Consider the following 67,597-nt stretch of genomic DNA (forward strand, 5'->3'; position numbering starts at 1 on the left):
TGGGTTTTCTTAAAAGGCCCGAGCTTACTAAATTCATTTGTGAGCTAAAAGTTCGTTTGCGCAGACTAAGTTCTTTCATCATTCATCATTCGTCATTCATCATTCATCATTCCATCGTGCCGGGAAGGTGACCACCTTCCGCGGACCCCATAGCCGGCCAACCCTCTTGGATGGCTCACAGCCCTCGCGCGCTCTATTCTGAATAGGATTTTGTGGTCCTATTGTGAACCTAATTTGTTACAACGTTTTGGGCTTCGCCAAACCATCAAGCATATAGTCCAACAGATAGGCGTCATAAATAAACATTTTATGGCATGACAACAACTTGTAAAAAACATAGCTACATTTTGAGAAAAGATGATATTTCATAATTTCACATAGTATTTGATTTATATCCACACTAATGTGCTGGAGATTAAAAGAAAGCCCACCTGATGTGCTTATTTTCAGTTAACAATTCCCGTGTTGGCCTCACTTTGCCATCGAGCAAAATTGCCTTTAACATTATATAGCGTAGCACGCTAATTAGTACTTGAATTAAATTCTTTTGAGAAAAAGAATGCATGCCAGCTTTTCCTCCTTGGTTGTTCTGCAAACTTTGAATCTGTATTTCCCAGACCGGAGAGCTGAGGCAGCGCCTCTCTCCTTCCTCGTCCGCGGTGCTACCGCCGCCTTGCTCATGGCTCCTTCGCCGCTCACCCCCCTTAGCCGGCGCATCAATCGCCTGCGGATCTCACCGGTTGCACGGCTAGCGGAGTCGCCGTCTACTGCTGCCTGTCGTGGCTGCCCTAAGGAGCCATTGCGGCATTTTTCGAGCTCCATCGCCAACCCTAGTTTTGATCTCCATTTTGGTGATGATTGAGATGGAACAAAATGGCTGATCTCACAGCCTCAATCTGTAGTCTGTGTTGGGGTTTGGTGCCACTTATACAGTGGAAGTGATGTTAGGAAGACTTGTACAAAACAAATAAATCAGATAAGGATCTACTTGATCGATTATGCGATTAATCAATTCGCATGTTAAACAGATAATTGCATGTTAGAACGCAAATTATTCATGCTTCAAGAAATTAAATCCTAAACATGAATATTACGGTTTAGAGTTACCAGTTTGATTCTCCAAAGAATCATCGATTGCTTGCGCCTTCTCCACGTGATAATCTTCAATACTAGACCACGGATTTTCTGACTGGTTCCCGAACTGTATCTCGATATCAGGGTGGGCTGATCTTATCAAAATACTAGGACTCGAATAAAGAACACAGAAAAATTCCTCAAGGGGGAGGAGCTGAAAAATCGTCCTCTTCTGATAGAGAGGGGGACGAAAATAATGTAGAGAATTAATGAATAATTATGTCTCCTTTATTCTCCTATTTATATAAAGTTACATATTTGGCCCAGTCAGGGATATATGGAAGGTTTTGGATATGGCATCCCCCAATTAACTTTTTACTAATTAAATTAAACCCACAATTTAATACAAGCTTATATTGGAATATTACGAGCAGCCACTACAGAAGTAATATTGCCCTGCCCATCCAAATCCGAAATTATAAGTAATCTGGGTTTCCATTTTGTTTATTCATTTCCCGCGCTTAAGATAAAAATGTCCATTAATTAATTAGTGTCTGCTATAGACTTAATTAATTTACATCTTTTAATTCCAAGAGTGGACTTAGCAAGAAACACTTATTTATTATTCATAGAATAATTAAATTCCAACTGGCCAGTTTCTGAATAATAAACCTTGTTCGAGCTCCTATTGAGGACATTATCAAACCAGACTCACCAGGCGCGCGATTCAACATAATAGCAATCTTAGCACCGCTAGATATTAATTACCACTACCCAATATATCAGGATTATTGGGTTGCGAAAAACCTGTACCATTTGATAAATCAAAGTAATTCATAATCAATAATGCATGCTCAATGCTAACGGATGTTGATTAAGAAATAGTTGTTTATCAAATCTAGTCTTCCAGTAGATAGCATGAAGACATGTCTTGCTGTTAGATCAATTCAGTGTTATACCACACCAATGTCATCTTATTTCAGTAAGGCTTAGAAGTATCGGACTGACATTGCAATCTTTCATGATAGGTAGGCAAAGCCTATCTAGGTTATGAAATTCTTGTTTTTCTTTGTTCAGAACTGATCGTGTTACCTTAAAGTGGACAATGCCCACAACCGGTTGATGCACTTTTTATTAGCACTATAAATACCTGTAAGTATAAAGAGTAGGAATAGTATAACTAAAGGTTAGTACCGGATATCGATCACGGGGAAATCAAACACGAATCGTCTATCTTCTACTAAAACTCAATTACTATTTGGAAAAACGGAAAGTTGGAAGATTTTTTAAAATAATTAACAAAAAAAGAACTAATCGCAAATAAATCACAGAGATAAAAGTATAGAGATAAGGGGAATTCCAAAGATGTGCTTTCACAATTATGGTTATACAAATTCCAACTATAACACCCTAACACAATTCATACTTTGATAGAACGAGTCACCTAACTTATGCTCATGCGATGCAAACGTTGATTACGAGCATTAGGGTTGTCAATCAATATGTAACTCCTAAAACCTCCTAAGACCCTTATAAAGTCCTCACTCTCAATTAACAGTGTCGTTTTAAGGGAAGCTAATTGTAGTGTCTATTAAGTGGATCTAACTCGCCAACCTCCTCTCACGATTATGTAGCAAGTTATATTAAATCATCACCGAATATGTCACTCAAACGTGAAGTATTACGGAATAACTTAAGGAAGAAATAAATTAAGAACAAACGAATATTAAATAGAAATAGAAATTCTATAAACCAATAAAAGTTACTAACACATCCCTAGAATCCTATAAGTTTAGTAACACATTATTGAATAAGCTAAAAACATAGATTGAAGGGAAGACAATGAAAACATAAGAACTAAAGCAATAAAACCCAAAGGTTGAATCCTTGTAGCCTTGATGATCTTGAATTCTTGCACAATGAAGTACTCTAACTTATGAACTCTGGAAGCATTTTGCAAAGAGGGGAACTTCTTTTTGATGAAGCTTTGGGGGCTATTTATAGGGGAGAAATCGCCCCTTCTCATATAAGGAAAAGGGTTGTAAAATATGGTAAATCTTGGAGAGAAAGTAGGGCAAATTCGCTCGTCACTTTTTCCTGGCGGACCGCTGCACCTTGGCCAGTGGTCGCCATGTGGTTATCTGAGGCTTCTGACCTTTGGCTGGCAGTCGCTGCATTTGTTTCAGCGGTCGCCATCCATCATCCCGTAACTCTTGGACTCTCGGTAGCGGTCGCCACGCATCCTCCAGCGATCGCTGGGCGTGTCTTGACTTCATGCACAACTTTCCCAGAGCGGGCCACTACTGGCTTAGTGGCCATTGGGCGCCAACGGTCACCGACAAAGTTGCAGCGGACCGCTGGACATGCAGAACAGCACCAGATTTCCAACTTCGCATTTTGACTTCCTTTTTAGGCTCAAATATGCACATTTCTCACAAAACATGTCAAAATACCAAAATATACAAAATATGCAAATAATGGACATGTAATGCAGTTTTGACATTAAAAACGGACCAAAAGATGGCCTTAAAACCGTGTAAAATCTAAGCGTTTCACCGGTTTACTAAAACAAAGACTTAGGCTTTGTTTGCTTCTTATGCATTTAAATGTTTATAAAGCATCTTATAAATGCACAAGCAAACACAATGTAATAATATTAATGATTCTATTCGTGCGAAACTGCTCAAATAATACTGAATCGAGTTAAAAGTGGATTGTAGAGTTTTTCGTATACAAGCAAGATTCTATTCGTGCTCGAAACATGCTTTTCAGTATACCAAACCTAACAGTTTCTTGGCTGTCCAATTCGGACTCATACTTATCATTTCTTATTTGGGCTTGCCTCTCTTTCTCCTTTACTTATGTGTTCCCTTTCTAACCCCATTTTTGTGTTAAGTGCAGGAGCTTCCTTGGTGTAGCTTGGTTGTCAAGATTGGAGTCTTGTGGTGGTGCTAGAACCAAGAAAGATGGGGAAAGAAGAGAAGAAGTCCACAAAATCCTTGCTTTGTTTTGTTGCTAGAAAAAGCTTGGGTCAAACATCAAGCTTTGAGCCCTTCCTTTGTAGGCTCATTGTAGCTCCTAATTTCATGCAAGGGACCGGGTCCCACAACTTGTACCATCATGTAAGCAATATATCATTGTAGTCTCTTTCACTTTATCTTCTCAAAAGTTATGTATTAATTTTTTTTATAAGTATTTCATCAATAATCTCCCTTGCATCAACAAAGTTCTCACACTTTTCTTTCCATAACCAAATGCTCGCATCAGTCGAGATTACAACGAGAGTTCAACGATTTCACGGCTTCTGCTAGCGCTTAGTTATACTAATCAAACCCGATTAATCTTAAAAGAAGGGATCGAAATTCAGGGGTGTCACATAAACTTACTAAAACATAAAAACATAACAAAGGTTTGATTTTTGGTTTTGAAAGATGTCGACAAAATTAAAACAAACGAATAAAAACAGAAGGATTTCACAAACGGAAAGACATGTCATTCCAAGTTGCTCATTATACTTGAATCATTCTACACCTACATCAAAAACACATATTTTGGGATTAATTAATCAACCTAATCGCTTGCACTGAACATGTTTGCGACGTAAAGTTCACAGTCAGCTGAACACTTGTTCCATGAACTAACTTTCGAAGACATTAAATTCATGCGGAGGAGCGGGAATAAAAGATCATCTACTATATAAACTTACCTAATCCGTTATCAAATTACCCTAACTATTCAAATTCAACAACACATCAGTTGATTAGTCCATCCAAGTCTATGTTAAAGAGACTATAAACAAGGATTAAACATCTATAACGATAGAGGCCTCTAAAGTGATAGAATCTAACATTAAACACATCAACGATGTCAAAACATGAATTCGGAGGTGTAGATACAATCAAACAACCCTAAATCACAACTTGGAGCAACATTGAGAGTTTAGCCTAAACACATGATAAAAATCACAATGAAAATCATAGGAAGCATGCTCTCGTTGAGTGGAATTGAGATTTGGAGACGGATCATCGGAATGTTGGTCGAAATTTCTTCCTTCTCTTCTTCCTCCTCTCGTTCTCTCTTTTCCTCTCTTTTTTCGTGTCTGAGAATCTCCGAATTCTCCTCCAAAAACTGCCTCAAAACTATTAACAAAACTGAATATGGCGGTTACTGCGTCTTCGTACCCGGCCGCATGAATTATTGGGCATGAAATTCATCCAGCCGAGTAACACTTTTTCAGTCTCTTTTGTTTCTTATTCACCCTGCAGGGTGAATTATTAGGTACAAAATTCACCCCGCAGGGTGCCTTATTTTAAGCACATTCTAGACTCGCGACGCAGACTGGGCAGTCTGTCAAATTGGCCATTTTGCACGACTTTTTTCAATGACCGTGTTCTCATTCCGAGCTTCATTCCATGTCCCGTTTCACCATCCATTCCACTTCCTACACCATAAAACATACTTTTGCGAGCATCAAACCATATAAATCACGTAAAGCAATGAGAATAAAGATATACTATTTGATTCACATCAATAAGGATTAATGGGGTTTGATTTTGGACTTACTTGTTGAAGTACTGATTAAATCAAGCTCCAATTTATTCCTAACTTAACAAATATTAACTTGTTCCATTAGCGAAGTTAATATTAATCTACATATTACTACTTTCCGAAGCTCTTCGCTATGTGACCTTACAACAATACTCCAATCTAAAAGCCAATGAAATGTTGGTGATGGCCGATGATGAGCACCGAGTGCGCAACTTCACGTTAGGTGTACTCACTAAGAAGCTCGTAAACATAATTTTCCAACTTTTACGATTTTTTATTATTAAATTTTTAGTATTTGTAATTTGTATATATTATTTCCTTTTTCCGTCAAGAATATTCACTCTTTCTTTTCAGTACGTCCCACAAGAATATACAATTTTCAATTTTAGAAAGTTTTTTCTCTGTAATGAGGTATTTATTTACTTTTTCTTTCTATCTCTCTCTTACTTTACCAATTTTACATTAAAATTCGTGCATACCCCAAAGTGTGTATTCTTTGGGGACGGAGGGAGTATTTAGTTATTAATTAATTTTGTGTGATACATTTGTCAATCGGATTTCAAATGTTAAATTATGCAAAAAGAATTTTGGTTTGACCACAAGTGTTCTGATTCCACCGAAGGTCGAAAGTCTCCCAGCGGATGGTGGGGTTTGAACCCGCGACTTCAAGGTCACCACTGCTAACTGGGCTGTAATTCGTTGGTAAATTATGCATTTTTTTAAAGAGTCTGTTGTCACAAAAGCTCCACGATATTTCCACGTGTTCATTTCTATTAGCGCAGGTAAATCGTTGCTTATACACCGTTAGATCCTAACATTGGTCAAATGGAAAACGAAAATCTAATCTTGACCGTCGTGTGGTAACCCTCACCGAAACTATCGTAGGGTTGCCCACAAAAGAACTGCTTAGCTCTCTTTCTAATTCTCTATCATCTCCAAACCTCGCTCAAAATCATATTCGTCGTCTCGGTTCAATCGCAGCAGCTCTGCTTGTAAAATTTTGATGCCATTATGGTACGCGTTTCTTCTGAATCGAACTGCTACTTTTTTTTATTCAATTATTTTGGTATGTTTGTCTGGTTTTATTTGTAATTTGGATCTCGCTCTTGATTGAAAATGCAAAATTAGAACTATCAATTTATTCCTTTTCAATTGGAAATAGAAGGTGAAAGAATTTGGGATGAGAAAAATTAGATCGAACCCTACTTTTTTGTGCACGGTTCTACTTTATTGTTTTTGGCTGTGCGCTGATGTCATAAAAATTGGAAACGAGTTATAGTCTTTGTAGGGTAAAATGATTTCTTTCGGAAAAAAATTCATGTCTTCAAAATGAGGCACATTGCTGTGTAATTTCTTTCAATTGATTGATTGAGGGTTCCTCCTGGTGTGGGGAAACCGATTGAGTGTCTACAATTGTAAATGAAATAGATGTTTTGAGGTAATATTGAAATATATACGAGCTTAGTTAGTTTGCTTCACTGCACTAGTACGATAATGGCAACTCATTGTGCTTACATCTGGGACGATGGAGTCTGATTTCGGAGTCATTTCCCCATTGTAGCTCTTATCAGCTTTGAGTCGAAAAATATAAAAAATTGCTCTACAAGTTGTCTTTGCATACGTGTTTCATTTGCAATCAGATGCTATATATTTGATAAATCTTTGCCTCAAACCTTGTATCCTCTTATATATCTTGTTTATTGAGACAACAGAAATTTGATTCTCCAGATGTTGAATAAAGCCTAGATGATAGCATCTATCCTTAAGTCCTTAAGTCCTTGAGTGTCTGTTCATGTGTATTATACCGTTTAGTTCAGTCCCCTCCCCACTAAGGTATCTGTTTTTCCTTTTGTTTTTATGTAAATGCTTTAGAAGTAGCATGTATTGTTTGTAATAGGAGGAATTACTATATACTTCAACATTATGACCTGAAAGTTGAAACTAAACTACTTATTTTTCGTGACTATTTCAATGCTTCAACAGGCTCCTATAAAGGGCATCCTTTCTCTACAAAAGGCTGCTTTTATACAGCGCTCCAGTGAGAATTTGGGCCTTGTGCGTAGATTACTTAGCACACAGGCTGCTACAACTTCTGCCACCCCACAGCCTCCGCCACCTCCAGAAAAGGCCCACTTTGGCGGCCTGAAAGATGAGGACCGCATCTTCACTAATGTATATGGTCTGCATGATCCTTTCCTGAAAGGTGCAATGAAACGTGGGGACTGGTACAGGACAAAAGATCTAGTTATCAAAGGAGCTGATTGGATTGTCAATGAAATGAAGAAATCGGGACTTCGAGGCCGTGGTGGTGCTGGTTTTCCCTCTGGACTTAAATGGTCCTTTATGCCAAAGGCATCTGATGGCCGCCCTTCCTATCTTGTTGTAAATGCAGATGAAAGTGAACCTGGAACATGTAAAGATAGAGAAATTATGCGACATGATCCCCATAAACTGCTAGAAGGTTGTCTGATAGCAGGAGTTGGGATGAGGGCTCGAGCTGCATATATATATATTCGTGGTGAGTATGTGAATGAAAGACTGAATCTCGAGAAAGCCAGGAAAGAAGCTTATGCAGCTGGATTGTTGGGAAAGAATGCATGTGGATCAGGTTATGATTTTGATGTGCATATCCACTTTGGTGCTGGTGCTTATATATGTGGCGAAGAGACAGCTCTTTTAGAGAGCCTTGAGGGTAAGCAAGGGAAGCCCAGGTTGAAACCTCCTTTTCCAGCCAATGCTGGGCTATATGGTTGCCCCACAACTGTGACGAATGTTGAAACAGTGGCCGTTTCACCTACCATTTTGAGGCGGGGCCCGGAATGGTTTGCTAGTTTTGGCAGGAAAAACAATTCCGGAACCAAACTTTTCTGCATCTCAGGGCATGTAAATAAGCCATGTACTGTTGAAGAGGAGATGAGTATTCCATTGAAAGATCTTATAGAGAGACACTGTGGTGGTGTTCGTGGTGGATGGGACAATTTACTTGCTGTTATTCCCGGCGGTTCATCTGTTCCGCTGATTCCCAAAAACTTATGTGAGGATGTGCTGATGGATTTTGATGCACTTAAAGCCGTCCAGTCAGGGTTGGGAACTGCTGCTGTCATTGTGATGGACAAGTCCACTGACGTTGTTGATGCCATTGCTAGGCTCTCTTACTTTTATAAGCATGAGAGTTGCGGCCAGTGTACACCTTGCAGAGAAGGCACTGGATGGCTCTGGATGATTATGGAGAGAATGAAAGTAGGAAACGCAAAGCTGGAGGAGATTGACATGCTCCAGGAAGTGACCAAGCAGATTGAAGGGCACACCATTTGTGCATTGGGAGATGCCGCTGCTTGGCCTGTTCAAGGTCTCATTAGGCACTTTAGGCCAGAAATGGAAAGGAGGATCAGGGAGAGGGCCGACAGAGAGTTACTACAGGCTGCTGCTGCTTGATCTCATCAAGGTTGGTTCCAGAACAAAAACTTTCTATGCCTATTTGTACATGTGTGAGTGTGTTGTTAAATCGGCAGAGGTGGAACATAGCCAACTTTGGCCTAGTTTGTTTCTTGAAAAAATCATGCTTTAGTTAAACCCATTATTACCTCCGTGGTAGGATTAGATGCCCACTTCCCCTCATCCCTGACCCCTGAAATCTAATCCTACTGCTTTAATTTAGTCGAATAAATTAATTTATTTAATTGATGTGATTAGGCCGGTCAGATAAAATCTTCATATGAAGAACATTAGGAAATTTTATGTATTAAGATGTTACCTATCTGTTGCTCTCTCTCTCGTGCTGCAATTGTCTTTAGCATAATATACCAAATAATTACACTTCATTGTATTCTTGATTTTGTGAACAAGTTATGGGGAACTGCCCCTGATGAGCCTAGGGAGGAATAAGCCTGAATTTTTGTTTCCTGTTATCTTAAAACGAATTCAAATGTTGTGTTAACATATTTTCTGGTTTTGCAGGGATAATCACATTTGCTATTAGATTGCATCGAATAAGCTCTTAGAAGTGGAGAGGACTCAGAATTCGTTCCAACGTTACAGCCACATGTAAAACTTTGATTTGCATTAAAATTCTACTTTTAAAGCTATATGTTCCAACTTCTTCCTTTAAGGATTAGGCTTAAGCATGTGAGTTGAAGTTTGATTCTATCAGGATTTTCATTGCTTGAAGAACCTTTCAAGCAGTTTGTCTGTCTGTGTGTAATTCTTGCAATGATTTTGGAAGGCGTGTTAATGTCTTTATACTGAAAACCATTTGACTGCTCAAATCTCACAGATATAAATGTTTCATTTCATATATATTGATGATTATCTAGGACAGATTATTGTTTTTATTTTTTATGAAAACATAGCCATCCTTTTCCTGTTTCTGATGGCGATGCCACTTCAAGTGAAACATTTTTTTTTTCTGTTTTGTAAATTAAATGGAGCAATTATAATATACAGTACTTTCTTTGATTAATACTCCCTCCGTTCCTCAAGAATATACACTATTTCCTTTTTAGTCCGTCCCACAAGAAAATGTACTTTCTAATTTTGAAAATTCTTCTCTCTAATGAGGTGGGATTCATTTCTATTAACAATACTTTATTTACTTTTTCTCTCTACCCCTATCTTACTTTATCAATTTTACATTAAAACTCGTACCGACCCGAAAATGATGGTTAAAATGGAGAATAAATAAAGTGAAAAAAGAATAATATAGATAAAAGATTTTTCTATATTATTTTATTTTTTGTTTTGCTCTTTATGCACTTCAACTATTTAGTAGTATCATTTTTCTAAAATAACTGTGAAATGATTCTAATGAAAGGAGGAGGAAGGAGGAGATAAAAAATTGAGATTATTTTGTAAATATAATGAGACAGAGTAATAATATAGGATAGAAAATAAAATAGATATTGTGATATTCCCACTGCTTAATCCGAATTTACCACCTACAATGTACATATACATAGTACAAGTACAATCTGGAAAAGTGTTCAGACAATAATTTAAATTTCACTGCATTGCTCAATCAACCAGCGAGACATATGTGTGCATCAATAATCATCTAATTCCCAATCGTAAATCTCCTCGCTCATATAGCCATTATCATAGTCATTTTCTTGATTTCGATCCTCAGCCCTCGTCCAATCCCCAAGCAACAACTGATTCTCCACAAGAGGAGACCGCGGACGTCGGCAGAGATAATTAGACAAATTCCAGTCCAACGCGTACCCTCCCGTGCCAAATGCTTGCTCGACAGAAACAGTCAAGGCCGGAGCTGCCAGTATGCCCTTCGCGATCAAGGACATTACAGGGAACTGCATAGTCATCCTCGACCACCATTTCAAGATATCAAACTCCGGCTCCACTATATACTCAAACCTAGCCGTCAGATAAGTTTCAAGCTCCCCATACGGGTTGGTGCCATAGCACCTCGGTCGTTTCTCCGACACATCAAAGTACAAGTTTTGCAACCTTTCCAATAAAGGGATCTCATCGCTATGGCTACCAGAAGACAAATTCATACCCGAACTAGCACCATGTTTCATGCTATATTCTTGAAAGAGATCATACAAACATTTCTTCACATTAGCAACAATCAAGCTAGGAATTGGGGTGTTTTCATCTTTGATGGGAAACAGAGCATCATAGTAAATCTCCAACAATTTCTCCACGCCATGTAATCTTACCCTCGGATCAAAGGCTTTGGCAAGTAGAAACACAGTAGGGATTTCACGAAAATATTTCAACCACTTCGCTAGCATTTCAGCAACGCATCGTGCTAAACCGTCGCGCCCCATTAAAGAGTTAAACAGAACTGCAATTTTGACACAATTATCCAAGACCAACACAGAAGTAGGCTGATAAACATGGGATAGTTCTTCAACGACTTGATAAAAAGTAGTCAAAAGCTGATAAAAACTAGAGCATGCTTCAAATTGAGCCAAATTTAGCTGAACGTCCTCGAATTGCTGCTCCGCGAAAAATGAACATAATGCATCTCTATACTCAAAGCAGCCATGAACCATTCTGTAAGATTGATACCAAGGCGCACACCCTGAATGATCAATGAAAAATCTTCTCGGAATCAACCCTTTTTTCTTGCAAAATGTTGCCCATTTTCTAAGCAAACACGTATCAGCACGCCATATACACATTGCTGCATTTCTAATAGGGGCAATTTGATCTTCCAAAGCAGTCAATGCATCTCGAACACACATAGTCAGAACATTATTCAAGCATCTAGCATGGAAAAAATCAGCACTAATAGATGGTTGGAGAGCATTACTAAGTGCTTCTAAACTATGCGTGCTAGCAGTCTGATTATCAAAAGAAACTGAGAAAACTTTGGAATCTAAGCCATAGTTTAGCAAAATTTTATGCATTTCATGGGGTGGATCTCTGTCTTCGTATAACCTTCTAAATGCAATCAATCTTTTTTGAATATTCCACGACTCGTCCACCCAATGACATGAGATTCTTAGAAACTGCTGCTCGAACTCGCTATTCCAAACATCGCAACATATTGAGACTTTAATCGACAATTTCACAAAATCTTTCTTCAGCAACAATAAGGACTCTCTAACGTGCTTCACAATTTCATGAATAATTACAATCCTCGGAATTTTTGGGGGCGGGGGGTTACAGGCTTTACTCAGGAAATGCAGAAGCAAATCGCACTCGGCGGTGATGAGAGAGACTGAGGCGTAACAAATGAATTTCGCGAGTAATTTTGTATACTCACCAGAAGAGTGCTGTGGTTCTGCTTCTGCTTCTGCTTTAGATGCCTCATTGCGGATTTTGGTGCAGTGTTTATTGTCGAAATGAGTTTTGAGCGAATCGAATTCCTTTTCGTCAGCCCTAAATTGGAAGAGGCGTGCGCAGAAATTGCAGATGACTTTGAGATCTCCGGCGATCGGATCTGCTATCTTTTCGAATTGAGTGCTGTCTTTGGGTGGTGGCACCGCCTGCGGACTCTTGCATTTTCTCTTCTCGGATGAAGATCGGCCAGACGAACTTCCTACACTGGACATGGCTAAAATTGAGGAAATAAAGAATGATTGTGAAGAGAATTATGGTTTGAAAAAGTGAAGAAGGTGAGTGTAGAGTTTAGAATTGGCTGAATTTAAGTAATGAAACGACTGTATTTATGATGATAGAGATGAGAGGAGAATCTGTAATGTACCTTTTGAAAATGACAGTTGAGAAAAAAATTAGATTTAACCGGCGGTTATAATTTGAACCGACGGTTTGAATTTGACTATATTATTTGGATTTATAAGATAAGACAAGACAACCATGGTAAAAGCAATCTTATGTATAGGCCAGCAGGTTGACTGAATTCAAAATTTAAGAGCATTTATAGTAGGCGGCGGCGGCGCCTATTTCGTGCCAGTGGGAGCGTTCAAAATTTTTTTATTTTTTTATTTTGTATTTCAACTCTATTATATACAACCTTTGTCCTACATTAAGCGTCAAATTTTACTATTTTGGTCTGTCCCATAATAAAAGACACATTTCATATTTACCATAAATAGTAAGTAGACTTCATATTCCACCAACCAATTATACTCACATTTTATTGTAAAACTAATATATATAAGTGGGACTCATAGTCCACTAACTTATTCAACTCACTTTACTTTACATTTCTTAAAATTCGTGTCCACACTAAATGTGTCACTTAATGTGGGACGGATGTAGTATAACTCATTGCATTTCATTTTATTGGCACTATATTCTCCCACTTCATTTTATTGACACTTACATTCTCTTGAACATAATTTTTTTTCTAAATATAATGAATCACGATATCCTCTACTCAGCTCCCCAGCGGCGGTTACGGGGGAAATGCCGACGGCAGCTGATGTCGAGAGGAGCTACCAGCGGGTCCGCGGAAGTCCAATCGGGCATCGCAGCTTCGGAGCTCTCCCAAAGCATCAAGATGCAAGCGTCAAAGCACCTAATCGACGTTGTCTTATGTTGGGCCGACGCAACCGATCCCAGAGTCAGGAAAGAGTACGCTATTGTCAAGAATACGATGAACCGCGATATGGGGTTGCCAATCGATGACGATGCAGAAGTTGTTGAGGATGCTGTTGGGGATGATGGGGAGGACTCTGACGAGTGAGTCGGGCGGCGTGTTGAAGCTGGTAGAAGTGTTTTTTTAAAATTGTAGTAGAAGTTTTTTTTTTCTTTTAAATGTGAACTACAAAAATAGTACTCGATCTTTCACTTTTGCACAAAAATGATATCTGATATTTGTTTTACATCGTTTTTGATAGCTCATGACAAAAGTAACTCTATGTACCAAACATGTGATTTTAGGTCATAAAGGGTATCTTTGGAAATTTCAATGAAATAGTACTCCCTCCGTCCCAGCTAAGATGACACGTTCCTTTTTTTCACGTGTTATGGAAAAATGATAATAAATAGTTAAAGTGGAGAGAAAATAAAGTAAAAAAGATAATAATATAGAAGATAATGTCTTTTACAATATTCTCTAACTTACTTTATTTTTTCTCTATTTTAATTATTTGTCATCATTTTTTCCAAAACAAGTGCGAAAAAAATGTGTCATCTTAGCTAGGACAGAGGGAGTACAAAACATGTGATTTCATTTTTTTTTCCTTTTTTTCTTTCCTTTTTTTCTTTGTTTCTATTTCTCTTCATTCTTTTTCTTCATTTTCTTCTTTCTTTTTAGTGTTTTATACATACATCTAATTGACATTCATAATATAAATTAAGCATAAAACTCTTAATTAAATCAATTGTTTAAACTAATTAAGACTATACTATTTAGTTGTTAATTAAAGATAAAATAATACTCCCTACGTCCCACTCAAGATGACCGCATTCTTGAGTGGCATGGAGTTTTAGGTGGAATAGTTGTTTGTGATAAAGTAAAGTGAAAAAAGTAATTGAATATTTTAATGAGAGAGGGGAGAGGGATTTAATTCCAAATATAGAAAGTGGACATCTTAAATTGGACAAACTAAAAAGGAAAAGTGGACATCCTTGAATGGGACGGAGGGAGTAACTATTATTATTATAATAGTATAATATTAATTTATTCATATTTTAAACAAGTACTAGTAAATTATAATTATTTATTAATTACAAATTATTAGTATTATAATAATATAATAATTATGTATACCTAAAACTATAATTATAATTAAGTATGAATCATAATTTGAATTATATTAAAAACTAAATTATTATTATTAATTTCTAACTTCATAATAATAATATTAATAATTATTAATAATAGTATAGAGGAGAAATATAAAGAAGTTATAAATATCATTTAGGTCCTTTTTTGTGTATACCCAAAAATGTCCTCAATGAAAAAATGCAAAAATGTGATTTTTAGATACCAAAAATAATATAAAACAAAGATCGGATACAATTTTTATGTAAAAGTGAAAAATCAAGTACTATTTTATGTGGTTCACTCTTATTTTAATGAAGTATGCTTGAGTTTATCTATTTTTTTGTCCAATTAGTTTCGGTTTTTGCTATTGTAATAATATTTGATAAACACCATCAACTTAAATGAATAAATGAGAGGGTTGTTGGGAGGGCTGAAGGTTGTTGGAGTGCTAAGGTTGGCTTATGACGTGGCAGAAGGTAATTTAGGGAGGGCTTATTCTATTGTGAATGCTCTAAAAGGGCACACCAACCTTATCCTTATCATCACTTCCCTTCATTATTTATGACCCTCTCACTTTTTACTTCATCTCATAATTAAAATTCATTCATCTCCCTCACAAATTCATTTCATTTTTTTCAACAAATTTAATTTATATTTAGATTAGATATTAAATTAATACCAAAATTTAGAAATTTTATTAAAAAATAGGTAAATTACATAATTTGAATCCTAAAATTAGAATTTATTTTATGCGATGAAATACATTGTTCTGAAATACCCCCATTCCGTTGTCCTTGACAATCATTCGAGTCTTTTCATATCTTTCTGAATCTTTTGCTTAAATTGTCACATTTTACTTATAAATAGATAGCTTTAAATTTAGAGTTCCATTCAAGTTTATAAGAAAGTCTTCAATTACAATAAGTAACAATATTCATCAAAATTTTATATCTCGTCGAACTAAATCAAGAATGAAGGGTGTAGAAGTGCTATGAGCGTCGTCTCATCTACTCCTTTTGTAACTCCAGAATTTGCCACTGTAAACAGTCTCGAACCCTAAAAAACCCCAATCGCTGGTGAAAGGGTGATGGGCAATGGCTTCCAGAATTTGGTAATTTGGTGGTGGTTGGCTGGCCATATTTGCACACTTAAGATTGAAAATTTTAAGAGAATAATGAGTGAGAGAGATAGAGAGAAGAGAGATAGAGTTTTTGGTGTAAGAAAAATTATACGATGAAATATTTATAGAGTAGTTTAGGAGGATAAAAACTAGAAAAAATAGAATTTTGAAAAAAGTGGTCAAAACGGCTACTTTTTTTATAAAAAGAATAAAATTAGATTCACTATTCAATTCAAAATTGCAACGGGATAAAATCATTTCATTTAACATATACTATTAGTTAAAAAACCTGAAAATTACAAAGTTGAAATCCTAAAAAAAGGGTTGAAAATACATAATTAAAATTCTAGAAAATTAGAAATTACACATTCAAAATCTTTAAAAACTACTCTATCGGAAGCAGTTGATGAAATCCCAAGTGAATCTCGAGAAACTTTAGTCCTTGGATATTGGTCTTAATTGGATATATACTTTTAATGGGAAACAAAGCATCATATTAAATCTCTAAGAATTTCTCCACATGATGTAATCTTATTAAGTAGAAACACAGTAGGGATTTCATGAAAATATTTCAACCATTTCGCTATCATTTCAACAACGTATTGTGCAAAACCGTCGCGCCTCGTTAAAGAGTTAAACAGAAGTGCAATTTTGACACAATTATCCAAGACTAACACAGAAGTAGGATGATATAAAGACGGGATAATTCTTCAACAACTTGATAAAAAGTAGTCAACAACTGATATAAGCTAGAGCATGCTTCAAATTGAGCCAAATTCACTCCAACATCCTCAAATTCCTGCTCTGCAAAAAATATGAACATAATGCATCTCTATACTCAAAGCACCCATGAACCATTCTATAAGAAAGATACCAAGGCGCACGCTCTGAATGATATACTAAAAATCGTCTCGGAATCAACCTTTTTTCTTGCAAAATGTTTCCCATTTTCTAAGCACGCCATATACACGTTGCTGCATTTTCCTTTTCCAAAGCACTCAATGCATCTTGTACACACAGTCAGAATATTATTCAAGCATCTAGCATGGAAAAAATCAGCACTAATAGATGGTTGGAGAGCATTACCAAGTGCTTCTAAATTATATGTGCTAGCAGTCTGATTTTCAAAAGAAATTGAAAAATTTTACGCATTTCATGAGCAATCTCGTCGGGTGGATCTTTCTCTTCGTATAACCTTCTAAAGGCAATCAATCTTTTTTTAATATTCCACGACTTGTCTACCCACTGACTTGAGATTCTTAGAAACTGTTGCTCAAACTCTCTACTCCAAACATCGCAACTTATTGAAACTTTAATCGACAATTTCACAAAATCTTTCTTCAGCACCAATAAGGACTCTCTGATGAACTTTGTCAGCATATTGAGGTGTGGTCAGCCAAAGACTTACATGTTTCATTTCCCAGTCGGTGAAGCTGTTGTTACTATGAAAGATGTGGAGATCTTATGGGGCCTCAAAGTAGATGCCAATCCTTTGACAGGTTACATCCTGACAAAGGATGAGAATTATTAGATGTAAATGTCCTTGTAGTATTTTGGAGTTAATCTAGGGGCGATTAAGTTAAAGGAAATGATTTGGAAGCAAAAAACCTTATCAAATCACTGAAGAATTGAGCTAGGTGATGAAGAAGAGAACTATATATATGTGCAACGAACTCGTGTATATTGTTTGCTCTTACTTGGTATGATCTCGAACGCCTCAATAAGAAAATTTCCTTTTTCTACTTACAATTCATTATGGATATAGAACGGTGTTCTCAGTACAGTTGGGGCGGTGCGACTCTTGATGCATTGTATCACAATTTATGTGAAGTTGCATGTGGGAAGATGAATGATGTTGGTGGACCTTGTACATTGTTACAAATGTGAGTTTGGAAGAGAATCCCAAATATTCGACCAAAGATTACAGGTCCTCTCGCGCATGTATATTACACACTATGTGCAGTCGCGTAAGTTGTTCAAATTTTAATTCCTAGCTTTTATTTAAAAATCAGAAATAAAAATTTGAACAACTTACACGACTGCATATGGTGTGTAGTCTACCTGCGTGAGAGGACCTGCCTTCTTTGGTTGAATATTTGAGATTCTATCCCTAGCCCACATTCGTAACAATGTACAAGGTACACCGACATTAGTCCTCTTTTCATATGCAGCTTCACATAAATTATGATACAATGCAGCAAGTGTTGCACTGCTCCAACTCTACTAAAAACATCGTTCAATATCCATAAAGAATTGCAAGTAGAAAAATGAAATTTTGTTACATGTTTGGGATCATTAAACCACCAAGTAAAAGCTAACAATACACACGAGCCCGTTGCACAAATATATAGTTCTCTTCTTCATCACCCTGCTCAATTCTTAAGTGATTTGATATGGTTTTAGTTTCCAAATAATTTCCTTCAACTCAATCGCTCAATTCTTAAGTGATTTGATATGGTTTTAGTTTCCAAAAAATTTCCTTCAACTCAATCGCTTCTGGATTAACTCCAAAATACACCAAAGACTTTTGCATTCCATAATTCGCATCTTTTGTGGGGATGTAACCTGCCAAATGATCGCCATCTACTTTGAGACCCCATAAGACCTTCTCATCTTTCATAGTAACAATCGCTTAACCGACTGGGAAGTGAAACATGTGAGTCTCTGGCCTCTAGCATTCAATCAACGTTGTGATCAAATGGTCGTCAAGGTCCTTTGGCCGACCACACCTCAGTATGCCGCCAAAGCCCATCTCATCTATTATAGCCTAAACACGAGGATGTATGGCGATATCTATATAATTATTTCATATCTCCTATAATACGGTGCTTCTGTTTCCACACCTACACAACATTCACAATTCAAATTTAAAAAAATACACATAAATTAAACAATATATATAGTTTTACACTATTGAATCCAATATTAAATAATGAAACACCAATTTAGAAGTCACTTGAACCCAATTTAACACTATTTTACAAGCTACTACAACACCATCTAGTTTAAAATCCAATCTCAATCAAATTTAGAGCATCCACAACCGTGCTATTGCCAGCGGCACGGTTGTGGGCCCGGGCGGTACTATTCATGCCTGCTCTCTGGCAAGAGCACAACACCCACAACTGTGCTCTTCCGCAAGGACGAGCACAATTAATATAAAATTCAATTACACAAAAACATTTCCATAATATTAAAATTCATTTAAAACCCACAATAAATATTACAAATGACAAATAAAATTAAACATTGCATAATTAAAATCCTAAAAATTAAAAATTACATAATTAAAATCCTAAAAATTAAAAATTACATAATTAAAATCCTAAAAATTAAAAATGACACTACTCGTTGCCGAATTTCGCCCACATGTGGTTGATTAGGTCTTCTTGTAGTTGATTGTGGATTCGAGTATCGCGCATTGTGTGTCTTGTCTCGATCCTCTGGCCAACCGTCGTATGCTCGCCTCGGCGTAGGGGAGACCTCGCTGTTGAGCTTCCGGCTTCGTCCTCGTCGTAGAAGCTAGCCGCCCTCGGCCCTTCGTCGGCTATAATCATGTTGTGTAATATAATACACGTGAACATGATGTCGGCGATATTATTCACGTACCACAGCCGAGCCGGGGCCTTCACAATGTTGAATCGAGCTTGAAGGACCCCGAAGGCTCTTTCGACATCTTTCCGCGCTGACTCTTGACGCTGCGCAAAAAGAACCCGTCTCGGGTCGTGCGGGTTGTGGAGCGTCTTCACGAACGTCGACCACCTTGGGTAGATACCATCGGCGAGATAGTAACCCATGCGGTATATATTTCCGTTGATGGTGAAGTCGATCGCCGGTGCTACACCATTCATCACATCATTGAAGAGTGGTGACGAATATAGCACATTCAAGTCGTTGTTGGATCCAGCAACGCCGAAATATGCATGCCAAATCCATAGGCGGTAGTCGGCGACCGCCTCAAGGATAAGCGTTGGGCCGCCGCCTTTGTGACCGCTCAAGTGTTGCCCCCTCCAAGCAGTCGGACAATTCTTCCACCTCCAATGCATGCAGTCAATGCTGCCGGCCGGCACACGTACACTTCTGCAACGCCGTGATACTTTGCCGGCCGGCTGCATCTACACCTGTTTGAAAGTATTCAACACGTGCGGACAATGTGTTGACAATTCGCATGAACAAGCGCTTTGACATGCGAAAACGGCGCCTGAAGTAATCTGCCGGAAACCGCGGCTGGTCGGCAAAGTAGTCGGCAACGAGCCTTTCGTGGGCTCCCTCCCGGTCACGATGGATGTACCGTCGATTTGATCTGGTTCGTTGAGGAGGAGGAGCAGGGGTATTCGCCGCGACATATGCTTCGTAAGCGGCACGATGTTGTTCGTAGTATTCTTGTTCTTCGCGTTCCGCTTCCGCCATAATATGGGTGAAATCCATTTGAGATTTTGAGTGGGTGATGAATGTGTTGATAGTTTGTATGAGAATTATGAATGAGAGATGAATGAGAGATGATTTGATGTGATAAATGGATGATGAATGTGTGTATTTATAGATGATTTTGGGGAAAAAAAAAATAAAAAAAATCAAAAAAATTCAGAAAAAACGGGAAAAAAAACGGCCATATTTTTGGGATTTGGAAAATATTTTTTTTTTAGCATTATTTATAATTAAATACCGATTTTTAAAAAAATAAAATAAAAAAAAGTTTAAACACAACGGCTATGCCGTTGACGAATGGGAGCGCGCCACGTGTGCGTCCGCTGGCACGGACGTGCTCGATACATCGAGCAGCGCCGTGCCAGCGGCGCGGCTGCAGCGGCGGCGGTCCTGCGCCTTGCCAACGGCGCGGACGGCGGTGGCGTCTTTCGCCACCGCTGCGGATGCTCTAATAAGATAAACCAACACAAATATCTCCATTATCGATAAAAATAAAATAAAATAAAATAAAATAAAATAAAATAATGCATACCAAATAATAAACACCAATTTATAAGCCAAGTAAAAAACCTAAATGACTACGAAACAATTTCTCCAATGTTATAAACAATAATACTCCATACTAACCGAGTAATAGGGAAAACATGTGGAAGAATTGGACCAATTAACTTCGTGTTGATTCAATTCCCATCGAGAGAGAGAAAAAAGAGGAGCAAAATCGCACTCCAACTTCGTTTTTCTGAAGTGCGGCTCGCGATTTGGGGGAGAAAGCTGGGGAGGGTTTATATTCGGTAAAGAAACGCTATCCACGTTGTCGTTTTAAAAAAAGACATCGTAAAACGCCGTGTTTCAGTAAAAAAATGAGCAAATCGCAGTTGGCGGTGGTGAGAGAGAGTGAGGCGACACAAATGAATTTCGCAAGAGATTTTCTACGCTCACCTGAAGAGTGTTGTGGTTCTGATTCGGCTTCATTGTGGATTTTGGTGCAATGTTTATTGTCTAATTGAGTTTTGAGCAAGCCGAATTCCTTTTCGTCAGCCCTAAATTGGAAGAGGCATCAGTTTGAGATCTCCTCGGATCTACTAGCTTTTGGAATTGAGTGAAAAAGTGAAGAAGGTGAGTGTGGTTTTAGAATTGGCAGCAATGGTAGTAGGGAACAAAGGTGAATTTGAGTAATGAAACGACTGTATTTAATTTGAGAGAGGGAAACGGTAAAGTTTATGTGAAGCTGACCGTGGAGATAAAAATCAGAATTAATTGAGTATCTTATTTTGCAAAATTGGCGTTGTACACCGTCTTCATCCTCATTGTCTTCCTTTTAAAGGTGATGATCTGCTGCATCGTCGTCCTCATCGCTCGCCTTCTGGCACTCTTCTTCTATCGCCTCTTCCAATTTACCTATTGTTTTGCCATGTTTCCAAGTCATTTGCCACCTTAAAACATGCAAATCGAACCCAGAAGTTTCCTTGGATATGACCTCGAATTGCACTAATTACTACTTCCTTTGTCCCAACTTAATCGTCACACTTCATTTTTACAATAAATAGTAAGTATCTCATGTTCCACTAACCCACTCTATTCATATTTTATTATAAAACTAATATTATAAAAAAAATGGGTCTCACATTCCACTAACTTTTCCAACCAACTTTTCTTATCTTTCTTAATACCACAATAAAGTTTGGACGGAGAGAGTAATAAGTAACAACCCATCTTCCATGGATATTCATTCTAGTCCTAGTAAGATGGAGGAGAGGCCATTGTCCTACATGTTAAGAAGACAGCTCTAGAGGATCAAAACTAGTCGTTCTATCTCATGAACAAGAAGAACAGTTTTCTTCCTTTTTTGCTACTCCCAACTAGGAAACTACTCACTGTAATTTAGCTATTTTCACTCTATTTTCCCGTACTCCTTCCGTCCCATAAAGATTGTCTCACTTTGACTGGGCACGAGTTTTAAAAAATGTAATGAAAAATGAGTTGAAAAAAGTAGTGGAATATGGTTCCTACTTTTATATATTAGCTTTATAATAAATTGTGAGTAGGAATGCGTTAGTGGAATATGAGGTCCACTGCAAAAAATGGTAAAAAATAAAATGGGATAAATTTTATGGGACTGACAGAAATGGAAAAATGAGACAATGTTTGTGGGACGGATGGAGTAATAACTATTTCAATTTTCTATTTCATTTCTACGTGATTGTGCCCTCTTCTAATGGATATGTAGCGGTAGAATCAAAACAACGTCAATTTTTTTTGTTTTCATAAAAAAAAGGAATATGATTATATATACTAGTTTCTCTCCCTTGGTCTCAATTCAAGTGATTGACTTGTTTTCGGCAAAATGTTTTTAGAAAAATTATAGTACTAATAAATAGTTCAACTCTTACTTTTACATTCTCTTCATTTTAACTATTGTATTTATTATTTTTTCAAAATAAGTGCTGAAAACAAGTCAATTACATGAAATGGAGGGAATACTTTCTTTTAAGATAATACTACATATTATATCTATGATCTTGTTCGTTTGGAAATATAGAAGTGAATAAATCAAACATTTTTTCATCCTAAAATATTTGTAGTAATTACTCATTACTGCTTACGTATCTTCATGTTCCAGTCTTAACCAAAATGAACTTCAAATTATTATGCGCCAAGGTTAAGAAATTTTAAAAAATAAAAAATATAAAAAATAAACCAGTTTGATTAAACATAAAAATAATCAAATTTTAAGTGATAAACAAAATGAGAAAGAAGTATACTCCCCTGCCCCTGCCCCTGCCAAATCAAGGAACAATCCAAGTCGATTAGAAAGGTATCATATAAAGTTTTTCCTATTCCTAAAATTTCATTCTTTTCTTCAATTGAAATCAATTCTGTTAAATATGCATGTAAAGCTTGTGAAATATATCAACCTATATTGTAATCACCTGTGAGATAACATCTCAATTCAACCGCATGATGTGCAATACCAACAATGTTACACTAAGATTCAAATTGGACGAAAACAACTGTACCTTGTGGGTGAGACTCAGAGCATCCACAACGGTGGCAGAAGAGCCGGCGTCCGCCCGCGCCGCTGGCATGGTGGTGTCTCGCAGTCGCTGCGCTCGCGCCAGCGAGCAGGACACGTGGCGTTGGGCGATTGGGCAACGGCATAGCCGTTGCCTTTAAATGGTTTTTTTATTTAAAATCGGTTTTTAATTAAAGAAACCGATAAAAATTTTTAAAAAAATTTCACTTCCCAAAAAAAAATATATCCGTTTATTACCGTTTTTTACACCTTTTTAATTTTTTAATATTTTTTTCCCCCAAAAATACACACTTTCATCTATAAATACCCCCACTTTCACACCCAAAAATTCACATCAAACTACACAATTCTCATCTTCATTCTCCAATATCCATTCTCATCTTCATTCTCCCATATCCATTTTCATCTTCATTCTCTCATACCCTACAACATAACAATGTCCGGCCAAGGCGATGACCACCCTCCCTCTCACGGTTGGAACCCCGAATGGTTTGGTGGACAACCGTTTCCTAGTCCGGAAACGGAATATTCGGCCCCTCCTCAAACCCAAGATTCGGCCGTTCCGGGTGGCTACCGGCCATACCCTATCGACGACCAAAGTGCCTCCCAAGGGCGATACGGGTGGACACCGGAGCCTAGGCCGACCGCCCCCTCCCAAACTCCGTTGGCTCCTACTCGTAGCGGTGTTCGGACACCGTACACTCCGGCGGAGATGGATAAATTGTTCAAGGCGTACTTCGAAATCTCCGAAGATGCGGCGGTTGGCACGAACCAATCCGGCGATCACTTTTGGTGGCGCGTCTCTCGCCGGTACAATGCAAACCGGCCGCCGGGAACGATCGAGCGCAACGAGAGTATGGTGCGCAACTGCATCAGCCGAGCCAACGAAGAAATTGGCAAGTTCAATGGCTATTTCCTCCAGGAGACGCGGAATGCGGGGAGCGGTCGGAGCGAGGTCGACATCATCACTGCCGCGCTGAGCACCTACCAATCCGTGAATGGCAAGTCGTTCAAGTACCTCAACGTTTGGCAGGAAACGCGGTTCCACCCGAAGTATATGGGAGGCGTAACATCCTCCTCTAACGGCTCCTCCAAACGGTCAAGGTCGGTATCCCTATCCGACGCCGGCTCCGAAGAAGTGGCTAGCCAACTCGCCGGAGCTAACTTGGGTAGCCCCGACGCCGAACCAAGCGGTTCCCGACGCCGACCGCAAGGAAGGAAGAAGGCGGCGGCCGACCGCTGTCGCGCCGCGACTCCATCTGCCCCCGCTCCCTATGTACCACCTCCACCCCCGAACTACTCGCTGTGGATGCTCTTACACCAACTCAATATGACCGATAGGTCAACTATGACCCCCACGCAACTTCAAACGCACGAGACCATGATACTGGATCTCCAAAAACAATTGGGGTTAGTGCCGCCGGATGAGTAGTTTTCCTCGGGTAATATTAGCCAATAATTATGTAATTTTTAATTTTTAGGAGTTTAATTATGTAATTTTTAATTTTTAGTATTTTAATTATGTAATTTTTAATTTTTAGGATTTTAATTATGTCTTTTTTATTTTATTTGTAATTTGTAGTATTTATTGTGGTTTTTTAATGAATTTTAGTATTATGGAAATGTTTTTGTTTAATTGAATTTTAAATTAATTGTGCTCGTACTTGCGAAAGAGCACAGCTGTGGGTGTTGTGATCTTGCCAGAAAGCAGGCAGAAAAAGTGGGGCTGGGCCCACAACCGTGCCGCTGGCAAGAGCACGGTTGTGGATGCTCTCATAAGAATAACCATTAGAGGTCGACGGGCATACTCCTACATCATCAAAAAACCGGCCCCATCGGAACCCGATGATGAAAAATTAAGTAAGTGGGAGGAATCAAACCTGCTTGTTTTATTTTTTTTAAAACTTTTTTGTAGAAACGGTGTCGTTTTGGTTTAATAAAAGTCTGGCTTGTAAACATAGATTTACCAGTGTGTCAAATTTTGCTACCAATGTCGGATCGGGTTTGGAAAATTACACAAAATGCACAAGCTTTGTGATTTAATTGACTATTTTTGAAGTTTGTGTGAAAAACCAGAAAGTGGCAAACGTTGGTGATTTTAGCGGCTATTACCCTAACAAGATATTGGAGGATTAAGGCCACCCGCAACGCGTTACGCTGGTGGCTCGAAGCTCGTTCCTCCGTGACGAGACGCGCGCGCGTTGCAGCGTTCCATCGCGTCCCCAGCCCGCCGAGACACCCTTCTCTCCGAGACGGCCCGTGAGACGTCTCGCCACGCGCCCGCGCGACGTGGCGCGCTCCGGCGCCATGCGTGATGCCCACTCGCCGGGTGGGTTTCGTCACGCTGATGCAATAAATCATTTTTTTATTTATTTATATTATTACCGTTTTTCGGCCGTTTTCTTATTTTATTTATTTATATTTATTTTTTTACTCTATAAATACTCATATTTCATCACCATTTCACACACAAACACATATCTATTCTTCTCAAATCATCTCTCTTTCAACTCCAATTTTCATCTCAAATCAACTCTTTTATTCTTCCCCCAAAGTTAATCGATCTAATGGATCCATATGAGAAAATGCGTCGAATAATGGAAGAATTACTTGAAGAAGACCGATGCCGGGAGGCGGAGGAAGCCGCGCCGCACCAAAGACGCTCCCGGACTTGCATCCATCGTAACAGGGAGGAAGCCGCCGCAAGGTTAGTCCGCGACTACTTCAGCGATAACCCGGTTTGGGGAGATACCTACTTCCGTCGACGTTTCCGCATGCGGAAACTACTATTTCTCCACATCGCAAATACATTGGCAGCCCGCGAAGAGTTCTTCCAAGAAAGGTTCGACGCCATCGGCCGTCCCAGCCACACAACGCTGCAGAAATGTACTGCAGCAATCCGTCAACTTGCGACTGGACAAACGACGGATGTGTTCGACGAATACCTCCACATTGGAGAAAGCATTGGGAGAATGTGCTTGATCTAATTCTGCAAAGGCGTCCGGGTAGCCTTCACCGACGAAGATGGCGTTCGCAAGGATGTGGAGATGGCGTTCGGGATTCTCCAAGCGCGCTTCAACATAATCAAAGCCCCGGCTCGTACGTGGTTCATGGAGAGTATGGTCGACATCATGTATACGTGCATAATCTTGCACAACATGATTGTCCAAGAAGAAGGACCAGAGGCGCGAAATTGGTTCGACCCTGAAGCCCCCGGAAGCTCTACTGCAAGTAGTCCGCCTCGCAGTGGAGTGCATCCGACTATACAAGAACGATTTTCTATTCGGGCAAGGACACGTGACTCTACCGCCCACGCCCAACTCCAAGATGATCCAATGGAGCACACTTGGGCAAAATTTGGCGGATGAAATTATTAAATTATGTATTTTTAATTTTTATATGATTTTACGAATTTTATGTTGTAATTTTATTTTATTTAATGAAGTGTGTTTTTATTAATTGAATTTGTTGGAAATAAAAATAAAAAATGATATTGAATGAATAATAATTTAAGAGACAGTTAAGGGACAGATAAGAGATGGAGGGTTGCAGGTTCCGTCCCTTAGTTAAGAGATGGAGTGAAAAAGTACAGTGGGGCCGAAGAATAGTAATTTAAGAGACGGTTAAGGGACGGATAAGAGACAACATTGCAGAAGGCCTTAATGGAACTACACGAAGCTTCCCAACTAGGGTACAATGATGAATTGGTCGGAGAATATGAATATGATGATGATTTGAATTTAAAAAGGTATCTAAGAAACAATATAGCAAGAATGTGTTCAGCATAACTATGTTAGCCTTTTAACACTCTCACACCACCAAAATGTTCAATTGAGATTGTATATTCTAACTCTTGAACCTAGACATGTCCTTGGCATATATGGTTTATAATTGTATGATTTCTACAACAACGAAAAATATTCTTTCGAAGCAATAGTGCGCGAAAAATGAGTAACATCCTTCACCATGGAACAAATTGATTGAGCACCTACTTCTTTGCTGTCTTCTTCTTGGGGCCAGAAATAGCAGGATGTGGCTTCGGGTGCTTGTCAGCCTCACTTGGGTCTAGCCAATTGAGGGAGTGACGATTGAAGAACGGCCAATTGGGAACGACAAGCAGAGATGTCAACACCACACCGGCTGCATAGATCAGCATCATCGTCTGAAACGACCCCAGCACATAGCCTGTGATAAATGCCACCACTGCAAAACATACCAACAACAGCTGCATCAGGTGCTCTGCTAGCTTCTGTCCTTGCCAATCCATCTGCAGACCGGTCAATGATACGCAAGTTAATTACCTTAACAAGCCAAGATCCATTAATGCCACAAATATAAGAGTCTAACGCAGAGATCAACATGAATAGCACACGAGATGGACAGTGCATAATTTCCAACGAATTAAGAATAGCCTGCTGTCTAAAAGGGCGCTGAATATTCACTTCCGAACTGACAGTTGAAGTTCTTCATGAATTTGAGATATATGATTGAGTTTCTAGAGTAAATAATCAGATAAAAGTCCAACTTTCTACAAGATATTGAATTCCATATTAGATACATAGGCAGAAACAAGAAGGCCATTTTACCCTTCATAAACCAAAACATGTAACCAGCCCAAATTTACATCAAATCTACAAAAGATGCCAATAATGATTAGAAATTTCCATTGTTAAACATTCAAATTCTGCAGTTTGCAGTGTTCAATGGACATGAGGAGCCATCTGAAAAGAAGACTACAAGTGATAGAGCAGTAACATCTTCGCTGTGCATCGATAAGACACACTAGTAATTCATAGATGTTGGTTGGAGAAAAGCATAGCTGCAAAATTGTTGTAGGATTAAGCAAAGTAACATATTCTAACTTCCCCAGCATCAGCCATTCTCAAACAGTAGAAAACAAAAACAACATCATTTTCATACCAAGGGAATCATATTCAGAAAATTAAAACACATCATTCAAATCCTATTAACTAAATTGAGCATTCATCTTCCAATTTCACTCCACCACCGAAAACCATGAGCAACTATATAGGGGAGATCAAAGCATTTTTCACCAAATTCTTTCAACCAAGTAAGAAATTTAAAAGGAAATAAGGTAAGCAAATGAATACGAAATGTCTCAGCGAAGATCAAAGCATTTTTCAGCAAATTCATAACAATGTCCTGAATTTCCCAGCACTCCATCAATTTAAAGCACGTTTCGTAAACAGATCTATTTCCGCAACTTGAATATTTAAGAATCCAAATTGTAAACGATCCAAATAGAAAACCTAGAATTCATCATCGGGATAAGTATAAAGATGGAGGTAGAACAAGTAAAGCAAATTCACATACGATTCGAATCGAACAGAATGCTCACCGGAGAAATGAGTATAGACACGATTTTGACTGTAGAACCAGCAGCTGCAGATATATTGCGGTTGTGCTTGAGCAAGAGCGATTTCATGTGAGGGCCTTCATTATCACTCTTTTTACTCTCTCAACAAAAATTGTCATTTTAATCATATTGTTTTCTTTGAATTCATTTTACTAAAATTTACAATTAAGCCGGATTAATCCCACATGGACAAAACACTTCATTCTTTAAAATCTTAATATTGAAACAACGTTGTTTTTATCATTTTAATTAAATTTAGAGCTTTTCCATAATTTGATCATTGACGTTTAAACTTTAAATCTTCGCTGTTTGTGATTAGCAGCTCATGCAATTCGATCATTCATAATTTGGACTCTCTCTTGGAATAATTGTGCGAGAGTCTCAAGTGTGACATTTAATTCAGTACGAAATTTTATGTAGTCTTATTTTATGAGTAAAATGGAGGAAATAAAGTAAGAAGTGAAAAAAGAATACAAAAAGTAATGTTTCTATATTTCAAAATATGTCATTTAGAGTGGACATTTCAAAAAGAAAAATGTATCACTTAGAGTAGGACAGAGGAAATATTACATTTGTCACATGCTATTTGCACTTTTCATTTTGACCGCAAAATAATTATTAAGTAATTAGTGTAATTAAATTTATTTTTTAAATATAACAAATGAATATTTAATTAACTCTAATATTTTATTAAAATACTTTAATTCTTACTTAAAATGGAAATTATGCAAATAGTTAGGGACGAGCCGAACCAAAAAAGTGCAGGTAGCATCGTACGAAAGGAATATTAAAGTTATGGTTTAAACGACATCTTTCCAAAATATTAACTCAAATTCAGCAAATGAGGGGATAATTACACCATACATACAAAATGTTACACCAATGTTTCAAATTAGTACAAAAAGTTTTAAGTTAGCATATATCATACAAAAGGTTTAATTAGTGATCCAAATTAGTATATTCCATCCAAATTACTCTAACACCATTACTTTTCATCCTTCCCACGTCCCACCCCCTTCTCTCCGAGATTAGCCCACAAGCAGCTTACATTTCCAACAATGCAGTTTGCACAAAAGGGTCGGATTTGTACTGTTAAAACTCTTAAATCTTGTCACACATCGACTTGGTGATGATCCTAGCTCATCTATATAAGTACGGATAACCCCCCTCCTTATATGGCCTTTGAAGGTGTGAGTAGACCATTTCTAATATGGTATCAAAGCGGGCCTAAGTCGATGATGGGTTTCTCTTTATCTCTTATCTATCTACCTCACGAGTGGAAGACCGATGTTCTTTCCGGCCCACATCGATGATGGTTCTCTTATCTCTTTCATTGTCTACCCACCTGATGGAAGACCGATGTCCTTTCCGTCCCACACGTTAGGGGGTGTGTTAAATTCTCTAAATTCTGTTCCTACATCGACTTGGTGAAGATCTCATCTAATCTATATAAGTGTGGATAACCCTCCCCTTATAAGGCCTTTTAAGGGTGAGTGACTCATTTCTAATACGTACCAAAGCTTCGCGGCCATCCCATGTATTATCTTCCCTTCAATGAGAGATAGAGGCTCGACGTCGCTCTGAGCAATGGCAGGAAACTGAACCTGTCAATAGGGAAAATTTATTCTGCATCGCTTGGAAAAACATGAGCGCCATGTGGGGATTATCTGAGCGGGAGAGGTGGTTGAGGATCTTGTTGGAGCTGGCGCGGTGGCAGGCTGTTGGCGGGGATGAAGGAGAGTAAGGAGAGGGCATATGAAGGGAAGGAGAGGGTTTAGAGGATGAGTTGAGGTGGTGGTGATAGAGGAAGTTACAGGGGATTTGAGTTTGGATTTGCTTGAGGTGGGGGAGGGTGGCAACGGTGGAGATGAGGTGGGTGAAGTTGGGTGGAGTGTGGCGGAGGGGAGAGGGAGAGCCATAACTACGAATTATGGACTTTAATATATTCCATGGAATAAGTGAGAGTGAGTTCTCTCTAAAAATTTATGACTGTCGATGAAATTGAATTGAAAAGAAACGTTGTTAGAGTAATTTGGATGGAATGTACTAATTTGGATCACTAATTAAACTGTATGATATATGTTAATATAAAACCTTTTGTACTAATTTGAAACATTGGTGAAACATATTGTAGGTATGATATAATTATCCCGCAAATGAGATTATTGATAAAAAAAGAAATGGTAAATGTTGTCTATGATTGATGCTTACTACCAGGGGCGGACACACGTGCAAGGAGGGGAGGGCTTAAGCCCTCACCCAAGTTTTACTTTTTAGTTTTTCTACATTACTAAAATTTGCAAAAAATTTAAAACTTATCCCTTGCCCTTACCAAAATATGGTTGTTTAAGACTAAATCATCAGAAGTTGTATGGAAGAAGGGGATGAACCATCAGAGAATAAAAAAGTGCAGAGGATGAAATTAATATATCAATGGCTACCGATATAAGTGAAGTGGAGGTAGAAGATGACTTGACTAGAAAAAGTTAATATTATTATATTTAAAACTTCCTTGTAAAATGTGTCCAGACTAATAAATGTGTGTTTATTGTCTATTCATCTATTTAGGGTTGGATCGGTACGGTATACCGTACCGAAATGGGCATACCGCATACCGTACCGAAAAGTACGGTATGAGAAAACACGATACCGTACCGTGCCAATTTTTTCATTATACCGCATTTCGGTATACCGAAAATTCGGTATATGAAAATATGAAAACCGTTATCGTACCGATATTTCGGTATACTGTGGTAATACGGTATACCGCAGTATACCGCAAAGCATACCTATTTGATATATAAAAATATAAAATATTGAAAATAATATTTTATGTTTCTAGAAAATGTCCAAAATGATAAAATTCCATCACAATCAAACATAGTTCAAGACATTCAAAATTAATATAACTTCCAAAGGGATAATAATATTGTAACGACATGTTTATATCAATATTCATACAATTTCCAAAAGGTTAACCGTAACATAGTTTGAGCAGAGAAAGTGACGGTAGAGCTTCCATTATGCATCAATTATCAATTCATCATCAACACCTGGGATGAAAAAGCAAATTAATTTAATTTCTACACATTATGTTCAATATCAAAAACAACAAACATGGAAAGCTTATATCAGAAAGATAAATACCAAAGCATTGATAGAAAACATGAATCATAACAGACTACTCTTCTCAAGCTCATTCAAGACCTATCTCTTTGAAGGGGTTGGCAGCGGAAGCGTACATTAATCAATTACATAATAATTCTGATCTATTTAGGAGATTATTTAGACAAAATCTATTCGCGCAATTATCTCATGTATCATGCTCATAACTTGAATTAAATCATGTTTTAGCGTAATTGAAACCTAAAACATGCTTTCTACGGATTAGCCAATTTACTTTGAATATTCTCCAAAGAATCGAAGATAGCTAGCGCCTTCTCCACGTGAAGATCTTGAGTACTAAACCACAGATCTTCTGACTGGTTCCCGGACTGTTATCAGTGTGAGCTGATCTCACTAGAATACTATGACTTAAATAAAGAAGACATAAATTCTATCTCACGGAGGAGAGTTGAAGGACAAAAATCGTCCCTCTTGGTTTAGGAGAGGGGGAAGAAAATTTTAAATAAAATTATGTGTCTTTTCTGTCTCCTTTATTCTCCTATTTATATTAAGTCACATAGTGGGCCCTGAAGAGAGGGGTTTTGCACGTGTGTCGTGAGCACGTGTCCCTTCTTTCAACAAGATTTATAGTTTCCCACTCTTGCAACAAATATTACTAAGTATAAGCGGCAAGAGAGGGGTCAAACCATAGAGGCTAGGGACCTACTCGAGATTGATTCTATGACACGGGGTTGGTGTTAGCCATCACGCCTTAAGCACTTGAACATGGACCTAAACACTAAAATGGGAAACTTCAACTTTAAACATGAAAAATGAGTTTGAGAGCTTAAACTAAATATACTAAGAAAACATGAATGGAAGAGTGTTTTGAAAGCTTTGCGCGAAGCAATTAACCGGAGAAAGAGATTTAGTCATGGACATTCCTAAACTAAGGGTAACTTGAAACAAACATTTGCTTGAAATCATTTTAGAAACAAGAGTAATGGATTTGCAGCTTAAAACAAGATCGAGATTGAAAAGTCGCAGGGAGAAAATAAGCAAGCTTCCGAACACAATTTACTTCTAAACTAGAACAAAACAAGAACATCTACTCCATAAATCTTGAGCAAATCCTACGCAACAACTAGATCTCAACATCTAAGCCACCAATTGCGAAAAGCATCCAAGAAAACATGAGTAAAAAACACCATCAACATGAAAATAAACACCAAAGCTTCATAAAACTGGAACTAAGTCGAGATCCAACGGCGGAGTCGTCAATTCCTCCGATGAAACTCGAGATCTAACTAAAGCGTCTCAAAAGTGGTAAATAAAGCAAGGATCCAACGTCGGAGTCTTCAATTCCCCTGTCGAAACCATTGAATCTAACTAGGAAGCAAGGTGTGAAGGAGCTTCTAAGATGGAGGCGTCAATTCCACCGTTGAAACGGCCAGTACACTGTAAATCTACACTAAAGTCTTGAAAACATGAAATGAAATATAATCCCGACGTCGGAATTGTCAATTCCTCTGTCGAAACTACAGAGCTAATCTAAGAAGATAGTAACTAAACCAAACTAAGCTAAGAGAAGGTGGCATTAAGTGCCTATTAGAGCTTCCTACCTAAACTACGGTAGCGTTAAGCGCTCCATCTTCATTGTGGAAAATTTCTATTTATGGACCAGCTTTAACTTCAACCCTAAGGAAACTTCTCGTCCGATTTGACCATTTTACCCTTGCAGTAATTTAGGATGATCCAGCAGATACGTCTTCATGTAGTGAGCTTCTCTTGATCAACTCAGTCACCCCATGTCTTTGTGTGGTGAGCTGCTTGATAAGTCGTATTCTAGACCTTGGGTACTGGTCAGTATGATGAGATTAACATGCATTATCTGCAAGAAAGTTGCTTAAGTGTGCAGGAAAAAGGGTACAAGCCAGTAGGAGAAGGATCAGACAGTTCAAGTGAAAAGGGCGCCAGAAGGGTGCAATACTGGCCAGGATGCATGCCAAAAAGGCTAGAGATAGAGAATGAAGGATTGCTAGGAATGACCAACTACACACGGGGCAAAAGAGACATTTCACGAGGAAAGTCAACCCTAAAAGTGAAGGCAAGCCACCCTATAAATAGAAGGTCACTTGGAGAGAAAGGGGGGAGTTACTCATTTTTTAGAAGGCACACTTAGAACACTCTCTCGGATATTCTCAGTTCCAGTAGCAGCGGAGACTAGCTCCTGCACTTCTCATTCCTCGCCGCCAACCATGATCACTTGAAGATTCTGGCCACCCACCGGAGAAAGTTTACAGCTGTTCCAGCTAGTCAGCATCTTAGTGAAAACACTGTTTCATCTCTCGCTAGGCAAAACAATCTTTAATCGCTTTCTTAGTTTAACTCTAGTTATTGCATCTTTTGGATATTTCGTAATTTTAGTTGTCTTTTGGATTTCTGAAGCATTCTAGTTTGGATTTGTCCTTAATGAAGTATGATTTCACTTTTTGTTCATCTTTTGGGTTACAATGTTTTCATTCTGCCTTGCTTAGATAGATCTGGAAATTTAATGTAGAATCCGCATGTTTAAGTAAGAATTTCTTGTGATTAAGTTAGACCTGGTTTCTGAGTGATTTTATAAGTGTTGATCGTTTATATATGAAAATGCATGAAGTTGTAGTCGTAACTTTTCTGTCATCTTGCATGCCGTGTTAGTCAACGTAAGTAAGGATTAGCCGTTTAATCATCCGATTTAGGATTTACTTTCAGTTTAAGTTGGTGCATAATTTCTGTGAATCATTTATGGAGTTGATGAATTTGCTGAGTTTCTGTGTTACTTGGTGGTGAAGACAACGTCCTTTTCTGCTTTTTGGACCACTTTGTACTTTTTAGTTGCTTTTGCTTTTTGTCCTTTACTTTTTCAAAGATCCTACAGATCAGACAATGGCAGCCATGCACCACCAAATATCTCTTTGTTTTACATATTCAGGTACACAGTCACATGTTGATGATTCTCTTGCCCACTAGTCAGTAGAGTAGAGGTCTTAATTTCCATGCCTAGATAAAAACTCAACCCAAGCGTGGTAGCTAACCAACCCCTTCCAGATTATCACCATAATTACAAGAAGCAAACATCCATCTCTGTGGGATTCAACCCTTACATCTACTATACTAACCAGTAGAATTGGGTGAGGAATTTTTGTTGATACCAGGGTTTAGGTCATCGTGTCAGCGACACAACTAGGTTGGGAATCACCTCCTGATCAGTTGAATACACGAGCCTGCATACAAACACCCCTGCTCTTTCAAATGGCGCCGTTGCGGGGAATGGATGGCGTTTTTACTTGCTTTTGTGTGTGACACTTTGGCATATATATTGTTCATAATTTTTTTTATTTCTTTTGTTTTTCAGTTTATGAGAAGGAGCTCACCCTTTGAGCAGTGGAGACCGAAGATACTTCCGCGAGGATGGATACTTGTTAACACTCGTTCTGGCCCGTCGATAGCCCTGTCTGACCTAGGCACGAATAGTGACAAGGACAAGGATATCATAGAGGAAGTAGAGCCGGTATTACCAGTCAAGTCAGAAGGGAACCTTAGAAGGATGGCTGATCTAATAGAAGATGACCCAGAGATCGGAACGCTGAATGCACACGCCGATGGAGAACCTCCACAAGCCATAGTTGTCACCCCAGGGCAGGCAGCCTGCGATGTTAAGCCACATGTTATAGTAGTTCTCCCCACGTTCTGCGGGAAGAGCTACAAAGGGCCTTACGAATTCAATCATGAATTCTGTAAGATTTGTAAGGTACAGAGGAGGCCAACAGGGTCGAGTGAAGATGATTACAGGTTGAAGGTCTTGCCGTTCATTTTAAAGGGAGAGGCAAACACTTGGTTCATGCGCCGGCCACCCAGCTCCATAAGGACGTGGGCCGACTTCAAGCTAGCGTTCCTTGATCAGTTCTTTCCATCAACAAAGACAAGTGCACTGAAAAAGGAAATATCATGCGTCAGGCAAGACTATGAGGAGTCCCTGAGCGACTACTAGGCGAGATACATGAGTCTTTTAGACGTGTGTCCCAACCATCGAATGTTGGAAGTAGAGGTCTATAACACCTTCTACGAAGGGATGAACAAGGAAACCAAGGATCTGGCGAACTCATCAGCCGGAGGAGCTTTTCCCCACCTGAGAGTCAATGAGGCTAAGAAGGTTCTCGGGAAACTTTTGAGTGCAAAGAGAGCCTATGATAGCCCGAGAGAGAACTACCACAGGAAGAGAGTGGCAAGTGCTGCAGCAACTGACCCAGAAGATAAATTGGAGTTGCGAATGGACAAGTTAGAGAAGGCACTCCTAAGTGCAATAGAGAAGAACGCACCACCTTCTCCAACTGGGAAAAACCAAGCTATCGAACCGAGAGGTCAGAATCCTACCTACGACCAGCCGAGCAATTTGGATAACATGGCGCAAGTTAACACGGCCGGGTACTGGAATCCTAATGGGAGTTGGAACCCAGGGAAACAACAGGATGCACCATGGAGGGAACACCCAAATTTTCCATGGGGAGATGGAAACTAAAACCAAAACCAAGGTCAGAACCAATACAACCCCCCTCAGAACCAAAATTCCTACCGTGGCCCCGCAAACCCAGACCACCAGTCCAACTGACCAGTGAGGAACAACAGCCACAAAACCAGTCCCAAAACCAAAACCCCCAAAACCCAAGTTCAAGCTCTGCCTACATACCACCACACCATAGAAATTACCAGAATTACCAGAACCAACCTAACCAAGGCACCCAACACTCACAAAACCAAAACCAGTTCCACCAAGACCAGCATAACCCTCCTACACAGTACAACCAATACCCACCTAACCCTAATCAACCCAACCCCACTTACCATTCAACCAACCCGAATTACCAGCAAAATCCTAATAGCCAGTATAACTCTTACCGCCTACCAGGACCCAACCAGTACCAGAACCCAAACAAGCCCAGAAGATCAATCGAGGACATGAGGGGGGAACTACTTTCCCCATAGCAAAACATGAGGAACGAGTTGCAGTCCAACAATGAAGTGGTACAAGGGATGCAAAGTGCACAGAATGAACACATGGCTAACATGGACATGATGAACAAGCAATTAGCCCAACTGGCAAACTCGATGGGTGAGATGAAAGGGAATTCAAGAAAGCTCCCATCTACTGTCCACATACCAGAAAAGGCGAACGTGAGTAAAATCACGCTGTGGTCCGGAACTTCGTACAAAGGACCTGAGATGAAGATACCTATGGGAGAACCCAGTAAGGTGGAAGTGTCGGGTGAATCTTCGGCCCAAAGAGACAACCACACGGGTTTTGGTGACACTGTCTCGCTAGAGGAACTGAAGAGACCGCTACCTCAGATGGAGGACCCATTTTTCCTGGAAGAAAAGCCTGTCAGAATGAAGCCTAAAGGGGATATACCACCCAGGAGAGACGGTCCTGAAGAAACAGAACCAACAGCTGAACCTCAACCTCGTGAAATGCTAAAGGGAAACTCCACAAAGGTTACCAAGGAGCCAGCTGAGGGCACGAACGGAGATAAACCATTTCCCTACCGTTTCGTGACAAAGAGAAAGAAGGAGGACCCCGTAGACTATCTATCCATTTTCGGGAAGCTGGACGTCACCATACCATTCCTCCAGGCCGTGAAGCTACCACCACTCAGAAAATTCATTAAAGAGTTCATAGCAGGGAAAGCCCACGAGGATGGAAAGATAACATTAGCTATTGTGCAGGAAAAACTACCGCCCAAGAGAGCCGACCCAGGTATGTTTACTTTGCCCATAACTATTGGAGATGTCAGAATCGAGCATGCGATGTGTGATTTAGAGCATCTATAAATGTTATGCCATTGTCTATCTATAATCATTTGAAGGGGGTGAAGTTAGCAAACACTAGGGTTCTGATCCAATTGTCTGATAGGTCGTGCATATACCCTGAGGGCGTGTTGGAAAATGTGTTGGTAAAGGTGCATGATTTTACTTACCCAGCTGACTTTTACATGATTAGGATAAGTGAACCTGAAGCTAGGGAGTCTAGCGGGATATTGTTAGGGAGACCGTTTCTGAGAACAACTAAGACGATTGTAGATATGGCTGAGGGGACAATATGCATTGATTTTCATGGAGAAAAAGTTACTTTTGACATCAATTTAGCCATGAAGAAGCCTATAGATTCTTAAAATCTATGTTATGTCGATGTGATTGACCTCCTAGTCCAAGAATTTCTTAAGACAGAATTATTGCAGGAAAAACTCCAGACACTGGACATGTATGAACAAGCCGATGTAGAAACAGCCGCGTTGTGTGACCTGATTAGCAGCCAAGGGCTGACTGGCGCGGAAGTTGAGGAACCCATTAAGGAATTTTGTCTGAAACCAGAGTTCGCGGAAACCATAAGTGCTAAGCTACCAGCTAGTACAAAAGGTACTGTTGAGCTAGAGACAGGGAAAGAGGACGAATTAGGAAGAAACCACTTGCCGTCAGATTCACTTCCCCCCCAAAAGTTTAATTAAAGAAGCTGTCAGTCAATCTAAAGTACGCCTACCTAGGGGAGGAAAATTCACTCCCAGTAATTATCAATAGCAAGCTAACAGAGGAACAGGAGGTAAGACTACTGGTAGTGCTAAGCAGGAACAAGAAGGCAATCAGATGGAGTCTAACAGACTTAGTAGGAATAGGCCCAGGTTTATGTATGCACCATATCAGGTTGGAGGAAGGAGCTAAAGCAACTGATAGCCACAGCGGAAATTGAATCTGAATATGCTGGAAGAGGTTTTGTATCAACGAAAATTGAATCTGAATATGTCTGTGTGTCAGCCATACTAGCCATTACCTTTTCCACTTCACAGCCTTATCTGAGGGCAGACACTTGTGAAATGGGAGGGGGGATGCAATGGCCAGTATGACATATGTGTATATGTGTAGTTTGTGTTTAGTGTTTGTGTAGTGTTTTTCTAGGTCTAGTTTTTTTTTCTTATACGTGTTGATTGGGCTTAAAACTCAACTGTCTCGAGCTGACCGTGAGGGGATTGAGGGAGATAGGACATGCTGGACAATCTAAACCACCCCCCTTAGTATCTCCTAATCAGTACAGATGATGCAAGAATGAGAGAAAAGCCGATCCTTAGAGCCAAACACAAATGCCCTCTTAAAATGTGAGTTAAAAGCCTAAAGTGGAACCACTTTCCACCAAACTAGAAAAGAAAAGAGTGGCTGCCACATGATGCTTAGGGTGAGGTGACCGCGTGTAGCAAGACCTGAAGGCAGTAGGAACCCCCCCCAAAAAAAACCACCTTTAGAACCTTTTTTCTAAGCGGTATCTACACCCATATATAAGCCCCTAGCCACTGGGCCTGTGTGTGTGCGAGGCATAAGGCAAGAAGGCAACTGGCCAGAAGGACATACAAGAAAGAAACCAACTATCTTTATCAGTAGTTTCAATCTTCTTTATAAACACCCATTTGCAGCTTACTAATCTCATTTCCTTCCCATCAGATTAGAGCTGAGATTTATCCACTAAAATCCAGGTTTTATTCTTGAGTAAAGACTCAATCTCTTCATTCATGGCTTCTATCCATTTTCTTTGTCTTTACTTCTCATAGCTTCCTTATAAGTGAGAGGATCATCAAGCTCAATGTTCTCAACAACAAAGATCATAGTAGACCACATCAAAGAATTTCTCAGGAGGTTTAGCATTTCTTCTTCCTCTATCTCTGGCAATCTGATACTCTCTGGTATCTGTAGCTGTAGTCTCAGTACTGCCTCCACCTTGATTTGAAGCATCATCATTCTCTAGCTCAGACTCACTCTCTGAGTCACTAACTCCACCTGCACGTTGGCTTAGTCCCACATACTCCACCTTGAAGAAGTCACTGCCATCTTCATTAGAGTTCTTTTTTTCTTTTCAGTAAGGTGATAAGTCGTATTCTAGGCCTTGGTTACTGGTCAGTATAACGTGCATAATTGGAATATATCTGGAAAACAGTTGCTAAAGTGTGCAGGGAAAGGGTTCCAGTCAGAAGGAAAGGTATCGGATAACTCAGGTGAAAAGGGCATCAGAATGTTGCTATACTGACCTGTATGCATGCCAAAAAGGCTCGAGATGGAGAAGAAGGATTGCTGGGAAGATCAGCCACAAGTATGGGCAAAAGGGTCATTTCGCGAAGAGAGTCTACCCTAAAAATCAAGGGCATGCCTCCATATAAAAGGGAGCCACTTGGAGAGAGAAACCATCATCGATCATAGGGAATCATCATTAGGAATATACACTCTTAGTTATAGTAGTTCTCTCTCGGCAGTTAGTTCCTTCAGCTTTTTCCTTCACATTCTTATTCCTCGCCACAACCATGGTCACCTGAAGTTCACCAGTTCGCCGAAGTTCCGCATTATCTCGCTCCAGCCAGCGTGTTTCGTAGTGTTAGCAGTTTCATCGCCTGGAGTGGCAAATAATCTTTATTTGCTTTCTTAGTTAATCTTTACGTGTTTCCTTACGTTGGACATGTTGCACTTTCAATTTCCGTTTGCTTTTGAAGTATTTCATTTAGATCCAAACACCTTTTATGCAATGAAGTTGTTTTTATGCATTTCTTTCAGTTTGATTCTGTTTCTTTCTGCCTAGATAGCTTAGATCTAGTTATTACTGTAATTTCCAAGTGTTGCAAGCATGTTTTCATTTCCGCATTGATAAATGTGAGTTCATGAATTTAGATAGCTGTTAGATTTTAGATCTGAAATGGTTAAGTTTGAAAGCCAAGTCGACGTGATTTCTGCCACCTTGCATGTTATCCAGTAAGCGTAATTTCAGTTTCGTTAGTTTAATCTTTTGATTTGGAGTTTAGATTGTAGATCTGTTCTTGTGAAGTTGTTAATCGACATTTCTCGTCCATGAATCTTGGTTTGTTAATCTGAGTTTATTCATGTTGAAGAAGAGGACATCCACATCCAAGTTTGAGACCACTTTTGCTTTTTAGTTACTTTTTGATTTTGTCCTTACTTTTATCTACCTTTTCTGCTAGTACCCTACAGATCTGTCAGCCTAGTCACCTAACTATCACTTGTTCTCTGATATTCTGTTTAGTCTTTTATAGTAATCCCGTACCTCCCACATATTTTCTGAAACATAATGTTCCCCCATTCTCACGTACACACCTGCTTATCAATCATCTTTCACCCCTCCTAGTCAGTAAAGTACCACCTTAATTTCCAGTCTAGTTAGAATCTCAACCCCAAGCGTGGTAGCTAACCATAGAATATCACCACAATTACCAAAGCGCTTTCATCTGTGTGGGATTCAACCCTTACATCCACTATACTAGTCAGTAGAAGTGGGTTGAGGAATTATTGATACCAGGTCAGGCTTAGCTGGGACGTCCATCCTGATCAGTAGGACACATCCTTTGCTTGACGCGACACCTGCACAAACCTGCTCTTTCAAATGGCGTCGTTGCTGGGGATGAATGGCGTTATTTACTGTTCTTTTGTGTGATACTTTGGCGTACATATTGTGTATAACTTTTCTCTTTTCTTTTTCTTTCAGTTTATGAGAAGCAGTTCGGCTCCTGACCATTGGAGACCGAAGATACTTCAACGAGGGACTATACTCGTGACCACTCGTTCTGGCCTGTCGACAGCCCTGTCTGACCTAGGCACGAGTAGTGATGAAGAGCAAGACACCATAGAAGGAGAAATACCAGAACAGGTGCTACAGTTGGAGGGTAACCCAAGGATAATGGCTGCCCATATAGATGAAGACCCGGAGATAGGGACGCTAAACGCGCATACCGAAGGAGAATCGCCGCAAGCAATAGTTGTCACCCCAGGACAGACGGCTTGTTATGTGAAGCCCCATGTTATTGCAATCCTGCCCACGTACTGTGGGAAAAGCTATGAAGGCCCTTACGAATTCATTCATGAGTTTTGTAAAATTTGTAGGGCACAGAGAAGGCCAGCGGGGGCAACCGAGGATGACTACAGATTGAAAGCTTTGCCGTTCGTCCTAAAAGGGGAGGCCAACACTTGGTTCATGCGCCTGCCACCCGACTCCATTGAGAGTTGGGCCGATTTCAAGTCAGCCTTCTTAGGCGAATTTTTTCTGTCATCTAAGACGAGTGCGCTGAAGAGAGAGATAACCAGTGTGAAGCAAGGTTACGATGAACCCTTGAGTGATTATTGGGCGAGGTATATGAGTCTTTTGGATGCATGTTCGAACCATCGTATGGCCGATATAGAGATACATCATACCTTTTATGAGGGAATGAACAAGGCAACAAAAGACTTGGCAAACTCGTCGTCAGGAGGAAGCTTCACACAACTAAGGGTCAGTGAAGAGAAAAAGGTCCTAGGGAAGCTTTTGAGCTCAAAGAAGGAGTACGACAATTCAAGGGATGGCTACAGCAGAGAAAGAATTACGAGTGTTTCGTCTACTGACCAGGAGCAGAAGATAGAGCAGAAGATGAATTTGAAAATGGAAGAGCTGAAAAAGACACTCATGAGCGCAATCGAGAAGAACGCACCACCACCTTCCCCAACTAGGAGCTATAAGGATGCAGAGAAGGGGAGTCAAGGGCAAGCCTACGATCAGCCGAATGACTTCGTCAACATGGAGCAAGTCAATGCTGCAGGGTACTATAACTCTAGTGGGAATTGGATCCAAGGGAGACAGCGGGACGCACCATGGAGGGACCATCCAAATTTTCGATGGGGAGATGGGAACCAAAATCAAAACCAAGGTCAAGGTCAGAACCAATACAACCCCCACCCGAACCAGAATTCTAACCGTGGCCCACCAAATCCCGACCACCAATCCAACTGGTCAGGAAGGAACCAACAACCCCATAACCAGAACCCACAGAACCAAAACTCAAACTCTGTCTATGTACCACCCCACCAGAGAAACTTCCAAAATTACCAGAGTCAGCATAATCAAGGTTCCCAACATCAGCAGAACCAAAACCAGTTCCAAAACCAGAACCATTTCCAAGGCCAGAACCAGAATCAATATCACCAAGACCAGTACAACCCTCCTGGCCAGTATAACCACTACCCACCTAACCAGAACCAGCAAAACTTCCAAAATTACCCACCCAACCAAAACCCCCAGTATAACCAGCACCAAGGGCAAAATCAGTCTCAATATCCTAACAGGTCAAGGAGATCTATGGAGGACATGATGGGAGAATTGCTCGCTTCGCAGCAAAGTATCAAGGGTGAGTTGCAGTCTAATAATGAAGTAGTGCATGGGATGCAGAATGCCCAGAAGAAGCATAAGGCGACATAGACATGATGAATAGGCAATTGGCTCAGCTGGCGAGTTCAATAGGTGAAATGAAGGGGAATTCAGGAAAACTCCCATCTACAGTCCATGTTCCTGAAAAGGCAAACGTGAGCAAGGTCACATTGCGGTCCGATACTGCCTATGAGGGGCCCCAACCGAAGAAGTCCAACGGAGAGCCTAGTGGGACGAATATACTGAAGGATGTCGTCTCGGAAGGAGAGCTCAACAGACCTCTACCTCAGATGCAGGATCCATTCTTTTTGGATGAAGCGCCATTGGAAAAAGGTAAAACAAAAAGCGTACTGCCCAGGAGAGACTCTCTTAAGGAAACGGAACCCACAAAGGAGACTCCAACCCCGAATGTGCCCTAGAGAGACTCTGGAAAGGCTGTTGAAGAACCGGTTGAAGAGGAGAAAGGAAAAAAACCATTCCCTTACCGTTTCGTGACCAAGAGGAAAAAGAAAAACCCAGTGGATTACTTGTCAATTTATCAAGGAGTTCATAGCCGGGAAGGCCCAGAAGGATGAAAAGATCATGGTGGAAGGGATAGCGTCAGCGATTGTGCAGGAAAAGCTACCGCCCAAGAGAGCCGATCCAGGTATGTTCACTTTGCCTATAACTATAGGAGATGTAAAAATCGAGCATGTAATGTGTGATCTGGGAGCTTCTATAAATGTTATGCCATTGTCAGTTTATAATCGGCTGAAGGGAGTAACATTATCGAGCACTAGGGTATTAATCCAACTGGCTGATAGGTCATGCTTAAATCCTGAGGGTGTGTTAGAAAATGTGTTGGTGAGAGTGCATGATTTTACTTATCCTGCTGACTTTTATGTGATCAAGATGAGTGAGTCTGAAGCTAGGAAGTCTAGTGGTATTTTGCTAGGGAGACCGTTTTTAAGAACAACTAAGACAATCATGGACATGGCTGAAGGGACAATTTGCATTGATTTTCATGGGGAGAAATTCACATTTGATATCAATGAGGCAATGAAAAAGCCTATCGATTCTGAGAATCTATGCTACGTTGATGTAATTGACCCCCTAGTCCAAGATTTTCTTGAGACCGAATTATTACAGGAAAAACTCCAAGCGTTGGATGTGTATGAGCAGACTGACGTAGAAGCGGCTACATGTTGCGATCTGATCAGTAGCCAAGGGTTAACTGACGAAGAGATAGAATGAGCAATTAAGGATTTCTGTCAGAAATCATAATTTATTGGAGCCGCAGGGGCTCAGCTACCAGTCAGTACAGAGGAATTTTCAGATGAAGAGTTAGGAAAAGAAGGGGATGCTGCGAGGAGCATTCTACCGGCTGACATACTTCCCCCACAAGTTGAATTGAAAAAACTACCAGCAACCCTGAAGTATGCTTTCTTAGGGGAGGAAAACTCATACCCAGTGATTATCAGCAGCAGCCTGACGAAAGAACAAGAGGCAAGGCTACTGACCGTTCTAGGCAAGAACAAAAAAGTAATTGGATGGAGCCTTACAGATCTGGTAGGGATAAGCCCTGATGTCTGTATGCATCATATCAGGCTAGAAGAATGAGCGAAAGCACATCGAGATTCGCAGAGGAAGGTGAACCCCAACATGCGGGAGGAAATATTGAAAGAAATCTTGAAGTTGCTGTCATTGGGAATTATCTATTCGGTACCCGATAGCGAGTGGGTCAGCTCCGTCCACATGGTCCCAATAAGTCAGGGATTCAAGTGGTTCAGAATGAGATAAATGAGCTGCTACCAACAAGGCTAGTCACTGGTTGGTGGATGTGCATTGACTACCGCAAACTGAACGCCGCAACCAGGAAAGACCACTTCCCCCTACCGTTCATCGACCAGATGTTGGAACGACTGGCTGGGAAGAAGTACTTTTGTTTTTTAGATGGGTACATCGGGTATTTTCAAATCTACCTGGACCCTGAAGACCAGGACAAAACCACCTTTACCTGCCCATTTGGAACTTACGCGTACAGACGCATGCCATTCGGTCTTTGCAATGCTCCAGGAACATTCCAACGATGCATGATGAGCATATTTTCCGATCTGATCGAGGAGTGCTGATAGATGCAGGTTTGTGTGCAGGTGTCGTATAAAGCAAGGATGGATCCTACTGATCAGGACAGAACCCCAGCTATGCTTGAACCTGGCTAACAAAGAAATTCCTCAACCCACTTCTACTGATTAGTATAGTGGAGGTAAGGGTCGAATCCCACAGAGATGAATGCGCTTTGGAAATTGTGGTGATATTCTAGAAGGGTTGGTTAACTACCACGCTTGGGTTGAGATTCTACCTAGACAAAAATTAAAGATGGTACTCTACTGACTAGGAGGGGTGAAAGATGATCGACATGTAGCTGTGTACGTGAGAGTGAGGGAACATTATGTTTCAGAAAATAGGTGCAAGGTACGGGGTTACTATAAAGACTAAACAGAATATCAGAGAATAAGTGGTAGTTAGGTTACTAGGCTGACAGATCTGTAGGGTACCAGCTGAAAAGGTAAAAAAAGTAACGGACAAAAGCAAAAAGTAACTAAAAAGCAAAAGTGGTCCCAAACTTGGATGTGGACATTGTCTTCTCCAACGAGTATGAACACAAATCAAACAACTCAGATTCCATGAACGAGAATTTCAGGTTAACAAACTACACAAAAATAGATCTACGATTAAAATTCCAAATCTAAAGATTAACTATCAGAACTGAAATTAAGCTTACTAAGTGACATGCAAGGTGGTAGAAATCACGTAAACTAGGCTTTCACACTTAACCATTTCAGATCTAAAATCTAACAGCTATCTAAACTCATGAACTCAGATCTATCAATTCGGAAATGAAAACATGCTCGCAACACTTGAAAATTACCGTAACAACTAGATCTAAACTATCTAGGAAGAAAGAAACAGAATCAAACAGGAACCGATGTACAAAAACGACTTCATATCATAAAAGGTGTTTGGATCTAAACGAAATACTTCAACGTAAGCAAATATTGAAAATGCAACCGATCCAACGTAAGAAAACAAAGTGCGATTAACAAAAAAGGCAAATAAAGATTGTTTTGCCACTCCGGGCGATGAAACTGCTGACACTACACAACTCGCTGACTGGAATGAGAGAATGCGGAACTCCGATGAACTGATGAAACTCTCAGGTGACCATGGCTGTGGCGAGGAACGAGAATATGAAAGACTAGGCTGAAGGACTGATCTGCCAAGAGAGAACTACTCTGACTAAGAGTGTTTTTCCTAAAAATTGATGATTCCCTATGATCGATCATTTCCTCTCTCCAAGTGGCTTCCTTTTATAGGGAGTCCTGCCCTTGATTTTTAGGGTAGACTCTCTTCATGAAATGACCCTTTTGCCCTTACTTGTGGCTGATCTTCCCAACAATCCTTCTTCTCCATCTCGAGCCTTTTTGGCATGCATATTGGTCAGTATAGCAACATTCTGATGCCCTTTTCACCTGAGTTATCTGATACCTTTCCTTCTGACTGGAACCCTTTCCCTGCACACTTTAGCAACTGTTTTGCAGATATATCCCAATTATGCACGTTATACTGACCAGTAACCAAGGCCTAGAATACGACTTATCAAACTGCTCACACTTACCACATGCTTGTCCTCAAGCGTGAAGAACAAACAAAAAGCAATAAGTCGCATTCTAGCTCGGTTACACCCCTGACCGATTCTATCCTAACCTGGACTCTAACTATGACGCAAAGAAAAACACAAAAACAACACAAACATACAAAACAGACACAAGGAACATTTAAACACATTAATCGGGCTATATTTTCAACCATCCCTCCCCTTGGGATTAGGTGCAATCAGGCCTTAGACAGCCTTGAACTTCCGCCGCCCCCCTTTTCCTTCCCAGTCAGTACATCTGCTCGTCAAGATCACCCAAACTCGCGGCCTAACATCAGATTCTCTCAGTCACTCATTCCTCACCGGGGATGTTAGGACTGTATTCTCTCATAGCGCTGAACCACGGATGCTTCGGACTTAGTTTTCACGTGTGGCTCCCGAAGGTCTTAAAAGCCTGTAACGGGGCTATTGGTTTGTATCTGGGGTGGTTGTCCCTAAGGCTCTAAGGTTCAAAAACTACTACTTTATTTCGATGTGGGGAACCTGTGTGCACTTGAGCCTTCGGCTGATACTTCTCACGGATGGATATTTTCTGATATTGGTCTACAACTGGTCAGTAGCGTCTTATGGCTTTGCCACCCTTATTTCTTCTCAAATTTTTTTGTGGTCAAGTATTTTCGGCCATTTTCTTTCCATTTTTCTCCTTTCTTTTTGTGGCTTCGCCACCCTTATTCCTTCTTATTTATTAATTTTTTTGGACCTGGAATGACTCCCTGGTCGATTTTCTCCTTGCCTCTCAATTTCTTTCTCCAGTTGGTTTCTTTCTTGTATGTCCTTCTGGCCTGTCGCCTTCTTGCTTTATGCCTTACACATACACAGTCCCAGTGGCTAGTGGGTTATATCTGGGTATATACGGCTAGAAAGTGGGTTCTAAGGGTGGTTTTTTTTGTGGAGGGAGGTTTCCTACTGCCTTCAGTCTTGCTACACGCGGTCACTTTACCCTAGGCATCTTGTGGTAGCCACTCTTTTCTTTTCTGAATTGGTGGAAAGTGGTTCCACTTTAGGCTTTTAACTCACATTTTAAGAGGGCTTTTGTGTTTGGCTCTAAAGATGGGCTTTTCTCTCATACCCGCATCATCTATACTGACTAGGAGATACTAAGGGGGGTGGTTTCCATTTTCCAGCATGTCTTATCTCCTTCAATTCCCCTCACCGTCAGCTCGAGACAGTTGAGTTTTAAGCCCAATCAACACGTATAACAGACCTAAAAAACTAGACATAGAAAGACACTAACACAAACACTATACACAATATATACATATGTCATACTGGCCATTGCATCCCCCCTCCCACTTCACAAGTGTCAGCCCTCAGATAAGGTTGTGAAGTGGAAAAGGTAATGGCTTGTATGACTGACACACAGACATACCAAACAAGAAAACACATGTTGTTTCTAAAAACTTCTCACACTTAGACTATATAATAGGCTAAGTGGGAGAGTTTAAAACCTAACAGAACCCAACAATCACATACACATACATACAAAAACTCCTCACACTTAGGCTACGCAGTAGGCTAAGTGTGAGCTAACATGCACACGAAAAGAAAACAACATAAACACAAATACATGCGTCAAAGTAGTAAACCCCGTACTTCTCACACTTAGACTATTGAATAGTCTAAGTGTTATGAATAGGGTTTACACTCACATGCTACACAAATTATACTACCTAAAAGTACTAGAAAAACAAATAAAATACGAAAACTAAAACTAAAACTGAAAAGAAAAAGAAAACTAACTGGTCAGGTGGGGTGGTGGTCACATGTTTCTCCTGCTCCTCCGCGGGGCAGGGGCTGGTGCAGGTGGTTCTTCTGACTCCTCTCTCTCGGATTCGGATTCGCTTCCCTCGGATTCTGCCTTTTCCCCAGCACCTTTCTCCTCTGCTGCTTCTTCTTCTGTCTCGGCTACCCTTGGTTCATCAGTCTGGCCTCCGTGGCCACTCATTCCAACTCCTCGTACTAACTTCCTTGCCGCTAACTCCTTCAGAATTCCTTCCATTACACTTGTCAGGTGAGTCAACTCTGCCCTAGCTTGCCGATTTTCCTCTGGCTTCCACTGCTTTCTCCAATCTCTCTTGCCTCTGCGCTTGAGCTTGTGTTCCCTGGCTTGCTGCAGCTCTTCCAGCTGGAATAGCTTCTTCTCCCATAGCGTAGAAACGCGGGACTCCCTGCCTCATGTAAACAGTATTCGTTCAGACAAAGAATGGTGTATCAAACAGACCAGAGGGGTCCACCATGATTAGGGGGGATAAGCCTTCAGCCTCCGAGATGATGATGTTGTTTCTTACGAATGCTCCCAAGATATGGCAGAGGGAGAGGTTTCTCGTAGGATGGGTGGCAATGAGATGGCACTGGTAAGCTGTCCAGAATCCCAGATGTATTTTCCTCCCGCGCTTGGCGCACCAAAGGAGGTATAGCTCTGTCATCGATGTTCGGACAGCTGAATTTGATTTCCCCAGCAAGTTGAAATCCAGGTGGAGTTGTACCAGGCGTAAGATTGGGTTATTGAAGTGGATGGAGCAAGAGATAGTGGATGCAAACTGCCCAGCGGCCGGGTGAGTTAATTCCTCCCATGCCTCCTGGGGCTCAAAACTTACGTGCCTACGGCTACCGGCGTTCTTTCTGGTTCATCTCCTCCCTCTTGACTCTTCTGCTCCTCTCTTCTTCTCGCTTCCCTTTCCCTTGGGTCAGAATCGTAGTAGGCGGAGATGAGGTCAATATCCATTGAGTCGCTTTGTTGTGGAGTTTGGGAGGGTTTCGAGGGCTCTGGCGGTGTGGTCACCGAGGGAGATTCCCTTTCTGGTGGAATTGCTGAGGAAATCGGAATGGAAGTGGGTGGTTGTACTATGGGCTGCACGATCGGTTCTTCTGCAGGTACTGCCGGGGCTTCTCCGGTCATGCTACATTTACCCCCAACTTGGCTATAACCAGCCAACTCAGCCGCCCAATCTCGATTCAGGTCCTGCTGTCGAAGGAACTCCGTCATTACGTCCAAAGAAACCATCATCGGAGCCTGAGGAGTCGGCTCCGGTGGTTGCGGGTTCGGCGGCCGCTCTTCCAGTGGTGGTTGCGATTCTGGGGTTTCTTCCATGCGGTTTGAAGTAGGTTTCTCACCGGTGATTTTCTTCACCCATTTCTTCTTTCCCATGGCTTAAATCGACGATTTCGAGTGGTAATGAGGGTGTTGGCTTTTGTGGTGGGAATGGTGGAAATTTTGGAGAGAGGGATGGAGGTAAGGGTTTGTGAAGTGAAATAGGAGAGACGGTTTGGTTGTGGAATAGAAAAAGGGCAGTTGAGGGTTTGTAACCGGCTACAGGCGATTTCTAGGTCGCGGCGAATTGTGTGGGAGACGGTTGAGAGCTCTGCCTCCTGATTGGACGTCGTCTATCTTTTTCTGCACACGCGCCTTCCCAGTCGTTGTCCGCCTGCAAAGCTGCAACAAGCCCCCGAATTCAAATTTCGTCTCTTAATGATTTCCCCTATATTTTCCTAGATTAGTAACAAAGTAAAGAGGACACTTAAATAAAATTGGGAGTTTCACCAAATTGGCATTTTGGTGATCAGTACGCACTCCAAATTAATATTTGAGGTCCGAAAAATATTTTTGGGTTTTAAAAATTTAACTTGCATGAAAAGATTAAATTAACTACCACGTATTTACAATATTTACATCTTCCTTTTGGAAAATTGGAATTCTACTAGGCCAGCATATGTAAATTACGCTAAAAGAGGCCAGCCCAGTAAAACTCCAAATTCCTATCCTACCGGTCAGTATGCAACCCCAGTATGTGGTTGTAGTGGGATCTCATCCACTACACCCACATCACTATTCTCCCTAAACACTTTCAGCCTATGTCCATTTACGATAAAAGGTTCAGAGTTAGGAATACTCCCTGAAATCTCCACTGCTCCATTAGAACAGAGTGCGGTTATGACATATGGCCATGTCCACTTCGACTTGAGCTTTTCAGGCATTAGCTTCAATCTCGACTGGAAGAGTAGTACTTTCTGGCCAACATGGAGGTCTTTGGTCCGTAGATTTCTGTCGTGCCATAATTTAGTTCTCTCCTTATACCACATGGCGGAATCAAACGATTCCAATCTAAGTTCTTCTAACTGCTGTAGCTGCAGCTTCCTTTCCTCTTCACATGCCTTAGCATCCATATTTACTTGTTGTACTGCCCAGTATGCTCGGTGCTCGAACCCAACGGGTAAGTGGCACATCTTTCTGAAAATGATTTGGTACGGGGACATTCCTATGGGAGTTTTGTAGGCTGTCCGATATGCCCATAGAACATCCTCTAACCTCATGCTCCAGTCCTTCCTAGAAGGGTTGACTGTTTTCTCCAGAATATTTTTTATCTCTCAATTAGAGATCTCCGCTTGACCGTTTGCTTGCGGGTGGTAGGGGCTAGATAATCTGTGGTGTACATCGTACTTCTTCATCAAGGATTCGATAGTGCTGTTATAGAAGTGGGTTCCCTGATTGGATATGATGGCCCATGGTACTCCGAACCGACTGAAAATGATAATTTTGAGGAACTTGGCTACCTCCCTTACTTCACACGTACTTGTGGCCTTGGCTTCTACCCATTTGGAGACGTAGTCAACTGCAACTAGGATATACAAGTTTCCATTAGATGAAGGAAATGGACCCATGAAGTCCATCCCCCATATGTCGAACAGCTCACAAACAATTACCGGTACTTGTGGCATTTCATCTCGTGTAGAGATCCCACCGGTCAGTTGACAACGCTCACAACTTCTACAGAATTCATAGGCATCTCTGTTGAGGGTTGTCCAATAAAACCCGTTGTCTAGAATCTTCCTTGCCGTCTTCTTGGGACCGAAGTGTCCTCCACATGCTAAGGAGTGACATTGGGTTAATACGTCCCTCTGTTCCCAGTCAGGAACGCATCTTCTTATCACTTGATCTGCTCCTACTTTCCAAATATATGGGTCGTCCCAAAAGTAGTATTTTGCTTCACTTTTGATCTTCATTCATTGTTCTAAAAGCAAAAATCACCTCACACAAGTGTTCCTCTGGAAACCTGTCGTGTACCTCCTCGTTGTTTCCATCTTGCACTATTCTGCTCAAATGGTCTGCAACCTTGTTCTCGACCCCTTTCTTGTCCTTCACCTCCCAATCGAACTCTTGTAACAGGAGTACCCATCGGATCAAGCGGGGTTTGGATTCCTTCTTGGCAACCAGATACTTAATGGCTGCATGGTCAGTATAGACAATGACCTTGGATCCCAACAAGTACTGTTGAATCTTCTCGAATGAATACACCAAGGCCAGCATCTCCTTCTCCGTGGTGTCATAATTCCTTTGGGCCTGATTCAATGTCTTAGATGCATAAAAAATCACATACCTTTTCCCTTCGATCTTCTGGCCTAGAACAGCGCCCACTGCGTAATCACTGGGTCGCACATAATTTCGAAAGGATGCTCCCAGTCAGGAGCCCGGATAATTGGTGCAGATACCAACTTTTCTTTGAGAAGGTTGAAAGCATCCTTGCACTGTTCATCAAAATTGAACTCCACCTCGTTTTGAAGAAGTCTGGTAAGAGGTTGGGCGATTTTGGCGAAGTCCTTTATAAATCGTCGATAAAATCCTGCATGCCCCAGAAAACCCGTTATTTCCTTCTGGTCAGTAGGGAAATGTAGTTTGGAAATGACGTCCACTTTGGCTTGATCCACCTGGATACCTCTCTCTGACACCACGTGCCCTAGGACGATACCTTCTGTGACCATGAAATGACACTTCTCAAAATTCAAGACTAGGCTCTTCGCTTGACATCTCTCCAAGACTATATCCAAATGATGAAGGCATGAGTCGAAAGAGTCTTCGTAGACTGTGAAGTCATCCATGAATATCTCTATACATTCCTCAATTAGATTGGAAAATATGCTCATCATGCATCGCTGAAATATTACCGGAGCGTTGCAAAGACCGAACGGCATGCGTCTGTACGCGTAGGTTCCAAATGGGCAAGTGAAGGTGGTCATATCCTGATCTTCAGGGTCCACGTAGATTTGAAAATACCCGCTGTACCCATCCAAAAAACAAAAGTACTTCTTCCCAGCCAGTCGCTCCAACATCTAGTCTATGAACGGTAGGGGGAAGTGGTCTTTCCTGGTTGCGGCGTTCAGCTTGCGGTAGTCTATGCACATCCGCCAACCAGTGACTAGCCTTGTTGGTATCAGCTCATTCCTCTCATTTTGAACCACCTGAATCCCAGACTTCTTGGGAACCATGTGGACAGGGCTGACCCACTCGCTATCGGGCACCGAGTAGATAATCCCTAATGATAGCAACTTTAAGATTTCCTTCAATATTTCCTCCCGCATGTTGGGGTTCACCTTCCTCTGCGAGTCTCGATGTGCTTTTGCCCCCTCTTCTAGCCTGATATGATGCATGCAGACGTCAGGGCTTATTCCCACCAAATCTGTAAGGCTCCATCCAATTGCTTTTTTGTTCTTGCCTAGAACGGTCAGTAGCCTTGCCCCTTGTTCTTTCGTCAAGCTGCTGATGATAATCACTGGGTATGAGTTTTCCTTCCCTAAGAAAGCATACTTCAGTGTTGCTGGTAATTTCTTCAACTCAACTTGTATGGGAAGTGTGTCTGCTGGTAGAGGTTCCTTGCAGCATCCCCTTCCTTCTCTAACTCTCCATCTGAAAATTCACCTGTACTGACTGGTAGCTTAGCCCCTGCGGCTCCAATAAATTCTGATTTCTGGCAGAAGTCCTTAATTGCTCCTTCTATCTCTTCGTCAGTTAACCCTTGGCTACTGATCAGATCACACCATGCAGCTGCCTCTACATCAGCCTGTCCATACACATCCAATGCTTGTAGCTTTTCCTGCAATAATTCGGTCTCAAGAAAATCTTGGACTAGGGGGTCAATTACATCAACGTAGCATAGATTTTCAGAATCGATAGGCTTTTTCATGGCCTCATTGATATCAAAGGTAAATTTCTCCCCATGGAAATCTATGCAAATCGTCCCCTCAGCCATGTCCACGATTGTCTTAGCTGTCCTCAAAAACGGTCTCCCTAACAATATACCGCTAGACTCCCTAGCTTCAGACTCACTCATCTTGATCACATAAAAGTCAGCAGGATAAGTAAAATCATGCACTCTCACAAACACATTTTCTAACACACCCTCAGGATTTATGCATGACCTATCAGCCAGTTGCATTAATACCCTAGTGCTTGATAACGTTACTCCCTTCAAACGATTATAAACTGATAATGGCATAACATTTATAGAAGCTCTCAGGTCACACATTGCATGCTCGATTTTTACATCTCCTATAGTTATAGGCAAAGTGAACATACCTGGATCGGCTCTCTTGGGCGATAGCTTTTCCTGCACAATTGCTGACGCTATCCCTTTCACCATGATCTTTCCATCCTCCTGGGCTTTTCCGGCTATGAATTCCTTTATGAATTTCCCAAGTGGGGGTAGTTTCACGGCCTGAAGGAATGGTATGGTAACATCCAGCTTCCCAAAAATTGACAAGTAATCCACTGGGTTCTCCTTCTTTCTCTTAGTCACGAAACGGTAAGGGAACGGTTTCTTTCATTTCACCTCGTCCATCGGTCCTTCAACAGCCTTCCCGGAGTTTTCCTTGGGTACATTCTGGGTTGGAGTCTCCTTCGTTGGTCCTTTTTCCTTAGGCGAGTCTACCTTGGGCTGCATGCCCTTGGTTTCACCTTTTCCCGATGGTTCCTCAACCAAGAAAAATGGATCCTGCATTTGAGGCAGATGTCTGCGTAGCTCTTCTTCCGAGACAACGTCTCTCAGTATCTTTGTCCCACTAGGCTCCCCACTGGGCTTCCTCGGTTGGGGTCCTTCATAGGTAGTACCGGAACGCAATGTGACATTGCTTACGTTTGCCTTTTCAGGTACATGGACTGTAGACGGGAGTTTCCCTGAATTCCCTTTCATTTCACCCATCGAACTTGCTAGCTGGGCCAACTGCCTATTCATCATATCAATGTTCGCCTTATGCTCCTTCTGGGCATTCTGCATCCCCTGCACTACTTCATTGTTGGATTGCAACTCACCCTTGATACTCTGCTGCGAAGCAAGCAGTTCTCCCATCATGTCCTCCATAGATCGCATCGACCTTTAGGGTATTGGGACTGACTTGGCCTTTGGTGCTGGTTATACTGGGGGGTTTGGTTGGGTGGGTAATTTTGGAAGTTTTACTGGTTCTGGTTAGGTGGGTAGTGGTTATACTGGCCAGGAGGGATGTACTGGTCTTGGTGATATTGATTCTGGTTCTGGCCTAGGAAATGGTTTTGGTTTGGGAACTGGTTTTGGTTTGGGAACTGGTTTTGGTTCTGCTGATGTTGGGAACCTTGATTATGCTGACTCTGGTAATTTTGGAAGTTTCTTTGGTGGGGTGGTACATAAACAGGGTTCGAGTTCTGGTTTTGTGGGTTTTGGTTGTGGTGTTGTTGGTTGTGGGGTTGTTGGTTTCTTCCTGACCAGTTGAATTGGTGGTCTGGATTTGCTGGGCCACGGTTGGGATTCTGGTTCGGGTGGGAGTTGTAATGGTTTTGGCCTTGACCCTGGCCCTGATTTTGGTTCCCATCTCCCCATCGAAAATTTTGATGGTCCCTCCATGGTGCGTCTCGCTGTTTCCCTTGGATCCAATTCCCACTAGAGTTATAGTACCCTGCAGTATTGACTTGCTCCATGTTGACAAAGTCATTAGGCTGATCATAGCCCGGTCCTTGATTTCCCTGCTCTGCACCCTTGTAGCTCCCAGTTGGAGAAGATGGTGGTGTGTTCTTCTCGATAGTGCTTAGGAGCGTCATCTTCAGCTCTTCCATTTTCAAGTCCATTTTCTGCTCTATCTTCTGCTCCTGATCAGTAGATGAGGCACTCGCAATCCTTTCTCTGTTGTACCCATCTCTTGAATTGTCGTACTCCTTCTTTGCGCTCAAGAGTTTGCCTAGGACCCTTTTCGCTTCACTGACCCTTAATTGCGTGAAGCTTCCTCCTGACGAGGAGTTTGCCAGATATTTTATTGCCTTGTTCATCCCCTCATAAAAGGTATGATGTATCTCTATATCGGCCATACGATGGTTCGGACATGCATCCAAAAGACTCATATACTTCGCCCAATAATCACTCAAGGGTTCATCGTACCTTTGCTTCACACTGGTTATCTCTCTCTTCAGCGCACTCGTCTTAGATGATGGAAAAAATTCACCTAAGAAGGCTGACTTGAAATCGGCCCAACTCTCGATTGAGTCGGGTGGCAGGCGCATGAACCATGTGTTGGCCTCCCCTTTTAGGACGAACGGCAAAGCTTTCAATCTGTAGTCATCCTCGGTTGCCCCCGCTGGCCTTCTCTGTGCCCTACAAATTTTACAGAACTCATGAAGGAACTCGTAGGGTCCTTCATAGCTCTTCCCACAGTACGTGGGTAGAATCGCAATAACATGGGGCTTCACATCACAAGCTGTCTGCCCCGGGGTGACTACTATAGCTTGCGGTGGTTCTCCTTCGGTATGCACGTTCAGCGTTCCGATCTCTGGATCATCATCTCCTTGGGCAGCCATTCTCTTTGGGTTGCCTTCCAATAGTGGTATCTCTTCCGGTATTGGTCCTTCTATGGTGTCTTGCTCTTCAACACTACTCGTGCCTAGGTCAGACAAGGCTGTCGACAGGCCAGAACGAGTGGTCACGAGTGGTCACGAGTATGGTTCCTCGTTGGAGTATCTTCGGTCTCCACTGGTCAGGAGCCGAACTGCTTCTCATAAACTGAAAGAAACAGAAAAGAAAGAATTATGCACAGTATATACGCCAAAGTATCACTCACAATAACAGTTAATAACGCCATAACATCCCCGGCAACGGCGCCATTTTGATAGATGCAGATTTGTGTGCAGGTGTCGTATAAAGCAAGGATAGATCCTACTGATCAGGACAGAAACACCAGCTATGCTTGAACCTGGCTATCAAAGAAATTCCTCAACCCACTTCTACTGATTAGTATAGTGGAGGTAAGGGTCGAATCCCACAGAGATGAATGCGCTTTGGAAATGTTGGTGATATTCTGGAAGTGTTGGTTAGCTACCACGCTTGGGTTGATATTCTACCTAGACAAGAATTAAAGATAGTACTCTACTGACTAGGAGGGGTGAAAGATGATCGACATGTAGCAGTGTGCGTGAGAGTGGGGGAACATTATGTTTCAGAAAATAGGTGGAAGGTACGGGGTTACTATAAAAGACTAAACGGAATATCATATAATAAGTGGTAGTTAGGTGACTAGTCTGACAGATCTGTAGGGTACCAGCTGAAAAGGTAGAAAAAGTAAAGGACAAAAGCAAAAAGTAACTAAAAAGCAAAAGTGGTCTCAAACTTGGATGTGGACATTGTCTTCTCCAACGAGTATGAACACAAATCAAACAACTCAGATTCCATGAATGAGAATTTCAGGTTAACAAACTTCACAAAAACAGATCTACGATTAAAACTCCAAATCTAAAGATTAACTATCGGAACTGAAATAAGCTTACTGGGTGACATGCAAGGTGGCAGAAATCACGTAAACTAGGATTTCACACTTAACCATTTCAGATCTAAAATCTAACAGCTATCTAAACTCATGAACTCGGATCTATCAATTCGGAAATGAAAACATGCTCGCAACACTTGAAAATTACCGTACCAACTAGATCGAAGCTATCTAGGCAGAAAGAAACAGAATCAAACAGGAACCGATGCACAAAAACGACTTCATATCATAAAAGGTGTTTGGATCTAAACAAAATACTTCAACGTAAGCAAATATTGAAAATGTAACCGATCCAACGTAAGAAAACAAAGTGCGATTAACTAAGAAAGCAAATAAAGATTGTTTTGCCACTCCGGGCGATGGAACTGCTAACACTACACAACTCGCTGACTGGAATGAGAGAATGCGGAACTCCGACGAACTGATGAAACTCTCAGGTGACCATGGCTGTGGCGAGGAACGAGAATATGAAAGACTAGGCTAAGGACTGATCTGCCGAGAGAGAACTACTCTAACTAAGAGTGTTTTTCCTAAAAATTGATGATTCCCTATGATCGATCATTTCCTCTCCCCAAATGGCTTCCTTTTATAGGGAGGCCTGCCCTTAATTTTTATGGTAGACTCTCTTCTCGAAATGACCCTTTTGCCCTTACTTGTGGCTGATCTTCCCAGCAATCCTTCTTCTCCATCTCGAGCCTTTTTGGCATGCATACTGGTCAGTATAGCAACATTCTGATGCCCTTTTCACCTGAGTTATCCGATACCTTTCCTTCTGACTGGAACCCTTTCCCTGCACACTTTAGCAACTGTTTTGCAGATATATCCCAATTATGCACGTTATACTGACCAGTAACCAAGGCCTAGAATACGACTTATCAAGTGCATAGAGATATTCATGGATGACTTTACAGTCTACGGGGACTCTTTCGACTCATGCCTTCATCACTTGGACATAGTTTTAGAGAGGTGTCAAGCAAAGAGCCTGGTTTTGAATTTTGAGAAGTGCCATTTCATGGTCACAGAAGGGATCGTCCTAGGACACGTGGTTTCAGAGAGAGGTATCCAGGTGGATCAAGCCAAAGTGGACGTCATTTCCAAACTGCCTTTCCCTACTGACCAGAAGGAAATAAGGGGTTTCCTCGGGCATGTAGGATTTTATCGACGATTTATTAAAGACTTCGCCAAAATCACCCAACCCCTTACCAGACTTCTTCAAAACGAAGTGGAGTTCGTTTTTTATGAACAGTGCAAGTCTGCTTTCAACCTTCTCAAAGAAAAGCTGGTATCAGCACCAATTATTCAGGCTCCTGACTGGGATCATCCTTTCGAAGTGATGTGTGATGCCAGCGATTACGCGGTGGGAGCTGTTCTGGGCCAGAAGATCGAAGGGAAAAGGTATGTGATTTTCTATGCATCTAAAACATTGAATCAGGCCCAAAGGAATTATGACACCACTGAGAATGAGATGTTGGTCGTGGTGTACTCATTTGAAAAGTTTCGGTAGTATTTGTTGGGATCCAAGGTCATCGTGTATACTGACCATGCAGCCATTAAGTACCTGATTGCCAAGAAAGAATCCAAACCCCGCTTGATCCGATGGGTGCTCATGTTACAAGAATTTGATTGGGAGGTGGAAGATAAGAAAGGGGTCGAGAACAAGGTAGCAAACTATCTAAGCAGAATAGTACAACATGGAAACAGCGAGGAGGTGCACGATAGGTTTCCAGAGGAACACTTGTGTGAAGTAATTTTTGCTGTCAGAAAAATTGATTGGGAAGAAGTGATGAAGCTTACTGGCCAGGATGTCACAGCAAAATGAAAGGAAAAGGTAGGGCAGGAGCCATGGTATGCGGACCTAGCCAACTACCTAGTTTCAGGGGAGCTTCCAGAAGTACCTAGCATCACCAAGGCTCAAAGAATGAAGATCAAGAGTGAAGCAAAATACTACTTTTGGGACGACCCATATCTTTGGAAAGTAAGAGCAGATCAAATGATAAGAAAGTGTGTTCCTGACTGGGAGCGGAGGGACGTACTGACACATTGCCATTCATTGGCATGTGGAGGACACTTCGGTCCCATGAAGACGGCAAGAAAGATTTTGGATAGCGGTTTTTATTGGCCAACCCTCAACAAAGATGCCTATGAATTCTGTAGAAGTTGTGAGCATTGTCAACTGACCGGCGGGATATCTGCACGAGATGAAATGCCACAAGTACCGGTTATCGTTTGTGAGCTGTTCGGCATATGGGGAATGGACTTCATGGGTCCTTTTCCCTCGTCATATGGAAACTTGTATATACTAGTTGCAGTTGACTACGTCTCTAAGTGGGTAGAAGCCAAGGCCACGAGCACGTGTGAAGCAGAAGAGGTGGCCAAGTTCCTCAAGAGCAATATCTTCAGTCGGTTCGGAGTACCAAGAACCATCATATCCGATCAGGGAACACACTTCTGTAACCGCACTATCGAAGCCTTGATGAAGAAGTACGGTGTACACCACAGATTATATAGCACCTACCACCCACAAGCAAATGGTCAAGCGGAAATCTCTAATCGAGAGATAAAGAACATTTTGGAGAAAACCGTCAACCCTTCTAGGAAGGACTGGAGAGTGAGGTTAGAGGATGCTTTGTGGGCGTATCGGACAGCCTACAAAACTCCAATAGGCATGTCCCCGTACCGGATCGTTTTTGGGAAGATGTGCCACTTACCAGTGGGGATCGAACACCAAGCATAATGGGCAGTACAGCAAGTTAATATGGATGTTAAGGCCTGTGAGGAGGAAAGGAAGCTGCAGCTGTAGGAGTTAGAGGAACTTAGATTGGAATCGTTTGATTCCACCATGTGGTATAAAGAGAGAACTAAATTGTGGCACGACAGAAATCTAAGGACCAAGGACCTCCATTTGGCCAGAAAGTACTACTCTTCCCGTCGAGATTGAAGCTAATGCCTGGAAAGCTCAAGTTGAAGTGGACAGGGCCTTATGTCATAACCGCACTCAGTTCTAATGGAGCAGTGGAGATTTCAGGGAGTCTTCCTTACTCTGAACCTTTTATCGTAAATGGACATAGGCTGAAGGTGTTTAGGGAAAGTAGTGATGTGGGTGTAGTGGATGAGATTTCACTGCAACCACATGTTAAGGTTGCATACTGACCGGTAGGATAGGAATTTGGAGTTCCACTGGCTAGCTTCTTTTAGAGTAATTTACATACGTTGGCCAAGTAGAATTCCAAATTTCCTAAGGGAAGATGTAAATATGTAAATACGTGGTAGTTAATTTAATTTCTTTTCATGCAAGTTAAATTTTTAAACCCAAAAAATATTTTTCGGACCTCAAATATTAATTTGGAGTACGTACTAACCACCAAAATACCAATTTGGTGAAACTTCCAATTTTATTTAAGTGTCCTTTTTACTTTGTTACTTTGTTACTTCCAATCATTAAGGGATGAAATTTGAATTGGGGTTTGTTGCAGCTTTGCAGGCGGACAGCGACTGGGAGGGCGCGTGTGCAGAGAAAGGACAAGCGACGTCCAATCAGGAGGCAGCGCTCCCAACCGTCTCCCACATGAAGAGGCGTGACCTGGAAACCGCTTATAGCCGGTTACAAAACCCCAACTGCCCTTTTCCATCATCATAACCAACTCGTCTCTCCCCCCTTTCACCTCACAAACCCTCACCTGCAATTCCTCTCTTCCAAAAATTTCCGCCGTCATCCACAGAAACCAACACCCATATTACCACCCGAAATCATCGATTTAATTCATGGGAAAAAAGAAATGGGCAAAGAAACAAACCGGTGAGAAAACCCCTTCAACCCACAGGGAAGAAACCCCAGAATCGCATCCGCCACTGGGAGAGCGCCCGCCGAACCCGCAACCACAGGAGCCGATTCCTCAGGCTCCGGCGATGGTTTCTTTGGACGTAATGATGGAGTTCTTCAGACAGCAGGACCTGAATCGAGATTGGGCGGCTGAGTTGGCAGGTTTTAGTCGAATCGGAGGCAAATGGAGCATGACCGGAGAAGCTCCGGCAGTACCTGCAGCAGAATCGAATGTGCAACCCACAGTACAACCACCCACCTCCATTCCGACCTCCTCAACAACTCCTCCAGAATGAGAATCTCCCTCGGTGACCGCACCATCAGAACCCTCGGAACCTTCCCCGACTCAACAACAAAGCGACTAGGTGGATGTTGACCCCATCTCCGCCTATTACGACTCTGACCCAGGGGAACGTGACGAGAGGAGAAGCAAGGAGCAGAAGAGCCAGGAGGGAGGAGATGAAGCAGAAAGAACGCCGGTGGCGGAAACCGTTCCCCAAGAAATGGCGAGGGAAGAAATAGATCTGAATAAAACGGCTAGAAAGCAAGGCCTGATGACCGATGAAGAGTTTGCGGCGCTTTTAGATGAGGTAAACCGGCTGGAAGAGTTGCAGCGAGCCAGGGAACACAAGCTCAAGCTTAGAGGCAAGAGAGATTAGAGAGAGCAGTGGCAGAGCTAGCGGGGGAAAATAGGCAGGCCAAAGCGGAGTTGACCCGCTTGACCAATGTAATGGAAAATATTCTGAGGGAGTTAGCGCAAGGGAAGACAATCCGAGGAGTTGGAACGAGTGGCCACGGAGGCCAGACTGATGAACCAAGAGTAACCGAGAAAGAAGTAACCGAGACAGAAGTGGAAGCGACAAAGGAAAAAAGTACCGAGGAACCGGCAGAATCTGAGGGAAGTGAATCCGAATCCGAGAGAGAGGAGTCCAAAGAACCACCTGCACCAACCCCTGCCCCACGAAGGAGCAGGAGAAATATATGACCACCCCACTGACTAGTATGTTTTCTTTTCTTTTTAATTTGAAGTTTTAATGTGTTATTTTTGTTGTTTTTAGGTAGAGTAAATTTGTGTAGCATGTGAGTGTAAACTCTATTCATAACACTTAGACTATTCAATAGTCTAAGTGTGAGAAGTACGGGGTTTACTACTTTGACGCATGTGTTTGTGTTTATGTTGTTTTCTTTTCGTGTGCATGTTAACTCATACTTAGCCTACTGCGTAGCCTAAGTGTGAGGAGTTTATGTATATATGTGTTTGTTTTTGTTGATCTCTGTTTAGGTTTAAAACTCTCCCACTTAGCCTATTGCATAGTCTAAGTGTGAGAAGTTTTTAGTATCAGCATGTGTCGTTTTTGTTTTGGTATGTCTGTGAGTCAGCCATACTAGCCATTACCTTTTCCACTTCACAGCCTTATCTGAGGGCAGACACTTGTGAAGTGGGAGGGGGGATGCAATGGCCAGTATGACATATGTGTATATGTGTAGTCTGTGTTTAGTGTTTGTGTGGTGTTTTTCTAGGTCTAGTTTTTTTCTTATACGTGTTGATTGGGCTTAAAACTCAACTGTCTCGAGCTGACGGTGAGGGGAATTGAGGGAGATAGGACATGCTGGACAATCTAAACCATCCCCCTTAGTATCTCCTAGTCAGTACAGATGATGCAAGAATGAGAGAAAAGCCCATCCTTAAAGCCAAACACAAAAGCCCTCTTAAAATGTGAGTTAAAAGCATAAAGTGGAACCACTTTCCACCAAACTAGAAAAGAAAAGAGTGGCTGCCACATGATGCCTAGGGTGAGGTGACCGCGTGTAGCAAGACCTGAAGGCAGTAGGAACCCCCCCCCCCATAAAAAAAACCACCTTTAGAACCTTTTTTCTAAGCCATATCTACACCCATATATAACCCCCTAGCCACTGGGACTGTGTGTGTGCGAGGCATAAGGCAAGAAGGCAACTGGCCAGAAGGACATACAGGAAAGTAACCAACTGTCTTTATCAGTAGTTTCAATCTTCTTTTTAAACATCCATTTGCAGCTTACTAATCTCATTTCCTTCCCATCAGATTAGAGCTGAGATTTATCTACTAAAATCCAGGTTTTATTCTTGAGTAAAGACTCAATCTCTTCATTCATGGCTTCTATCCATTTTTTTCTGTCTTTACTTCTCATAGCTTCCTTATAAGTGAGAGGATCAGCAAGCTCAATGTTCTCAACAACAAAGATCATAGTAGACCACATCAGAGAATTTCTCAGGAGGTTTAGCATTTCTTCTTCCTCTATCTCTGGCAATCTGATACTCTCTGGTATCTGTAGTTGTAGTCTCAGTACTGCCTCCACCTTGATTTGAAGCATCATCATTCTCTAGCTCAAACTCACTCTCTGAGTCACTAACTCCACCTGCACGTTGGCTTAGTCCCACAGACTCCACCTTGAAGAAGTCACTGCCAACTTCATTAGAGTTCTTACTTTCTTTTCAGTAAGGTGATAAGTCGTATTCTAGGCCTTGGTTACTGGTCAGTATAACTTGCATAATTGGAATATATCTGTAAAACAGTTGCTAAAGTGTGCAGGGAAAGGGTTCCAGTCAGAAGGAAAGGTATCGGATAACTCAGGTGAAAAGGGCATCAAAATGTTGCTATACTGACCAGTATGCATGCCAAAAAGGCTCGAGATGGAGAAGAAAGATTGTTGGGAAGATCAGCCACAAGTAAGGGCAAAAGGTTCATTTTGCGAAGAGAGTCTAGCCTAAAAATCAAGGGCAGGCCTCCATATAAAAGGGAGCCACTTGGAGAGAGAAACCATCATCGATCATAGGGAATCATCATTAGGAATATACACTCTTAGTTAGAGTAGTTCTCTCTCGGCAGTTAGTTCCTTCAGCTTTGTCCTTCATATTCTCGTTCCTCGCCACAGCCATGGTCACCTAAAGTTCACCAGTTCGCCGGAGTTCCGCATTATCTCGTTCCAGCCAGCGTCTTTCGTAGTGTTAGCAGTTTCATCGCCCAGAGTGGCAAACAATCTTTATTTGCTTTCTTAGTTAATCTTTACGTGTTTCCTTACGTTGGACCTGTTGCACTTTCAATTTCCGTTTGCTTTTGAAGTATTTTTTTTAGATCCAAACACCTTTTATGCAATGAAGTTGTTTTTATGCATTTCTTTCTGTGTGATTCTGTTTCTTTCTGCCTAGATAGCATAGATCTAGTTATTACTGTAATTTCCAGGTGTTGCGAGCATGTTTTCATTTCCGCATTGATAAATCTGAGTTCATGAATTTAGATAGTTGTTAGATTTTAGATCTGAAATGGTTAAGTTTGAAAGCCTAGTCTACGTGATTTCTGCCACCTTGCATGTTACCCAGTAAGCGTAATTTCAGTTTCGTTAGTTTAATCTTTTGATTTGGAGTTTAGATTGTAGATCTGTTCTTGTGAAGTTGTTAATCTGATTTTCTTGTCCATGAATCTGGGTTTGTTAATCTGAGTTTATTCATGTTGAAGAAGAAGACGTTCACATCTAAGTTTGGGACCACTTTTGCTTTTTAGTTACTTTTTGCTTTTGTCCTTACTTTTATCTACCTTTTCTGCTGGTACCCTACAGATCTGTCAGCCTAGTCACCTAACTACCACTTATTCTCTGATATTCCGTTTAGTCTTTTATAGTAACCCCGTACCTCCCACATATTTTCTGAAACATAATGTTCCCCCATTCTCACATACACAGCTGCTTATCAATCATCTTTCACCCCTCCTAGTCAGTAAAGTACCACCTTAATTTCCAGTCTAGTTAGAATCTCAACCCCAAGCGTGGTAGCTAACCAACCTTTCCAGAATATCACTGCAATTACCAAAGCGCTTTCATCTCTGTGGGATTCGACCCTTACATCCACTATACTAGTCAGTAGAAGTGGGTTGAGGAATTATTGATACCAGGTCAGGCTTAGCTGGGACGTCCATCCTGATCAGTAGGACACATCCTTTGCTTGACGCGACACCTTCACAAACCTACTCTTTCATAAGGCATTTGATTCTCAACAAATACCACATCCCTACTGATGATTACTTTCTGTTTCCAGGCTCAATACACCAGAGCCTATACCCCTTATACCCCTTAACACCTTTCTGATAGCCCAGCATGATACACTTTAGAGCCCTAGCTTCAAGCTTACTTTACCTAGCATGAGCATAAGCTGCACACCCAAACACCTTATACTTCGACTAGTCACTGTGAGCTTCATACCACATATAATATGGGGTCTCAGATTTTAAGGCTGTATCAGGGCATTTGTTGATGAGATAGGCAGTTGTATACACTGCCTCACCCCAAAACCTGCTTCTCAAACCAGAGCCAAGAATCAGGCACCTTACTCTCTCCAGTATTGTTCTATTCATCCTCTCTGCAACCCTATTTTGTTTGGGGTTGCAAGGGACTGTCATATGCCTCTTCATTCCCTTCTCTTTGCTAAACAAATCAAACTCAGTAGAAAGATATTCTAGGCCATTGTCAGTCCTAAGGGCAGGCAGCCTGCGATGTTAAGCCACATGTTATAGTAGTTCTCCCCGCGTTCTGCGGGAAGACAAAGGGCCTTACGAATTCCTTCATGAATTCTGTAAGATTTGTAAGGTGCAGAGGCGGCCAACAGGGTCGAGTGAAGATGATTACAGGTTGAAGGTCTTGCCGTTCATTTTAAAGGGAGAGGCAAACACCTTGTTCATGCGCCTGCCACCCAACTCCATAAGGATGTGGGCCGACTTCAAGCTAGCGTTCCTTTATCAGTTCTTTCCATCAACAAAGACAAGTGCACTGAAATAGGAAATATCATGCTTCCGGCAAGACTATGAGGAGTCCCTGAGCGACTACTGGGTGAGATACATGAGTCTTTTAGACGCATGTCCCAACCATCGAATGTCGGAAGTAGAGGTCTATAACACCTTATACGAAGGGATGGACAAGGAAACCAAGGATCTGGTGAACTCATCAGCCGGATGAGCTTTTCCCCACCTGAGAATCAGTGAGGCTAAGAAGGTTCTCGGGATACTTTTGAGTGCAAAGAGAGCCTATGACAGCCCGAGAGAGAACTACCATAGGAAGGGTGTGGCAAGTGCAGTGGCAACTGACCCGGAAGATAAATTGGATTTGCGAATGGACAAGCTAGAGATGGCACTCCTAAGTGCAATAGAGAAGAATGCACCACCTTCTTCAACTGGGAACAACCAAGCTGCCGAACCGAGAGGTCAGAATCCTACCTACGACCAGCCGAGCGATCTGGATAACATGGCGCAAGTTAACGCAGCCGGGTACTGGAATCCTAATGGTAGTTGGAACCTAGGGAAGCAACGGGATGCACCATGGAGGGAACACCCAAATTTTCGATGGGAAGATGGAAACCAAAATCAAAACCAAGGTCAGAACCGAAATTCCTACCGTTGCCCCGCAAAACCAGACCACCAGTCCAACTGGCCAGTGAGGAACCAACAGCCACAAAACCAGTCCCAAAACCAAAACCCCCAAAACCCAAGTTCAAGCTTTGCCTACATACCACCACACCAGAGAAATTACCAGAATTACCATAACCAACCTAACCAAGGCTCCCAACAATCACAGAACCAAAACCAGTTCCACCAAGACCAGCATAACCCTCCTACGCAGTTCAACCAATACCCACCTAACCCAAGTAAAAACCGAGCTACTTAAAGCTAATACAATTGTAGAAACTGCCACTAACAGAATGGAATCAAGAATCAAGAAACAAGAGCTTCCAACTGCTCTTTCCTAACAAACTAACTAATTCCAACGGCTAGTTCCTTTCTTGCTTCTTCCTTTCCTCTTCAGCTTTTAACTCTTTATGCTTAGGGACTGAATGTGAACTCACTTCTTACAATTCTCCACCTGAGTACATACTTCAGTTCTTGCAGCATACCTTGATCAATTCCTTGCAATGATCAAACTTGTCTTTTCCCAGAGACTTGGTGAGCATATCAGCTGGATTGTGCAAAGTATCAATCTTGACCACCTCCACTCTTCCTCTTTCAATCTCATCTCTAATGAAATGTAGTCTGATGTATATATGCTTACTACTCTCATGGAAATACTGATGCCTAGCCAAGCATATAGTTGAACTACTATCACAATGTACCACCATAGTTCTCTGATCAAAACCAAAATCTAATATCACACCCTGAATCTAGAAGCTCTCTTGCACAGCTGCTGTGAGAGCCATATATTCTGCTTCTGTTGTTGATAGAGCAACAACACTCTGTAGCCCAGATTTCCAGCTAACCACAGTTCCAAACATGATAAAGAGATAACCAGTTTGGGACTTCCTATTATCCAAATTTGTAGCATAATCTGCATCACAGTAGCCCACCACTACATCCTCACTCACCTTATCACAGCCATTGAATACAATTCCCCAGCTACTAGTGCACTTCATGTATCTCAGAATCCACTTAAG

At 41.2% G+C, this 67,597-nt stretch overlaps 3 protein-coding genes across 3 annotated transcripts; 1 reads left to right on the top strand and 2 right to left on the bottom strand.

Moving 5' to 3' along the window:
- The first annotated feature begins 6,485 nt into the window (after nt 1–6,485).
- Nucleotides 6,486–9,918, top strand: LOC121753754 (NADH dehydrogenase [ubiquinone] flavoprotein 1, mitochondrial-like). The gene is made up of 3 exons (XM_042149004.1): nt 6,486–6,636; nt 7,606–9,067; nt 9,580–9,918. Exons 1-2 carry the CDS (start codon nt 6,634–6,636, stop codon nt 9,055–9,057), a joined length of 1,455 nt encoding a protein of 484 aa, XP_042004938.1. The 5' UTR covers nt 6,486–6,633; the 3' UTR covers nt 9,058–9,067; nt 9,580–9,918.
- A 579-nt stretch (nt 9,919–10,497) lies between these two features.
- LOC121753847 (zinc finger BED domain-containing protein RICESLEEPER 3-like) lies at nt 10,498–12,708 on the bottom strand. Its single transcript, XM_042149111.1, has 2 exons — nt 12,353–12,708; nt 10,498–11,665 (listed from the first exon to the last, which is right to left on the bottom strand). The coding sequence occupies exons 1-2, from the start codon at nt 12,639–12,641 to the stop codon at nt 10,662–10,664; spliced, it is 1,293 nt and encodes a 430-aa protein (XP_042005045.1). The 5' UTR covers nt 12,642–12,708; the 3' UTR covers nt 10,498–10,661.
- Nucleotides 12,709–27,043: 14,335 nt separating this feature from the next.
- Nucleotides 27,044–28,848, bottom strand: LOC121753983 (probable signal peptidase complex subunit 1). The gene is made up of 2 exons (XM_042149298.1): nt 28,706–28,848; nt 27,044–27,613 (listed from the first exon to the last, which is right to left on the bottom strand). The coding sequence occupies exons 1-2, from the start codon at nt 28,790–28,792 to the stop codon at nt 27,335–27,337; spliced, it is 366 nt and encodes a 121-aa protein (XP_042005232.1). The 5' UTR covers nt 28,793–28,848; the 3' UTR covers nt 27,044–27,334.
- Between the last annotated feature and the right edge of the window lie 38,749 nt (nt 28,849–67,597).

This window comes from Salvia splendens, chromosome 11, assembly GCF_004379255.2.
Source record: "Salvia splendens isolate huo1 chromosome 11, SspV2, whole genome shotgun sequence".
Lineage (NCBI taxonomy): Eukaryota > Viridiplantae > Streptophyta > Magnoliopsida > Lamiales > Lamiaceae > Salvia > Salvia splendens.

Excerpts from the sequence above, each read along its gene's own strand:
- LOC121753847 (XM_042149111.1), bottom strand. The coding sequence starts at position 12,641 with ATGTCCAGTGTAGGAAGTTCGTCTGGCCGATCTTCATCCGAGAAGAGA. Across the intron at positions 11,666-12,352 it reads AGAACCACAGCACTCTTCTG|GGTGTGCGCCTTGGTATCAA; the intron begins GTGAGTATACAA and ends TTGATCATTCAG.
- LOC121753983 (XM_042149298.1), bottom strand. The coding sequence starts at position 28,792 with ATGAAATCGCTCTTGCTCAAGCACAACCGCAATATATCTGCAGCTGCT. Across the intron at positions 27,614-28,705 it reads TGTCTATACTCATTTCTCCG|ATGGATTGGCAAGGACAGAA; the intron begins GTGAGCATTCTG and ends ACCGGTCTGCAG.